We start from the raw sequence: 72,089 nt of genomic DNA, 5'->3' as shown, positions 1-72,089 counted from the left end.
ATACATTTTATTGGTGTCTTTTTTTTTTTTCTGGAGTTTCTATCCATCTCACACTTCATATGATTTTTTTTAATTGATTTTAATTTATTGTGTTTACAGAGATTCAATGTTTCTCTGAATACATCCTCTTCCACCCGTGAATTCCCCTCAATATCCCCCTTACCCCCCTCCTTCCAACGCCCTCCCCACTTTCCTCCAGGATTTGCTTTTCTTCTCTATATAACGCTGTGTTATGTATATATAATTCCACCAATTTCTTTTCCTTCTCTGATCTCATCCTCTCATCCCCTTTTCCTCTGGTCCCTGATCCCTCCTCTTCCTATATTCTGTTCCTCAGTTCACATTGTTCTTTGGATTCCTCATATGAGTGAGGTATATGATATTTTTATTTCTTGCCTGGCTTATTTCACTTAACATAATAGTTTCCAGGTCCATCCATGTTGTTGCAAAAGGTAGTTTTTCCTTCTTTTTCATGGCCCCATAGTATTCCATTGTGTATATGTACTACAGCTTTTTAATTTACTCATCCACTGACAGACACTTGGGCTGTTTTTGAATCAGTGATTTGGTGGTTTTAGGATATATTTCTAAAAGTGGGATGGCTGGATCAAAAGGCATTTCCATTTTTAATTTTTTGAGGAATCTTCATTCCGTTTTCCACAGTGGCTGCACCAGTTTGCATTTCCACCAGCAGTACAGGAGGGTTCCCTTTTCTCCACATCCTCGCCAGCACTTATTATGTTTTGTTTTGTTAATGAGTGTCATTCTGACTGGTGTGAGGTGATATCTCATTGTGGTTTTAATTTGCATTTCTCTAATGATTAGTGATGTTGAACGTTTTTTATTTTGCCTACTGGCCATCTGTATGTCCTCTTTGAAGTGTCTGTTCATTTTTTTTGCCCATTTTTGATTGGATTATGTTCCTGGTGCTGAGTTTTACATGTTCTTTATAAATTTTGGTTATTAACCCCTTATCAGACATATTTTCAAATATGTTCTCCCATTGTGTGATTGTCTTTTTATTTTGTTCATATTGTTTTTAGCTGTGCAAAATGTTTTTAGTTTGATATAGTCCCATTTGTTCATCCTGTCTTTTAATTCACTTGCTCGTGGAGATAAATCAGCAAATATATTGTTGCAAGAGGGGTCGGATAGCTTACTGCCTATGTTTTCTTCTAAGATGCTTATGGTTTCATGTCTTACATTTAAGTCTTTTATCCATTTTGAGTTTATTTTTGTGAATGGTGTAAATTGGTGGTCTACTTTTACTTTTTTGCAAGTAGTTGCTTAATTTTCCCAACACCACTTGTTAAAGAGACTGTCTTTACTCCATTGTATGCTTTTACTTCCTTTGTCAAATATCAATTGTCCATAAAGGTGTGGCTTTATTTCTGAATTCTTTGTTCTGTTCCATTGATGTGTATGCCTGTTCTTATGCCAGTACCAAGCTGTTTTAAGTACAATGACCTTGTAGTACAACTTTATATCAGGAAGTGTGATACCTCTAACTTTATTCTTCTTCTTCAAGATTGCTGAGGCTATTTGTGGTTTTTTGGTTTTTTTTTTTTTGGTTCCCTATAAATTTTTGGAATATTTGTTCTATATCTTTGAAGTATGTCATTGGTATTTTAATGGGAATTGCATTGAATTTATAAGTTTCTTTGGGTAATATAGACATTTTAATGATGTTTATTCTTCTTATCCTTGAAATGGTATATGCTTCCACTTGTTTGTATCTTCCTTGATTTCTCTTATCAATGTTTTATAATTTTCTGAGTACAAGTCTTTAACCTCCTTGGTTAAATTTACTTTTAGGTACTTTCTTTGTTGTTGTTGCAATAGTGAAGGGTATTGTTTTCTTAATATCTCTTTCAGACAATTCATTGTTGGTGTATAAAAATGCCACTAATTTCTGAATATTAATTTTATATCCTGCCACCTTGCTTAATTCATTTATCTGGTCCAGTAGTTTTTTGACTGAGACTTTAAGGTTTTCTATGTACAGTATCATATCATCAGCAAACGATGATAGTTTTACTTCTTCTTTTTCAATTTGGATGCATTTCTTACATCTTAAATCTACATTCCTCTTTTACTAGATTCCCCACCGCCCCCCCCTTGTTCTGTTTACAACAGGACCCTTAATATTTCTTACATCATTGGTTTGATTATAATAATTTCCTTGAAAAGTTTTTTTTTATGGGAAGGTTTTTATTTCTTTTTCTATTTTAAATGATAGCCTTGCTAGATAAAGAAGTCTTGGTTGAAGGCTCTTGTTCTGCATTTATTTGAATATTTCTTGCCATTTCCTTCTTGCCTCAAGTGTTTTTGTTGAGAAGTCGGATGTCATCCTTTTGGGGTCTCCTTTGTAGGTGATTGACTGCTTTTCTCTTGCAGCTTTTAGTATTCTTTCTTTATTTCTTAGCTTTGGTATTTTAATTATGATGTGTCTTCATGTAGGTTTATTTGAGTTCCTTTTTAATGGGATTCTCTGTGCTTCTTGAACTTGTGTGACTTTTTCCTGCATCAATTTCAGGATCTTTTCAGCTATGATTTCTTCAATCAGGTTCTCCATCCCTTGTTCTTTCTCTTCTCCTTCAGGAACCCCTATGAAGTGGATGTTGTTTTTTTCCTATTGTCAAAGAGCTCTCTTAGAATTTTCTCAGTTATTTTGATCCTCCCTTTTTTTGTGCTGTTCTGCTTCCATGCTTTTGCTTATCTTGTCCTTTAAATTGCTGATTTGATCCTCTCTTTCATCCCACCTGCTTTTAATTCCTTCTAGTGTAGTCTTAATTTCTGATATTGTTTGTCATTTCTGTCTGATTCTTTTTTATGATTTCAATGTCCTTTTTGATGCCAGATATCTCTTTGTTTAGGTACTCATGTTGTCTGTCTATGGTTGCTCTAAGATCCCTGAGCATCCTAAAAATCATTATTCTAAACTCTGCATCCAGCATCTTAGTTATTTCCATTTCATTCCATTCTTTTTCTGGGGATTTCTCTTGTTGATTCATTTGAATTGCACTTCTCTGTCTTCCCATTTTGTCTCTATATAGATTGCTCCTTTAAATATGTTGTTTGTGTAGCTGACTGAGTATAGGGATGGTGTTGTCTGACTCCAGCTTTCAGTTGTGTAATTTCTAAATTTTCCTGGGATGGCTTCACTGTTTGTAATCTGCTGTAGGCTACTTGTCTGCTGCTACTGCTCTTTTTGCTGTTTGTGACAATGTTTTCTATGCCTAGCTGGGTCAGGTGTGAGGAGCCTTTCCTTAAGATACCACTCTAACTTTGGTTGTTAGGTCTTGAGCTGATACTCTTCATATCTGGCTGCTGGATGTACCAGCTCTAGACCTACCTGGCAGGAAACTGGTGAAGAACAGTGGGAGTCATTGCTTTTGACCAGCCTTCAGCAACATTCTTGGAGCTACAGGCAATCCAGAATCATCTTCTCCTCATCCAACAGCCGATCCTCCAAGTCTGCCATCTTGAGCAAATGCTATTGAAGGAAATTATGGCAGGCCTCTGTGTGACCTCCTACCACCTCCCATGAAACACCTCTCTCCACTCATCTTTGCTTTCTTTCTCTGTTCTTCCTTTCCTGTATTCCTTCATTCTCCTTCTGATTCTCTTTCTTTTCTTTCATTCCTTGGCCTAGAATGATGCCTTTCCAACTGTGAGTTTTAATCCATCAGTAAGTCAGAAAATTAATGCAGTGGATCTGGACCAGCATTTAAAAAAAGAGGAAGAAAAATAAAGAAAGAGCACAATGCAAACTATTAAAGGACATCACTCACAATGAGAATAATATTGTGTAAAATTTGTTTTAGTGTGTGTGTGTGTGTACACTGGGTCAAGTTGTATTTTAAAAGGTGAAAGATTTATGTGACCTGAAGAGAAACCAGAGTATCAAGTTGTATTTTAAGACATTAAGAAAACCCTGCTCCTCTACCCTCACCTGTGGGGCTATGACACTGACAGTCCCCTGCAAGGAGGTGGCATCTGAGTTTTGGCAGTGCTGGGTGGATCCTTCCTGTTTCCAGACTCAGGAAAATTCTTACCTGGAGTTGAGGAATGGCACAGATGACCCAGAAATAATGCAGCCAAATGACCAAGTGTGTGAGAGCCTCTTTGCCCTGCCATTTCTAGAGTTCTTTCACTCATTTCTGTCTTTCTCATTGGCCCAGCCACTCCTCCCTACTCACCCTTAGAGATGAGTCCCACTTTCTTCCACATTTTTATTCCTGTTTCTTAAACATCTGTAGGGAAAGAGGGGAGTTGAGACCAGCCAGCTGTGACATGCAGGTGGCATCAGCAGTGGAGTAGACAAAGGAGGGCTGCTGCAAGGTCTCAGGGAAGTTCTACAGAGGAGTTTTGTTAGTTTTTTAGTATAACCAACCATGACCCCATCTACCTGCATCCAGCAACCATTGCAATGTTATGGGAATATCTTTCTAAAAAGTGGAACCTGCTTTAGATACAACCCAGGCTTGTGAATCAACAGATTGGGGTTTTTTTAAAGCACACAGAGCCCTTTGCTATATAAACAATATTGGCCACATCTACCAAGTCAAAATACAGTATAATCTATGGTGGCATACTTTCACACTTTTTATAATACATTCATACAGTCAGTCTTGATATGGGTTTCTTGGCAGACTTCTCTGCTTTAATCTTTCCAATTATCAATCACAATATATGCATTCTCAATGAGGATATATAGGAACTAGTGCTGAACAGAAGGCTCTTCAGGGTTCTGACTTTTAGAATAGTCAGGAAATACATCACTTGGGTCCTCTGAACCATATTTCCCATTGATCAGCCAGCCAGTTATACAGTAACAGAGCCCAAAGCTTTCTCAATCCTTTGAAGCTTAGTCATTTTCTGAATCTTAGAAAATGGCCACATTTGATGGTGCTAGCAGAGTGCAGAGTGCCCAAACCTCCCGGCCTCACAGAAAGAACCTCTCTACAAACCTCCCATCATAGGTGGGTGACCAGAGGAGCCAGATCAATACCAGTCACCATGGCTGGTGTTCTCAGGTGCTGCCCCTAGGTGCTCAGGATGATTCACTCTGACCTTCCACTCAGCTCAGTAGACCTTGTATCTTCTCCAGGGCCTTGCACAGAACTGCCACTTAGAAAAGAGCTGCTGAATGAATTGTGGTTGCAGGATGTTTTAAAGCCCTTTGAACATTAAAATAAATAAATAAATAAAATGACTCTCCTGTGGGTAAAACTTTTATCATCCTCCAATTCGTTTGATGAGAAAGATCTAGAACAATGATATTAAAATCTAAAACTTTTGGAAGAATTATTCACATTCTCTATGGTTTTATAATATTGCTTGTTGTCCCCTAGAAATAACATGCTCCAGTGGATGTGGTTGGCCTAAAACCAGCCTTGACTCTCTAAAATTTGGTGGTGTTCCAAATGCATACTAAACACTAGCTATGCATTATGCAATATATAGAGAAAACAGAAATCATCTAAATCAGCATGTTCTAGATATGTCTTTCAGAACCAGTAAGAGAATACATGATCTATTTTCTTTCTCAAGTTGCAATATAGAAGAAAAGAAAACAGTTATACTGGCTCAAAGACGTTTTATAAGAAGAAAACCTGCGTACTTTGAATGCAGAACTCTTTCCTTTGTGGAATGCCACATGCCCTGTGTATTAGTAAGCTGCTGCAACAAGGAGACCCAACTATATAATGGCATAAGTTGATTTCTATCTCAGGTAACTGTCCAGGGCAGGGAGGAAAACTGCTCTAATCCATACTGTTGGTTGGAATTCCCATTCCCATCTGGTTTCTCCACCACCCCTACAACATCATCTTTATCTGTCTGGTCAAAACTGGGTCACAGGCCTATAGCCAATAATATGTATTGCATACTTGAAAGCTGCTGGCCCTGGCTGGTTTGCCCAGTGGATAGAGCAATGACCTTATATACATACATCCTGGGTTTAATTCTCAGCCAGGGCACTCAAGAGAAGTGGCCATGTACTTCTTTTCTCCTACCTCTCCCCTTCTCTCTTTCTTCCCCTTACACAGCCAGTTGCTCAACTGGTTTGAATGTCAGTCTCAGGCACTGAGGGTTGGTCTGAGCATAAGCTTCAGGCACTAAAAATAGCTCTGTTGATTTGAGCATTGGCCCAAGACAGGGGTTGCTGGGTGGATCCTGGTCAAGCTCATGCAAGAATCTGTCTCACTATCTCTCCTCCTCTTACTTAAAAAAAAAGAAAAAGAAGAAAGAAAGAAAGAAAGAAAGAAAGAAAGAAAGAAAGAAAGAAAGAAAGAAAGAAAGAAAGAAAGAAAAGTAAATGAGGGAGGAAGAAAGAAAGAAAGAAAGAAAGAAAGAAAGAAAGAAAGAAAGAAAGAAAGAAAGAAAGAAAGAAAGAAAAGTAAATGAGGGAGGTAAGGACGGAGGGAGGAAGAGAAAGAAAGTTGTTCAGAGTAAATTATGCATTTTATACTTTAAATACATGCAATTATACTTGACAGTCATTCTTCAATAAACTTTGAAAAACTATAGTTCTACTAAAATAAACAAAACAAAACAGAAAACCTTCCTCCCCCAAAAAAACTGGGTCACAAGCTTATATACATTCCAGTTCACAAGTAGAGAAGAAATAGAAGGATCACATGTGCAATATTTTAAGACTCAGTCTGCAAGTAGCACATATCACCTTCTGTCAAATACTATTGGTGAAAACTTTGTCATATGGTAACTCCTAGTTTCAAGTATGGGTAGAAATTCTAGACTAGGGGTCCCCATACTACAGCCCACGGGCTGCATGTGGCTCCCTGAGTCTATTTATCTGGCCCCCACTGCACTTCTGGAAGGGGCACCTCTTTCATTGGTGGTCAGCGGTGTTGCTCACATACAGTACTACTTCCATTTTGTTTTTTTACTTTAAAATAAGATATGTGCAGTGTGCATAGAGATTTGTTCATAGTTTTTTTTTTATAGTCCAGCCCTCCAATGTTCTGAGGGACAGTGAAATGGCCCCCTGTGTAAAAAGTTTGGGGACCTCTGTTCTAGACCCTAAAAATGAAGGCCATTTCCCATCTATCAATCCATTAATATGTATCATAGTCAACCAACCAGCTTGCAGTAAAGCAAAGACTAGAACCCAGCTCTTCCAGCCCCTGGCCCAGAGTTCCCATTGCCACACCAGCATTTCTTAGCCAATGCACATGGAGTCCTCTTGTATGCCAGGCTCCATATCAAAGTACAAAGATAGAAGAAAGTTTTTTAAAACAGTCTCATAGTTACATATTTACTTGGCTTTATAAGTGGATAAACTTTCAGATGTCACTTTAATGGTCATATCTTATAACTTGGCATGATACTGCTTTCAGTAGTCCACTGATGAACACTTGGGCTGTTTCCAGATCTTTGCTATTGTGAACAATGCTGCCATAAACATGGAGGTGCATTTCTTTTTTTGAATCAGTAATATGGTGTTCTTGGGGTATATTCCTAAAAGTGGGATGGCTCGGTCAAAAGGCAGTTGCATTTTTAATTTTTTGAAGAATCTCCATACTGTTTTCCATAGTGGCTGCAACAGTCTGGATTCCCACCAGCAGTGCAAGAGAGTTCCCCTTTCTCCACATCCTTGCCAGTACCTATCTTGTGTTGTTTTGTTAATGAGAGCCATTCTAACTGGTGCTCTGTGGTATCTCACTGTGGTTTTAATTTGCATTTCTCTAATGATTAGTGATGTTGAACATTTTTTCATCTGTCTATTGGCCATTTGTATGTCCTCTTTGGAGAAGGGTCTATTCATTTCTTTTGCCATTTTTTAATTGGATTATTTGTCTTCCTGGTGTTGAGTTTTACAAGTTCTTCATAAATTTTGGTTATTAATTTCCTATCAGACATATTGTTGAATATGTTCTCCCATTGTGTGGTTTGTCTTTTTATTCTGTTCTGATTATCTTTAGCTGTGCAAAATGTTTTTAGTTTGATGTAGTCCCATTTGTTTATCCTGTCTTTTATTTCACTTGCCTATGGAGATAAATCAGCAAATATATTGCTGCGAGAGATGTCGAAGAGCTTACTGCTTATGTTTTCTTCTAAGATGCTTATGGTTTCACGACTTACATTTAAGTCTTTTATCCATTTTGACTTTATTTTTGTGAATGATGTAAGTTGGTGGTCTAGTTTCATTTTTTTGCCGGTAGCTGTCCAATTTTCACAACACAATTTGTTGAAGAGGCTGTCTTTACTCCATTGTATGTTCTTACCCCCTTTGTCAAATATCAATTGTCCATAAGGTGTGGGTTTACTTCTGGGTTCTCTGTTCTGTTCCATTAATCTATATGCCTGTTCTTATGCCAGTATCAAGCTGTTTTGAATACAATGGCCTTGTAGTATAATTTGATATCAGGAAGTGTGATACCTCCCACTTTATTCTTTCTTTTCAAGGTTGCTGAGGCGATTTGTGTTCTTTTTTGGTTCCATATAAATTTTTTTTTTTCTGTACTTTTCTGAAGCTGGAAACGGAGAGAGACAGTCAGACAGACTCCCGCATGCGCCCGACCGGGATCCACCCGGCACGCCCACCAGGGGCAATGCTCTGCCCACCAGGGGGCGATGCTCTGCCCCCCCCCCCCCGGGCGTCGCTCTGCCGAGACCAGAGCCACTCCAGTGCCTGGGGCAGAGGCCAAGGAGCCATCCCCAGCGCCCAGGCCATCTTTGCTCCAATGGAGCCTTGGCTGCGGGAGGGGAAGAGAGAGATAGAGAGGAAGGAGGGGGGGGGTGGAGAAGCAAATGGGCGCTTCTCCTATGTGCCCTGGCCGGAAATCGAACCTGGGTCCCCCGCACGCCAGGCCGACGCTCTACTGCTGAGCCAACCGACCAGGGCTGGTTCCATATAAATTTTTGGAATATGTGTTCTATATCTTTGAAGTATGTGATTGGTATTTTAATTGATATTGCATTGAATTTATAAATTGCTTTGCGTAGTATAGACATTTTGATGATATTTATTCTTCCTAACCATGAGCATGGTATATGCTTCCACTTGTTTGTATCTTCCTTGATTTCTTTTATCAATGTTTTGTAGTTTTCCGAGTACAAGCCTTTAACCTCCTTGTTTAAATTTACTCCTAGGTACTTTAATTTTTGTTGCAATAGTGAAGAGGATTGTTTCCTTAATTTCTCTTTCTGACAGTTCATTGCTGGTGTATAAAAATGCCTCTGATTTCTGTGTAGTAGTTTTATACCCTCTCACCTTGCTGAATTCATTTATCAGGTACAGTAGTTTTTTGACTGAGACTTTAGCATTTTCTATATACAGTATCTGCAAATAATGATAGTTTTACTTCTTTTCCAATTTGGATGCCTTTTATTTTTTCTTCTTGTCTGATTACTGTACCTAGGACTTCCTACTATGTTGAATAAGATTGGTGAAAGGGGGCACCTCTGTCTGGTTCCTGATCTTAGGGGATTGCTTTTAATTTTTGCCCATTAATTATGATGTTGGTTTTGGGTTTGTCATAGATGACCTTTATCACGTTGAGGTATGTTCCCTGTATTCCTATTTTGCTGAGAGTTTTGATCATAAATGGGTGCTGGATTTATTCAAATACTTCTTCTGCATCTATTGAAATTATGTGGTTTTTTCCTTCCTTTTGTTTATGTGATGAATCACACTGATTGATTTACGAATATTGTACCATCCTTGCCTCCCCAGAATAAATCCCACTTGGTCATGGTGTATGATTTTTTTCATATATTGCTGGATCCAGTTTGCTAATATTTTGTTGAGGATTTTAGCATCTAAATTCATCAGGAATATTGGCCTATAATTTTCTTTCTTTTTGTTGTCTTTGCCTGGTTTTGGAATCAGAATTATGCTCGCTTCATAAAAGGTGCTTGGAAGTCTTCCTTCCTCTTGAATTTTTTGAAATAGCTTGAGAAGGATAGGCGTTAGTTCTTCTTTGAATCTTTGGTAAAAGTCACCAGTAAAGCCATCTGGCCCAGGGCTTTTGTTTGTTGGGAGTTTTTTGATGATTGTTTCAATCTCATTTGTTGTATTCGGTCTGTTTAGGTTTTCTGATTCTTCTAGGTTGATTTTTGAAAGATTATATGTTTCAAGAAATTTGTCCATTTCACCTAGGTTGTTTAATTTTTTGGCATACAGTTCTTCATAGTATTTTCTTACAATATTTTGTATTTCTGTTGTGTTAGTTGTTATTTCTCCACTCTCATTTCTAATTTTATTTATTTGAGTTCCCTCTTTTTTTTTCTTGGTGAGTCTGGTTAAAGGTTCATCAATCTTGCTTATCCTTTCAAAGAACCAGCTCTTGGTTTCATTGATCCTCTATATTGTACCTTTAGCCTCATGTCATTCATTTCCACTGTGATCTTTTTTTTAATTAATTTTAATGGGGTGATGTTGATAAATCAGGGTACATATGTTCAGAGAAAACATCTCTAGGTTATTTTGACATTTGATTATGCTGCAGTCCGATCACCCAAAGTCCAATTGTCTTCCGTCATGTTCTAACTGGTTTTCTTTGTGCCCCTCCCCTTCCCCAAACTCCTTCCTCTCTTCCCCCACCCCATAACCCCCACACTCTTGTCTATGTCTCTGAGTCTCATTTTTATGTCCCACCTCTGTATGCAATTATATAGTTCTTAGTTTTTTCTGATTTACTTATTTCACTCAGTATAATGTTATCAAGGTCCATCCATGTTGTTGTAGATGATCCGATGTCATCATTTCTTATGGCTGAGTAGTATTACATAGTATATATGTACCAAAGCTTTTTAATCCACTCGTCCACTGATGGACACTTAGGCTGTTTCCAGATCTTTGCTATTGTGAACAATGCTGCCAAAAACATGAGGGTGCGTTTCTTTTTTTCAAACAGTGCTAGAGTGTTCTTGGGGTATATTCCTAAAAATGGAATAGCTGGGTCAAAAGGCAGTTCGATTTTTCATTTCTTGAGGAATCTCTAAGGTGTTTTTCACAATGGCTGCACCAGTCTGCATTCCCACCAGCAGTGCAGGAGGGTTCCCTTTTCTCCACATCCTCGCCAGCACTTATACTGTGTTGTTTTGTTGATGAGCGCCGTTCTAACTGGTGTGAGGTGATATCTCATTGTGGTTTTAATTTGCATTTCTCTAATGATTAGTGATCTTGAGCATTTTTTATATGACTATTGGCCATCTGTATGTCCTCTTTGGAGAAGTGTCTATTCATTTTTTTTGCCCATTTTTGGATTGGATTGTTTATCTTCCTGGTATTGAGTTTTACAAGTTCTTAATAAATTTTTGTTATTAACCCCTTATCAGACGCATTGTCAAATATTCTCCCATTGTGTAGTTTGTCTTTTTATTCTGTTCTGATTATCTTTAGCTGTGCAAAAGCTTTTTAGTTTGATATAGTCTCATTTGTTTATCCTGTCTTTTATTTCACTTGCCTGTGGAGATAAATCGGCAAATATATTGCTGCGAGAGATGTTGGAGAGTGTACTGCCTATGTTTTCTTCTAAGATGCTTATGGTTTCATGGCTTACCTTTAAGTCTTTTATCCATTTTGAGTTTATTTTTGTGAATGGTGTAAGTTGGTGGTCTAGTTTCATTTTTTTTCCGGTAGGTGTTCAATTTTCCCAACACCATTTATTAAAGAGGCTGTCTTTACTCCATTGTATGGTCTTACCTACTTTGTCAAATATCAGTTGTCCATAGAGCTGTGGGTTTATTTCTGGGTTCTCTGTTCAGTTCCATTGATCTATATGCCTGTTCTTAAGCCAGTACCAGGCTGTTTTGAGTACAATGGCCTTAGAGTATAAATTGATATCCGGAAGTGTGATACTTCCCGCTTTATTCTTCCTTTTCAAGATTGCTGAGGCTATTCGTGTTCTCTTTTGGTTGGTTCCATATAAATTTTTGGAATATGTGTTCTATATCTTTGAAGTAAGTCATTGGTATTTTAATCAGTATTGCATTGAGTTTATACATTTCTTTGGGTAATATAGACATTTTAATGATGTTTATTCTCCATAAGCATGAGCACAGTATATGCTTCCACTTGTTTTTATCTTCCCTGATTTCTTTTATCAATGTTTTATAATTTTCCAAGTATAAGTCTGTAATCTCCCTGGTTAAATTTATTTCTAGGTACTTTATTTTTTTTGGTTGCAATGGTAAAGGGGATTGCTTCCTTAATTTCTCTTTCTGACAGTTCATTGTTAGTGTATAAGAATGCCTCTGATTTCTGAGTATTAATTTTATATTCTGCCACCTTGCTGAATTCATTTATTAGGTCTAGTAGTTTTTTGACTGAGACTTTAGGGTTTCTATATACAATATCATATCATCTGCAAATTTTACTTCTTCTTTCCCAATTTGAATGCCTTTTACTTCTTTTTCTTGTCTGATTGCTGTGGCTAGGACTTCCAGAACTATGTTGAGTAAGAGTGGTGAAAAGGGGCACCCCTGCCTTGTTCCTGATCTTCAGGTGATTGTTTTTAATTTTTGCCCATTGAGTATAATGTTGGCTGTGGGTTTGTCATAGATGGCCTTTATCATGTTAGGTATGTTTCCTGTATTCCCACTTTGCTGAGAGCTTTGATCATGAATGGATGCTGCACTTCATCAAATGCTTTTTCTGCACCTATTGAAATTATCATGTGGTTTTTCTCCTTCCTTTTGTTTATATGATGAATCACATTGATTGATTTGTGAATATTGTACCAGCCTTGCCTCCCAAGAATAAATCCCACTTGATCATGGTGTATGATTTTTTTTCTATATTGCTGGATCTGGTTTGCTAATATTTTGTTGAGGATTTTAGCATCTAAATTCATCAGGGATATTGGCCTATAATTTTCTTTCTTTGTGTTGTCTTTGCCTGGTTTTGGAATCAGAATTATGCTCGCCTCATAAAAGGAGCTTGGAAGTCTTCCTTCCTCTTGAATTTTTGAAATAGCTTGAGAAGGATAGGAATTAGTTCTTCTTTGTATATTTGGTAGAAATCACTTGTGAAGCCATTAGGCCCAGGACTTTTCTTTTTGGAGAGTTTTTTGGTAACTGTTTTAATCTCATTTGTTGTAATCAGTCTGTTTAGGTTTTCTGATTCTTCCAGATTAATTTTTGGAAGATTATTTGTTTCAAGAAATTTGTCCATTTCATTTAGGTTGTCTAGTGTTTTGGCATACAGTTTTTCATAGTATGTTCTTACAATATTTTGTATTTCTGTTATGTCAGTTGTTATTTCTCCACTCTCATTTCTAATTTTATTTATTTGAGTTCGCTCTCTTTTTTTTCTTTGTGAGTCTGGTTAAAGGTTCATCGATCTTGTTATCCTTTCAAAATACCAGCTCTTGGTTTCATTGATCCTCTATATTGTATCTTTAGCCTCATGTCATTTATTTCCACTGTGATCTTTATTATTTTCTTCCTTCTACTACCTCTGGGCTTTACTTGCTGTTCTTTTTCTAGTTCTTTTAGATGCAGGGTTAGGTTGTTTAATTGAGCCTTTTCTAGCTTTTTAAGGTATGCCTGTGGGGCTATGAACTTCTCTCTCAGTACTGCTTTTGCTGTGTCCCATAAATTCTGAGTTATTGTATGCTCATTATCATTCATTTCTAGAAATTTTTAAATTTATTCTCTGATCTCATTGTTAAACCATTCATATTTAATAACATGCTATTTAATTTCCAAGTGTTAGAGTATTTTTCAGTTTTTCTGTTTTGGTTGATTTCTAGTATCCTGCCATTGTGATCAGAGAAAATGATTGATATGATTTCAATCTTCTTAAATTTGTTGAGACCTCTTTTGTGCCCTAACCTGTGGTCTATCCTAGAAAATGTACCTTGAGCACTTGAAAAGAATGTATATTCTGCTGCTTTAGGGTGAAAGGTTCTGAAGATATCTATTGAATAGAGTTGATCTAGTGTGTCCTTTAAGTCTGCTGTTCTTTGTTAATTTTCTTTCTAAATGATCTATCTAGTGATGTTAGTGAGGTATTGAAATTCCCTACTATTTTTGTATTGCTAAATGCTTGCCCTTTATGTCCATCAAAGTCTGCTTTATGTATTTAGGTGCTCCTATATTAAGTGCATAGATATTTATAATGATTATATCTTTCTATTGGATTGCTCCCTTTATCATTATGTAGTGACCTTCTTTATCTCTTACTATAGCCTTTGTTTTAAAGTCCATTTTGTCAGATATAAGTATTGCAACCCCAGCTTTTTTTTTCATTTCCATTTGCATGAAATATTTTTTTCTATCCTTTTACCTTTAGTCTATGTGTATCTTTTGTTTTGAGATGTGTCTCTTGTAGACAGCATATGCGTGGGTCCTGTTTTCTTATCCACACAGCTACCTTATGTCTTTTGATTTTATCATTTAATCCATTTACATTTAAGATTATTTTTGATATGTAGTTTTCTTTGCCATTTTATTCTTTAAAGCTATCTTCCTTTTTTACTATATTTTTTCCCCTTTGTTTTATTTACAACAGGCCCCTTAACATTTCTTTCAGCATTGGTTTGGTTGTAATAAATTCCTTGAGGGTTTTTTTTGGTTCGTTTTTTGGTGTGTTTTTTTTTTTTTTTTTTTTTTTTTGGTCTGGGAAGCTTTTTATTTCTCCTTCAACTTTAAATGATATCCTTGCTGGATAAAGTAGTCTTGGTTGTACGCTCTTGTTCTGCATTATTTTGAATATTTCTTGCCATTGCCTTCTGGCCTCAAGTGTTTCTGTTGAGAAGTCGAATGTCATCCTTATGAGAACTTCTTTGTAGGTGATAGCCTTTTTTTCTTTAGCAGCTTTTAATATTTTCTATTTATCTCTTAGCTTTGTTTTTTAATTATAATATGTCTTGGTGTGGATTTTTTTGGGTTTCTCTTTAATGGAATTCTCTGTGCTTCTTGAACTTGTGTGGCTTTTCCTGCATCAATTTAAGGAAGTTTTCAGCTATGATTTGATTGAACAAGGTTTCTATTTCTTGTTCTTTCTCTTCTTCTTCAGGGACCCCTATGATGCAGATGTTATTTCCTTTCATGTTGTCAAAGAGGTCTCTTAGAGTTTCCTCAAACTTTTTGTTTCTATTTTCTTTTTGCTGTTCTGCTTCTGTGCCTTAGTTTATCTTGTCCTCTAACTCACTGATTCGACCCTTCGCTTCATCCATCCTGCTTTTAATTCCTTCCATTGTGGTCTTCATTTCTGATATTGTATTTGTCATTTCTGACTGATTCTTTTTTATTATTTCAATGTTCTTTTTTTATATTTGCTATCTCTTTATTTAGGTGCTCATTATTTTCATCTATTGCTGTTCTAATATCTTTGAGCATCCTAACAATCATTATTTTAAACTCTGCATCCCATAATTTGTTTATATCTGACTCATTCAAGTCCTTTTTTAGGGATTTCTCTTGATTCATTTGTGTTGCATTTCTCTGCCTTCCCATTCTGTTTGTGTATAAGAAGGTTGTGGCCACAGGAATCCAATGGTTGTGGCCTCTGTGTTCGCTAGGTGTGGTCTGTCCACAGGCTCGCCACCCCCTCTGCTGCTACCTCAGGCATTCGGGTATGGGTGTTGCTGGTGCTGGCCTGCTGTGACAGTCACTGTGGTTTCTGCCTCTCCTCCAGGGGCAGAGCTGTGTTCATGTGCCTGGGCTGCAAGCCCTGGTGGGCCTCAGCCTTTACCCTAGGCTCCCAGGCTCCCGGGTGGGTCTGCACACCCCTGCTCAACTGTGGCTCTTTGCCGGTTCTCTGGCTTTTGCCTTGCCCCTGCAGGTGGGATTGCAGGCAGGACTGCTCTGGCTCATCCAGCCTGCAACAGGGTCGGACCACTTTTGTGCGCTACTTCCTCCCCCACTGGGTGGAACTGAGCTCACGGTGGGCCTCAGTTGTGGCTGGCCTAGCTTCCTCCCCTGCCGACGGGACTGCACTTCCACGTCCCGCCACTGCCCACCCTCCAGCAAACCCTCAGCAGTGTGGGTGGGGACGCTGCTGCTCAGACCTTAGCAGTCGATACTGTATTCCTGATGGCTCCCTCCTTCTAAGCAACTCTGCTCTGAGTGCCATGGGAGAGCTTGTTTGGCTGGTATCCTGCTTCCCTTTGCTGGTATTGGTGGCTCCAGGGAAAATTTTACTTTAGATTTGGGAAGTGACTCAACCCAGGAGTTAGGGTGGCTGTCCCTCAAAGTGTTTCTCTCTGTGCCTTCTAGATTACTGTCTCTTCCTGCTACTCCAGTCCTCTCATCTCTCCCCATCTCACGTGAGTGGTTGTGAAAGAAGTTTCCTGCGCAGACCCTTTAAGACAAATCCTGGGTCTGAGAAATCTGTCTCTTTCTCACAAACAGTATCCTTGCCTGTTTTGCAACTAAATACTGTCCATATGCCTCTTCTAGTCTCTGGGGCTGCAGGCTGGTGCTTTGGTCTTGGGGCCCAGGATCCTCCCTTCTCTGCTAAACTCACTTCCCGCCACACAAGTCCCTCCAGGCTGCTGTTTGCATCCAGGAGCTGGGCAGCCCTTTCCACATTTCTGCTTTTCCAACCAGTTTCAGTGTGGCTTCTTCAGTGTTCCTTGGTTAAAGAGTCCTCTTAGTTTAGTCCAAAGTTGATTTTTTCCAGATGATGGTTCTTAAAATTAAGTTGTAATCCACTTTGGTTCTGGGAGGTGGAAGTTGGTACATCCACCTACTCCATCACCATCTTGCCACCCAAAATTAAACATTTCTTTGTGAACTCATTCTTGTCTAGTTGTTCCTTGCATTCTGTGGTCAGAGAGCAGTTAATGAATGGGAGGGTGTAATGAAACAGTTGTGGCAATCTTCTTCATACCTGTGAAGCAGCCATATCCCCATGGTGGAGAAGTTCTTACAGTACTTGTCCCATTGGTCCATCAGTCTAACCATGCTGGGCTGCAATAATGGGATTCTTATGCTCTGTTCCCAGTGTGCTTCATCTTGTTGAATGTTGTACGTGTTGTGTTGACTTCCTATCATATTCCCTAAGAAATATCCCTTGGGTTGGTCTTAGAAGGAATGAACATTTTTTGCCCATTGGTAAATGAATAGAAGATGCTAACAGTTACTTCCTTCAGCTTCCTTGAGTCCATGTTTTGCCAGCAGAGGGAGTAGCATTGCAACACTGATGCTGCAAATGTATTTCCTAAGTAGTTGAATTAATTCCAGATTTTCTTTCAGTTGAAGCAGAAAAACCTATATGACCTTACTCAGTCAGGAAAACTTCCACTAAGGTACCAGCAGACAGTGAGCCAAAGACTGCCAAATGTACTTGAAAGCCAATTAGAAAGCCTCCCTCACTTCCAAAACTTCCACCCTACTAGAATTAGAAAATTCCACTGTAAAAGAATACTCACCAAAGACTGTTGTAGAGCTCCCTCTTTCCAGCCCATAAAATTCACTCTCCTTCTAACCCACTTTCAGCCTCTACTGGAATAAAAGTGATGGCAGTGACTCCCTTACAATTGTTAGCTTTGAATAAGTAGCGTTTGATTAACTCTACAGGTAGTGTTTGCTCTTTTGACAAAATGATTACAAGTTGGTCAAACAGTGAATTGAAATAAAATGAAATCACAAACATTTTAGAAGAAAACATTTTCTTTTTTAAAATTTAATTTATTAATTTTAGAGAGAGAGGCAGGTAAGAGAGAGAGAGAGACAGAAAGATTGACCTATTCCTGTATGTGCCCTGACTGGGAATTGAACCTGCAACTTTTGCATATCTGGATGACATTAACCAAATGAGCTACCTAACCCATGCAAGTAGAAGAAAAAATTAAAAAAAATAACTTTGGCCCTGGCTGGATAGCTTAGTTAGTTAAGAGCATTGTCCAGAAGCACAGAGATTGCTTGTTCGATCCCCAGTCAGGGCACCTACAGGAACAGCTCAATGTTCCTGTCTCTCTCTCTCTCCCCCTGCCTCTCTCACTAAAATCAATTTAAAAAAAAATAATAACTTTGGAATGGAAGGAATCTTTCAGGCAAAACACAAAATCCAAAAGCCAAAAAGAAAATGGTAAAAAATTAAACAGGAGACAAAATATTTTTGTATAAAATATTGTTAAAAGTAAAAAATAAATTTTCCAAACATATAACAAAAGATAATTTCCTCAACATACAAAAAAACTTTTAAAAATTAATAAAAATAATTCAATAAAAATGGACAAAGGAAGTAAACACACATCATAGGAAAATAAATACAAATGACCAATATATATGAAAAGAAGCTTATCTTCACACATAATCAAAGAGTTACAATTAAAATGAGATATTTTTTAAAAATCTGTTAGAATGTCAAATATTTAAATGTTTGACAGTATGCAATATTGGTAAAGGTATAAGGGAACAGGTACTCTCATACAACAATGGGAGCAAGATAAATTACTATTAAATTTTTGAAAGTCAATTTACAACAACTATCAAAATTTAAGATGTGCATATGCCTTGATCTTGCAATTACACTTTTAAGAATTTATTTTATGAGTGAAGAGATATATGAACAGGGATATTCAGGTTTTTATGTGTAGGGTTTTGTTTGGACATAATTTTTATTTTGGGGGAATAAATGCTCAGGAGTATGACTGCTGTTTATTTTTTAAAAGAAACTGCCAAACTAGACCCTGGCCATTTGGCTCAGTGGTAGAGCATCGGCCTGGCATGTGGAAGTCCCAGGTTTGATTCCTGGCTGGGCACACAGGAGAAGTGCCCATCTGCTTCTCCACCCTTCCCCTTCTCCTTTCTCTTTATCTCTTTCTTTTCCTCCCCCAGACATGGCTCCATTGGTGGAAAGTAGGCCCGGGCACTGAGGATGGCTCCATTACCTCCATCTCAGGCACTAGAATGGTTCTAGTCGCAAAGGAACAATGCTCCGGATAGGCAAAGCATCGTCCCTAGTGGACATGCTGGATGAATCCTGGTTGGGCTCATGTGGGAGTCTGTCTCTCTGCCTCCCTACTTCTCACTTCAGAAAAATACAAGAAAATAAAGAAAAGAAAAGAAAAAGAAAAGTAAACTGCCAAACTATTTTCCAGAGTGGTTACACTATTTTTTATTCCCACTGGCAAATGATCAATAATCCATTTTCATTGTGTCATTTCCCAATTTAGTATTCTCAATGATGTCTTGATTTTAAAAAACTTTGTGCTCGCCTGACCAGGTGGTGGCGCAGTGGATAGAGCGTCGGACTGGGAAGCAGAGGACCCAGGTTCGAGACCCCGAGGTCACCAGCTTGAGCGCGGGCTCATCTGGTTTGAGCAAAAGCTCACCAGCTTGAACCCAATGTCACTGGCTCCAGCAAGGGGTTACTCGGTCTGCTGAAGGACCGCGGTCAAGGCACATATGAGAAAGCAATCAATGAACAACTAAGGTGTTGCAACGCGCAACGGAAAACTAATGATTGATGCTTCTCATCTCTCTCCGTTCCTGTCTGTCTGTCCCTGTTTATCCTTCTCTCTGACTCACTCCCTGTCTCTGTAAAAAATAAATAAATAAATAAAATTAAAAAACAAACAAACAACTTTGTGCTCTCTATTTTCCCTACCTTTTAAGAAAATTATTCAAAGTCCATAGTTTATGTTAGAATTCACTCTTAGTGTTGTATATTCTATGGGATTTGATAAATGTGTAACATGTACTCACCATTATATTGTTTCTTACTTTTTCCAATTTTAGCCATTCTAGTAGATATGTAGTGGCATTTCATTTGTAATTTTATTTTATTTTTTTATTAAGTGAGAGGCGAGGAGGCAGACAGACAGGTTCCTGCATGCACCCTGACCAAGATCCACCTGGCAAGCCCCCTACAGGGCAATGCTCTGCCCATCTGGGGCTGCTGCTCTGTTGCTCAGCAACCGAAGCTATTGTGGTGCATGAGGCAAGGCCATGGAGCCATCCTCAGTGCCTAGGACCAACTTGCTCAAACCATTTGAGTCATAGCTGCGGGAGAGAAAGAAAGGGGGGGGGGAAGGAGTGGAGAAGCAGATGGTTGCTTCTCCTGTGTGCCCTGACTGGGAATTGAACCCAGGACTTCCAGCATCAGGCTAATGCTCTACCACTGAGGAAACCAACCAGGGTCTCATTTTTGTTTTTGTTTTTTTAATTTAATGAGAAGATGGGGAGGCAAAGACAGACTCCCTCATGTGCCCCAACCAGGATCCACTCAGAAAGCCCACTAGGCGGCAATGTTTTGCCCATGTGGGGTGTTGCTTTGTTGTTCAGCAACTGAGTTCTTAGTGCCTGAGGTGAGGCCATGGAGCCATCCTCAGTGCCCAGGGCCAACTTACTCCAGTTAAGCCATGGCTGTAGGAAGGGAGGAGAAGAAAAAGAGAGAGAAAAAGAAAAAGAAGTCAGGGGGAGAAGTGGATAAGCAGATGGGCGCTTCTTCTGTGTGCTCTGACCAGAAATCAAACCTGGGACATCCACACACCAGGTTGACACTCTTCACTGAGATGAACCAGACAGGGCTAAATTTGTGGTTTTAACCCTTTGAATAGTATGAACATTCATGTACATCCTTGTGCCTCCTGACCATCAAGAGTATGATCAATTTATTTTAAAATTGTGTAAGACAGCATTAAAAACGGCAAATGTATGTTCTTGTTTCCATAAATTGGTTATCAAATAAACATAATTTTAAGTTAATAAAACTGTAACTGTAACTAATTTCATTTTTTGAAAAAAACACACCTCACTCCCAGGGGTCAGCAAGCATAAAAATAAAATCATTACTTGTGAAAAAAAAATCATTACTCAGTTAATTTGCATTTCCTTAATGGCTAATGATGTTGAACATCTTTTCAAGTGCTTATTTGCCATCAGTATATCATATTTCATAAAATATCTTTTATGTCTGTTGCCCATATTCTAATTGGTTTAATTTTTACTGTTTAGTTTTGAGAGTTCTTTATATAATCTAGATACAAATGATTTGTCAGACATATGATTTACAAATATTTCTTCCACCCTGTAGCTTTCTTTTAATCTTCTAAAAGGGTCTTTCACAGAATAAAACTTTTAATTTTGATGAAGTCTCATTTACCACATTTTCTCTTTAATGGATCATGCCTTTGGTGTCATATGTAGAACTCTTTTTCAACTCTACTTCCCTATATTAGTTTCCTGGGGTTGCCATAATAAATCACCATAAATATTGTGACTTAAAGAAGAGAAAATTATTTTCACTTCTTACTGTGGCAGAATCTTCATTAAGTATTTTTTTAAATATATATATATATATTTTATTGTTGTTTTTTTTGTTTGTTTGGTTTTTTTTTTTTTTTTTTTTTTTTTTTTTTTTTTTTTTTTACAGAGACAGACAGAGAGAGTCAGAGAGAGGGATAGACAGGGACAGACAGGAACGAAGAGATGAGAAGCATCAATTATTAGTTTTTCATTGCACGTTGCAACTCCTTAGTTGTTCATTGATTGCTTTCTCGTATGTGCCTGGACCGTGGGCCTTCAACAGACCGAGTAACCCCTTGCTCGAGCCAGCGACCTTGGGCTCAAGCTGGTGAGCTTTTGCTCAAACCAGATGAGCCCACGCTCAAGCTGGAGACCTCGGGGTCTCGAACCTGGGCCTTCTGTATCCCAGTCCGATGCTCTATGCACTGCGCCACCGCCTGGTCAGGCTTAATATATTTTTTATTTTTTAAAAACTTTATTTATTTATTCATTTTAGAGAGGAGAGAGAGAGAAAGAGAGAGAGAGAGAAGGGAGGAGCAGAAAGCATCAACTCTCATATGTGCCTTGACCAGGCAAACCCAGGGTTTTGAACCAGCGACTTCAGAGTTCCAGGTCGAAGCTTTATCCACTGTGCCACCACAGGTCAGGCTAAGTATTTTTTTAATAAATAAATTTTTATTAATTTTAATGGGGTGACATCAATAAATTGGGGTACATATATTCAAAAAATACATGTCCAGGTTATCTTGTCATTCAATTATGTTGCATCAACCAAAGTCAGATTGTCCTCTGTCACCTTCTATCTAGTTTTCTTTCTGCCTCTGTCTCTCCCCTCCCCCTCTCCCTCCTCCCCTCCCCTTGCCCCCCCCCGTAACCACCACACTCTTGTCCATGTCTCTTACTCTCGTTTTTATATCCCACCAATGTATGGAATCCTGCAGTTCTTTTTTTTTTTCTGATTTACTTATTTCACTCCGTATAATGTTATCAAGATCCCACCATTTGTTGTAAGTGATCCGATGTCATCATTTCTTATGGTTGAATAGTATACCATAGTATATATGTGACACATCTTCTTTATCCAGTCTTCTATTTTTTTTACAGTGATTAAAGCCTTTAAGCAAACTCTTGGCCAATACAGCAAGAATCCATAAAAGAGTAGTGTCCTTAACATGTTCACCAAGTCCAAGTTGGCCCCAAAACCATGCCAAGTCTCTGATAAATGCAACCCTACCCCAGTTCAGTCTGTTAGGAGCTATCCCAAGGAGCAGAAGTCCAGGAAAAGTCCACATCCAGGAAAAGACCGCATGGCACTGGAATTGTTGTCACAATTCTATACTTTGCAGCTCACGTCCAAGTCCCAATGACCACTGCTTCTAGCTGGTAATGATTCACGTAGACTGGAAAAGCCATCTGCAGCATGTGTGGAGATAGAGCTTCTGTTCTCCTCTGCTTGGAGAGATGAGACCAAGTTGCTTTTTCCTGGAGCTCTGCGACTGTGGCTTGGTAAAGAGAACCTTGGGAAACACTAAGATGGGTGGCAAAGGTAGATTCATAATAGAAGTTGGCAAAAGGGGGAAAGAGAGCTCTAAATTAGGAATAGGTCCCAGCCTGAAATATGAGTGGGGCATTGAGGTAGGAGGAATAAAGGAAACACTATATATTAAACAAAGCAGCAGAAAATAGGACTATCAACACCCACAACAGAGATCTTTGAGGGAAGAATAAAAAACCTGACTTTGAGGCAAGATATAGTTAAGTGGCCCTTGTGCAAATGAGATCAGTTTACCTGTTTCTTGGAAGAAATACCCTAGGCTCGTCCACAGTGTCGTAGATGGGGCCGATGGCCCTGGGCACCTTCAGCTTTCAGTGGCAAACCCCAGCATTCTGGGCAAGGTTAGGTCATAGGTGGCTGGAGCAGGGCTGGAAGAAACTGAACCCTCCCTTAGAGGAGTGAGGGGGAAGCCTACCTTCCAGTGTCCCTGTTTCCTCACAGCAGAGGCATGTAAGTCTGGCAGGCTTTAGCTCAATGAGCTTTCCACTATTGAGGCAGGACCCAGATGGCATCCTATGAGACCCCTTTGGGGTGTTGGAGCCTTTAAGGGTGTATCCTAAAAGCTGGTAGTTCCCCTGGTCAATATTGGGCTTTTTCTGCCTCTTGGTATCTTAAAAGCCATGCTCAGAAGATCTTGCTGAGGGGTTTGAGGATCCCCATCCGCCTATATACATCTTTTCCATATATCTGGGGCTATTTGGAAAAAGACAAAACAGTGTTATTAGCTGGATCAAATAAAGAAGGTAGTAGTTTGCAGAAGAAAAAGATTTGGCGTCTCCTGTTCATCAGCATTCAAAAGAAATTTAAAAAATTTTAAGTAAAAAGCATGGTATGTAGACACATAGGAGTTCCAGGATATGACTCCCCCCTTTTAAAATTTTTTTAATTGACCTTAAAATATTTGCTGGGTACACTTTAATAATACCTTGACTTTAAAGATTGTAAGAAACACACATAATTCAAAAGGTTTGACAAAATACAGTAAATGCTTTTGCTCCATATGCAGGAGCATTGTCAGTTTAACCAGTTTAGGAAATCCAATAATAGAACAATGCATACAGCCAATGAGCTATAACATGCTTAGCAGCCTCTCCTGTTCTGACAGAGGTTATTATAAATCCAGAATATGTATCCACTGTAACGTGGACATAGGACTGTTTGCCAGATGAAGGTATATGAGTAACATCCATTTGCCAAAGTTGTCCTGGTAGGGGTCCTTGAGGGTTAACTCCAAATTAAGGGACAGATTGTAGTATAGGACCCCTTGGACAGGATTTCCCAATCTGCTGTGCTGCTTCCCAAGAAAGTTGAAACTGTTTACACAGGCTGCAGCATTCTGGTGATGAATAGTATGAGACTGAATTGCTCAATCTGTCATGGTTCTTCCAAATAATTTTCTTTTGGGTAGCTTGATCAACAAGGGCATTCCCTTGTGCTAAAGCTCGAAGGAGCATGGAGTGAGCTCGAGTATGTTCTATAAAACATGGAGCTCTATGTTGACATACAAGTCTTTGAAGAAGGAGGAAGTGCTGAAATAGTTCATTAGCATTTGTCCCTAAGTTAGCAGTCTTTATAGTGGAAACACTATAAGTAAATATTTGCTGTCTGTATATAGATTAAAGGGGGAATATAGCAAATGCTGAAAAGCCATGATAATGGCATATAATTCTAGTCTTTGAGCTGATTTTAAGTTGAAATTTTCAGTATAAAGTTGTTCATTGATTTGCAAGAGCGATTTGCCATTTAGTGGAAGTTTCCCAGAGCCATTGTTGTTGATCCTTTGAAAAAAGGAACAACAATAATTTTGAGGCTCAAAACCTATAAGCTGTAAGGGCCGCCTGTGCCCCCTGATAATCCAGGAGGCAACAAGATAAAAATTTGGACGTGTATTCCATAGGCTATTAGATGGTTCAATGTACCCAAGCTGTAGCTGCTCTTGTACCAATTGAGCAGCTGCCCTAAGTTTCTCCTGAGAAAGGGGACGTTGGTCTACCCATACAGGATTATCTAATTTCCAAGTAATTGGGTCTGCACAATGCATTATTGAGGTAGCAGGAGCTACCAAGGCCCCTATGCTAAATTTTGATATCCTAATCCACACCTTCTGGTATTGGGTGCCACTTCTATGGGGATGCGAATTCCTCGTTGTTCTTTCTCTAGTCCCTTGGTGGGCAAAAATCCTCGATCAAGCATCTGAGTACTGACTAAACCATTAGTACTGACAAGCAATGCTCCCATATTTTTGAAAACATCTCTACCCCACAAATTAACCGGCCCTCCAGGGAGCACATAAGGCTTTAAAAAATCCAGAATGACCTTCTTAATCTTCCCAATTTAGAAAACTAGAACTTTGTTGAGGGGATTTACTCTGCCCTATACCTTGTAATTCTGTGGCTGAAGCATGAGTGGGCCAGGAAGGAGGCCAATGTAGCTTAGCAATAACAGCACCAGTATCTAAAAGTCCTTTAAATTTATGCTCATGTATTGTTAGTTCCATTTCAGGGTATTCCTGACCTATTTTTTTAATCCAATTGGCAAAATCAGAGGAGCCAAATCACTAATTTGCTTGGGGCCCCTTTTGCAAGATGTGGCCTGAGAAACAGAATTAACATCCTTATACTATTCTTCTAACTGCCTGATTTAGCTGTGAGACAAATTCTTTTTTTTTTTTTTTGACTAATTTTAATGGGGTGACATTGATAAAATTGTCTTCCGTCACCTTCTAACTGGTTTTCTTTGTGCCCCTCCCCTCTCCCAACCCCCTCCCTCTTCTCCCCTTCACCTTGTAACCCCAACACTGTTGTCCATGTCTCTGAGTCTCATTTTTATGTCCCACCTGTGTATGGAATCATATAGTTCTTAGTTTTTTCTGATTTACTTCTTTCGCTCAGTATAATGTTATCAAGGTCCATCCATGTTGCTGTAAAAGATCTGATGTCATTTCTTATAGCTATATATACACCAAAGCTTTTTAATCCACTCGTCCTCTGACGAACACTTGGGCTGTTTCCAGATCTTTGCTATTGTGAACAATGCTGCCATAAACATGAGGGTGCATTTCTTCTTTTCAAACAGTGCTATGGTGTTCTTGGGATATATTCCTAAAAGTGGTATAGCTGGGTCAAAAGGCAGTTCGATTTTTAATTTCTTGAGGAGTCTCCATACTGTTTTCCACAGTGGCTGCACCAGTCTGCATTCCCACCAGCAGTGCAGGAGGGTTCCCTTTTCTCCACATCCTTGCCAGCACTTATTCTGTGTTGTTTTATTGATGAGCGCCATTCTGACTGGTGTGAGGTGATATGTCATTGTGGTTTTAATTTGCATTTCTCTAATGATTAGTGATGTTGAGCATTTTTTCATATGCCTATTGGCCATCTGTATGTCCTCTTTGGAGAAGTGTCTATTCATTTCTTTTGTCCATTTTTTTTTGTATTTTTCTGAAGCTGGAAATGGGGAGAGACAGTCAGACAGACTCCCACATGCGCCCGACCGGGATCCACCCGGCACGCCCAGCTCTGCCCCTCCAGGGCGTCGCTCTGACGCGACCAGAGCCACTCTAGCGCCTGGGGCAGAGGCCAAGGAGCCATCCCCAGCGCCCGGGCCATCTTTGCTCCAATGGAGCCTTGGCTGCGGGAGGGGAAGAGAGAGACAGAAAGGAAGGAGGGGGGGGGCTGGAGAAGCAAATGGGCACTTCTCCTATGTGCCCTGGCTGGGAATCGAACCCGGGTCCCCCGCACGCCAGGCCGACACTCTACCACTGAGCCCACCGGCCAGGGCTTCTTTTGCCCGTTTTTGAATTGGATTGTTTGTCTTCCTGGTATTAAGTTTTACAAGTTCTTTATAAATTTTGGTTATTAACCCTTTATCAGACGCATTGTCAAATATATTCTCCCATTGTGTAGTTTGTCCTTTTATTCTGTTCTTATTGTCTTTAGCTGTGCAGAAGCTTTTTAGTTTGATAAAGTTCCATTTGTTTATCCTGTCTTTTGTCTCACTTCCCTGTGGAGACAAATCAGCAAATATATTGCTGCGACAGATGTCAGAGAGCTTACTGCCTATCTTTTCTTCTAAGATGCTTATGATTTTATGGCTTACTTTTAAGTATTTTATCCATTTTGAGTTTATTTTTGTGAATGGTGTAAGTTGGTGGTCTAGTTTCATTTTTTTTGCAGGTAGCTGTCCAATTTTCACAACACCATTTGTTGAAGAGGCTGTCTTTACTCCAATGTATGCTCTTACCTCCTTTGTCAAATATCAGTTATCCATAAAAGTGTGGGTTTATTTCTGGGTTCTCAGTTTGGTTCCATTGATCTATATGCCTGTTTTTATGCCAGTATCAGGCTGTTTTGAGTACAATGGCCTTAGAGTATAACTTGATATCCGGAAGTGTAATACCTCCTGCTTTATTCTTCCTTTTCAAGATTGCTGAGGCTATTCGTGTTCTCTTTTGGTTCCATATAAATTTTTGGAATATATGTTCTATATCTTTGAAGTAAATCATTGGTATTTTAATCGGCATTACATTGAATTTATAAATTGCTTTGGGTAATATAGACATTTTAATGATGTTTATTCTTCCTAACCATGAGCACAGTATATGCCTGCACTTGTTTGTATCTTCCCTGATTTCTTTTATCAATGTTTTATAATTTTCTGAGTATAAGTCTTTAATCTTTCTGGTTAAATTTCTTCCTAGGTACTTTATTTTTTTGGTTGCAATGGTAAAGGGGATTGATTCCTTAATTTCTCTTTCTGACAGTTCATTGTTAGTATATAAAAATGCCTCTGATTTCTTAGTATTAATTTTATATTCTGCCACCTTGCTGAGTTCATTTATCAGATCTAGTAGTTTTTTTACTGTGACTTTAGGAATCTCTATATACAATATCATCTGCAAATAATGATAGTTTTACTTCTCTTTTCCAATTTGGATGCCTTTTATTTCTTTTTCTTGTCTGATTGCTGTGGCTAGGACTTCCAGAACTATGTTGAATAAGAGTGGTGAAAGGGGGCACCCCTTCCTTGTTCCTGATCTTAAGGGGATTGTTTTTAATTTTTGCCCATTGAGTATGATATTGGCTGTGGGTTTGTCATAGATGGCCTTTATCATGTTGAGGTATGTTCCCTGTATTCCCACTTTGCTGAGAGTTTTGATCATAAATGGGTGCTGGATTTTATCAAATGCTTTTTCTGCATCTATGGAAATTATCATGTGGTTTTTCTTCTTCCTTTTGTTTATGTGATGAATCACATTGATTGATTTGTGAATATTGTACCAGCCTTGCCTCCTAAGAATAAGTCCCACTTGATCATGGTGTATGATTTTTTTCATATATTGCTGGATCTGGTTTGCTAATATTTTGTTGAGGATTTTTGCATCTAAATTCATTATAAATATTGGCCTATAATTTCCCTTTTTTGTGTTGTCTTTGCCTGGTTTTGGAATCAAAATTATGCTCGCCTCATAAAAGGAGCTTGGAAGTCTTCCTTCCTCTTGAATTTTTTGAAATAGCTTGAGAAGGATAGGAGTTAGTTCTTCTTTGAATATTTGGTAGAATTCACTTGTGAAGCCATTAGGCCCAGGACTTTTCTTTTTGGGGAGTTTTTTTTTTTTTTTTTCATTTTTCATTTTTCCAAAGCTGAAAACGGGGAGGCAGTCAGACACACTCCCACATGTGCCCGACTGGGATCCACCAGGCATGCCCACCGGGGGGCGATGCTCTGCCCCTGTGGGGAGTCCCTCTGTTGCATCCTGAGCCATTCTAGTGCATGAGGCAGAGGCCACAGAGCCATCCCCAGTGCCCGGGCCATCTTTGCTCCAATGGAGCCTCGCTGCAGGAGGGGAAGAGAGAGACAGAGAAGAAGGAGAGGAGAAGGGGTGGAGAAGCAAATGGGTGCCTCTCCTGTGTGTCCTGGCTGGGAATTGAACCCGGGACTCCTGCACGCCAGGCTGGTGCTCTACCACTGAGCCAACCGGCCAGGGCCGGGAGTTTTTTGATAACTGTTTTAATCTCATTTGTTATAATTGGTCTGTTTAGGTTTTCTGATTCTTCCAGATTAATTTTTGGAATATTATATGTTTCAAGGAATTTGTCCATTTCATCTAGGTTGTCTAGTTTTTTGGCGTACAGTTCTTCATAGTATTTTCTTACAATATTTTGTATTTCTGTTGTGTCAGTTGTTATTTCTCCACTCTCATTTCTAATTTTATTTATTTGAGTTCACTCTCTTTTTTTTCTTTGTGAGTCTGGTTAAAGGTTCATCGATCTTGTTTACCTTTTCAAAGAACTAGCTCCTGGTTTCATTGATCCTCTGTATTGTTTCTTTAGCCTCTATGTCATTTATTTCTGCTCTGATCTTTATTATTTCCTTCCTTCTACTACCTCTGGGCTTTACTTGCTGTTCTTTTTCTAGTTCTTTTAGATGTAGGGTCAAGTTTTTTATTTGAGCTTTTTCTAGCTTCTTGAGGTATGCCTGTAATGCTATAAACTTTCCTCTCAGGACTGCTTTTGCTGTGTCCCATATATTTTGAGTTGATGTATGCTCATTATCGTTTGTTTCTAGAAATTTTTAAATTTCTTCTTTGATCTCATTGTTTACCCACTCGTTATTTAATAACATGTTATTTAGTTTTTAAATGTTTGAGTATTTTTCAGTTTTTCTGTTGTGGTTGATTTCTAGTTTCATGCCATTGTGATCAGAGAAAGTTCTTACAACTTTTTTTTTTCTTTTTTCTGAAGCTGTAAACAGGGATAGACAGTCAGACAGACTCCCGCATGTGCCCGACCGGGATCCACCTGGCACGCCCACCAGGGGGCGACGCTCTGCCCACCAGGGGGCGATGCTCTGCCCCTCTGGGGCATCACTCTGTTGCAACCAGAGCCACTCTAGCGCCTGGGGCAGAGGCCAAGGAGCCATCCCCAGTGCCCGGGCCATCTTTGCTCCAATGGAGCCTCACTGTGGGAGGGGAAGAGAGAGACAGAGAGGAAGGAGAGGGGGAGGGGTGGAGAAGCAGATGGATGCCTCTCCTGTGTGCCCTGGCCGGGAATCAAACCTGGGACTTCTGCACGCCAGGCCAACCACTGAGCCAACCGGCCAGGGCAGAGAAAGTTCTTGATATGATTTAAATCCTCTTAAATTTGTTGAGACTGCTTTTGTGCCCTAACATGTGGTCTATTCTAGAGAATGTACCATGAGTGCCTGAAAAGAATGTATATTCTGCTGTTTTAGGGTGAAAGGTTCTGAAGATATCTATTAAATTGAGTTGATCTAATATGTCCTTAAAGTCTGCTGTTTCTTTGTTAATTTTCTTCCTTGAGGATCTATCTAATGATGTTAATGGGGTTTTGAAATCCCCTACTATTATAGTATTGCTGTTGATCTCACCCTTTAAATCCATCAAAGTCTGGTTTATATATTTAGGTGCTCCTATATTAGGTGCATAGATATTTATAATGGTTATATCTTCCATTTGGATTGCTCCCTTTATCATTATGTAGTGACCTTCTTTATCTCTAAATATAGTCTTTGTTTTAAAGTCCATTTTGTCTGATATAAGTATTGCTACCCCAGCTTTTTTTTCATTTCCATTTTCGTGAAATATTTTTTTCCATCCCTTTATCTTCAGTCTATGTGTATCTTTTGATTTAAGGTGTGTCTCTTTTAGACAGCATATGTATGGGTCCTGTTTTCTTATCCATGCAGCTACCCTATGTCTTTTGATTGGATCATTTAATCCATTTACATTTAAGGTTATTATTGATATGTAATTGTTTATTGCTATTTTATTCTTTAAAACTGTATTCCTCTTTTGCTATATTCTTTTTCTCCTTTGTTCTGTTTACAACAGGTCCCTTAGCATTTCTTGCAGCCTTGGTTTGGTTGCAGTGAATTCCTTGAGTTTTTTTTTTTTTTCTGTAAAGCTTTTTATTTCTTCTTCAATTTTAAATGATAGCCTTGCTGGATAAAGTAGTCTTGGTTGTAGGCTCTTGTTCTGCATTACTTTGAATATTTCTTGCCATTCCCTTTTGGCCTCAAGTGTTTCTGTTTAGAAGTCAGAAGTCATCCATATGGGGGCTCCTTTGTAGGTGATAGTCTTTTTTTGTCTAGCAGCTTTTAATATTTTCTCTTTATCACTTAGTTTTGGTATTTTAATTATGATGTGTCTTGGTGTTGATTTCTTTGGGTTTCTCTTTAATGAAGTTCTCTGTGCTTCCTGAACATTTGAGATGTTTTCCTGCCTTAATTGAGGGAAGTTTTCAGCTATGATATGCTTGAACAAATCTCTATCTCTTGTTCTTTCTCTTCTTCTTCAGGAACCCCTATGATGCAGATGTTATTTCTCTTCATGTTGTCACAGAGCTCTCTTAGAGTTTCCTCGGATTTTTTGAGTCTCTTTTCTGCTCTGCTTCTGTGCCTTTATTTATTGTGTCCTCTAACTCGCTGATTTGATTCTCCGCTTCATCTAGTCTGCTTTTAATTCCTTCCATTGTGTTCTTTATTTCAGATATTGTATTTGTCATTTCTGACTGATTCTTTTTTATTTTTTCAATGTCCTTTTTTATATTTGCTATCTCTTTATTTAGGTGTTCGTAATGACCATCTATTGTTGTTCTAATATCTTTGAGCATCCTAACAATCATTATTTTAAACTCTGTATCTGGTAATTTGGTTATATCTGATTCATTCAGGTTCTTTCCTGGGGATTTCTCTTGGTTCATTTGTGTTGCGTTTCTTTGCCTTCACATTTTCTCTGTGTAAAGGAAGGTTTTGGCCACTGGAGTCCACTGATTATGGCCTCTGTTCCCTAGGTATTGTCTGTCTGCAGGCCCGCCACCCCCTCTTCTGTTGCTGCTGGGGCTTTTGGGTTTGGGCATTGCCGGTGCCCGCCCACTGGGGCTGTTTCTTTGGTTTCCACCTCTCCTTCACAGTAGTGGCTGTGATCATGTGCTCGGGTGCACAAGCCTTGGTGGCCTTGGCCTTTGCCCCACCCCTGTGGGTGGCATTATGCTTGGCCCTGAGGGCAGTGGTGAGCACCTTTGCTCAACTGTGGGTTTCTGCCTGTTTCTGAGCTTTCGCCCCGCCCTTGCAGGATGAGCCCACTCATGGAATGGCTGCTAGCCTTGGCTCTACTGGCTGGGCAGGACTGCAAGCCCATGCTCAGCTCAGTAGTGAAACTCTGCCTGTTCTGGGCTTTTGGCTCCACCCCCGTGGGAGGAGCTGGATCCCAAGTCAGGCCACAAGCCTCGGTTGCATGGGCAGGGCAAGGCTGTGCTCCTGTGCCCTTGCTCAAGGGCTGGTCTCCACCCTTTCTGGGGTTCCCACCCTTCTCCTGCAGGGTGGATTACACAGGCTGTTGGCAGCTGGTCTTGACCACTTTTGCATGCCTACTTCTCCCCAGCCAGGCAAGACTGAGTTCACATGTGAGCCCAGTGGCGGCCAGCAGGCTTCTGCCCCTGCCAATAGAACTGCGCATCCATGTCCCGCCGCCGCCCGCCTTCTGGCGAGCCCTCAGCCATGTGGGGTATGGGTGCTGCAGCTCAGACCCTAACACTCACTACTGTAGACCCGAAAGCTCCCTCCTTCTAAGCAACTCTGCTCTGAGTGCCGCAGGAGAGCTTGTTTGGCTGTTGTCCTGCTTCCCTTTGCTGGTATTGCTGTTTCCAGGGGAAATATTCACTTCAGATATGGGGAGTGACTTGTCCCAGGGGTTAGGGTGGCTGTCTCCCAAAATGTTTCTCCCTGTGCCTCCTAGATTACACTCTCTTCCTGCTACTCTGGTCCTCTCCTCTCTCCCCATTCCCCAGAGCCCTGGGTGAGTGGTTGTGAAAGAGGTTTTCTGCGCGGCTCCTTTAAGAAGAATCCTGGGTCTGAGAAATCAGACTCTTTCTTACAAACAGTATCCTGACTTGTTTCCAGCTAAATACTGTCCTTACACCTGTTCTAGGCTCTGGGGCTGCAGGCTGGGGCTTTGTTCCTGGGACTCAGAACCCTCCCCTTTCTGCTAAACTCACTTCCCACCACGTGAGTCTCTCCCAGCTGCCGTTCGCTCCGGGGAGCTGGGCAGCCTTCTCCGCGTTTCCGCTCTTCCTACCAGTCTTGGTGTGGCTTCTTCAGTGTTCCTTGATTGAAGAGTCCTCTTAGTTTAGTCCAAAGTTGGTTTTTCCAGATGATAGTTCTTAAAATTATTTTGTAATCCACTTTGGTTCTGGGAGCTGGATGCTGGTATGTCCGCCTACTCCAGAACCATCTTGTCTTCCTTAAGTATTTTAATGTATACTATTTCTGTCCTCTCTCTAAATATAATAATTATTCTGAAGCTGTGCCCTCCCCTTTTTTACTATTAGCTTTGTTTCCTTGGGTTTAAATTCTTCTCTTTGTTGAAGTTGTGGCTTATGTCAGATCATGTCTGTTGGTACTTAGCCCTACACAAACTTTGCTGTAATCCCTTTTGTATTTCTGAAGCTGGATGTCTGAAATGACATATCCTATACTCCCTTGCTAGATGAGTACTAGTTATGGAAGACAGTCATGCAAGATTGAAGGTGCTTCAGGTGGGGGCCCTGGCAGTGACAGTGGCCCTTCTGCTGTTCAGTGCATTGTGGAACCTCTAGCAGGGGTAGTCAAACTTTTTATAAAAACTGCCCACTTTTTGCAGTGCTGGTCAACCTAGTCCCTACTGCCCACTAGTGGGCATTTCAGCTTTCATGGTGGGTGGTAGCAGAGCAACCAAATGGTGCTGTGATTGGCCCACCATGAAAGCTGGAACTCCCACTAGTGGGTGGTAGGGACCAGGTTGACCAGCAGTGCAAAAGTAAGCGGTTTTTATAAAAAGTTTGACTACCCCACAGGCAATGAGTCCAGACTCATGGGCTACCGCTTGGGGGCAGTAGCTGCTTCCTGATCTCTGGACAATACTATTTCCCTTCCTTTGCTTCTTACGCCTTTCCAAAATTATTGTAGCAAGTTCCTTGACTAATACAGCATTTTGATATTGGGAGTAGGCCAAGGAGACAGGCTATCATAGATATAAATAAAGGTTGCTTATCTGAACTTGTCTCCTTGCCAGTAGTAGTGAGTCACCCTCAGTCTAAAGCATGAGTGACAAAATAGATACTTCAATTAGTGTCTGAGGTTGCCTTGAATGAAGTGCAATTATAGCCAAATCTCTGGAAAGATAAAGGAATATTTTCCTTTCTTGACATTTCTAAAGGTTCGGAGCTTGGAATGGAAGACTTCAGGTTATGTATGTTCTGCTGTCTTGCTTCAATCTTTTGTATTATTTTTCAAAACAGTAATTATACTTATTATTAAATTAAGACTGTGTTCTAAAAACCACAATAAGAAAAAATATATGGCCTGACCAGGTGGTGGCATCGGACTGGGATTCCGAGGACCCAGGTTCGAGACCCCGAGGTCGCCAGCTTGAGTGTGAGCTCCTCTGGTTTGAGCAAGAGCCCACGAGCTTGAACCCAAAGTCACTGGCGCCAGCAAGGGGTTACTTGGTCTGCTGAAGGCCCACGGTCAAGGCACATATGAGAGGGCAATCAATGAACAACTAAGGTGTTGCAGTGCACAATGAAAAACTAATGATTGATGCTTCTTATCTCTCTCCATTCCTGTCTGTCTGTCCCTGTCTATCCCTCTCTCTGACTCTCTGTCTCTGAGAAAAAAAAATAAAAAAATAAAAATAAATTAAAAAAAAAGTAAAAAATATATGGCAATATTTAACCATACTTAATGGAAGCTTAGGCATGTGGCTTGCTATTTTAGCATTCTAATTCACATGCTGAAGGAGGTTGATCAGTAGCCACAATCCCAAGGAGGAAATGATCACTTAAAATTTTTATTTTTTATTTTTAAATTGAATTTATTGGGGGTGACATTGGTTAATAAAATTATATAAGTTTCAGCTGTACCATTCTATAATACATCATCTGTATATTGTATTATGTATTCACCACCCCAAGTCAAGTCTCCTTCCATCACTATTTATTCCCCTTTACCTTCTTCTACCTCTTCTACCTCCTTTCCCTCTGGTAATCACCATAGTGTTGTCTGTGTCTATGAGCATTTTTTTTTTTTTGTGGCAGAAACAGAGAGAGAGTCGGAAAGAGGGACAGACAGACAAGAAGGGAGGGAGATGAGAAACATCAATTCTTCATTGCTGTTTCTTAGTTGTTCATTGATTGATTTCTCATATGTGCCTTGATTGGGGGGGGGCTACAGCAGACCGAGTGACCCCTTGTTTGAACCAGCAACCTTGGGCTCAAGCTGGTGAGCCTTGCTCAAACCAGATGAGCCCACACTCAAGCTGGCGACCTCAGGGTCTCTAACCTGGGTCCTCCACATCCCAGTCTGATGCTCTATCCACTGTGCCACCGCTTGGTCAGGCTGTGTCTATGAGCTTTTTAAAAATTTTGTTTAATTCCTTCACTTTTTTCACCCAGCTCCCAACCCCCTTCTCTTATAACAGCTGTCATTTTGTTCTCTGTATCTGAGTCTGTTTCTATTCACATTTTTAAATTATTTCATTCTAGTAACAGTTCTGTCTTGGGAAAAAGACTAGCCTCAAGGCATTTCTGGCTGAATTTTTTTCAGTTACAGTCTCTAAACCAGTATACCACAGAATTGCTTCTTTCCACATGATGGCCTTTGTGGTAGGTGGCAGATTTCCCTGAGACTTCAAAATAGCAGGCTTTCACAATGTCCGTGGCTGACAGCCAGACCCAGCACAGTCTTGGTGTGATTTTTAGGGCTAAAGTTATTGCACCTTGTGCAATAGCTAAAGCCTGCAATAACTAGCTGAAATCCTTAAGGTTGGTCAAAAATACTTTTCATGCCAACCTCAAAGCTATCCTAAAATACATGCATGAATCTTAAGGTCTCGGAGTATACCTGGAGGGGTAAAGAACATGAAGTATTAGAAAGCATATGAAACAGGGCTTCTGTCATGAGCGTCACACATAGGGGACAGCCTGATTGCTCTACATGAAGAATTAACATCGAGATTTTGGAAGCATAATATTTTGGTGATCGGTGGTCCTGGCACCTGTGAAAGAAAAAAAGAGAGAAAGAGAGAGAGAGAGAGAGAGAAGGAAGGGAGGGAGGGAGGGAGGGAAGGAGGGAGAGAGAGAGAGAGAGAGAGAGAGAGAGAGAGAGAGAGAGAGAAAGAAAGAAAGAAAGAAAGAAAGAAAGAAAGAAAGAAAGAAAGAAAGAAAGAAAGAAAGAATACAGACTTTATAGTCAGATGGGTCTGATTTCAAATCCTGAGTCTGTGCCTTGGACAAGTCACTTACCCTCATTGAACTCCAGATACTTTTTTTGTAAAATGGGAAACAATCTTAGCTATTTGCAAGGGAAGATGATAGCCATCCACTTATTCTTTGATTCAACATTTATAATTGCCTACCTTGAACCAGATCTTATTCTGAGACCTAAGTAGCACAATATTGAACAGGTAAAGTGAAATTTACATTCTAGTAAGGAGAGAAAGATAGTAACACGACCAAAAAATAAATTTAAAATGTTACAGTAAAATTGAAACAGTGATGAAACTGAGAGTTGTTACAGTTTCTGTGTGTCTTCTCCTTGGTTCAATCTACCTGGTAAATTGTATAGATTCTAATTTTTACAGGCCCCTTAGGAAGCATCTCATGACTAATTTTAATGGCCTAATGTGACTTTTCTGGAAATATATGCATTCAGCAAGTTGTAAAATAACATTGTTTCATTCAGTGTTCTGTTGTAACATTGATGAGATTCTGTACTGTAGGAACTTAACTTTTGCTTATATCAATTAGACCAGTGGTAGTCAACCTGGTCTCTACCGCCCACTAGTGGGTGTTCCAGCTTTCATGGTGGGCGGTAGCAGAGCAACCAAAGAATAAATAAAAAGATAGATTTAACTATAGTAAGTTGTTTTATAAAGATTTATTCTGCCAAACTTAGCAAAAATCCAACATAAAGTACTTGGTAAGTAATTATTATTATATGCTTTAACTTGCTGTAACTCTGCTTTATAAATTTTATAAAGTAAAGTTACTTCCCTACTTTATAAATCACCATTACTGTGGAGGCGTTGGACGGTTAGAAAATTTTACTACTAACAGATATACAAAAGTGGGCGGTAGGTATAAAAAGGTTGACTACCCCTGAATTAGACTATAGTAAAATTGGTTTTGTTTCACTTCACTTCACTTAAGGTTGCAGAACCTATCGATGAGGTTAAGTGAGGACTTCTGTTAAGTATCAGCAGAAGAACAAGGCCACAGGTCATACTTTTACTTTACTGTGCTGGTGGATTTAAGGCTCAGTGTAGCAGAGGGGGTGGTATGTGGGGCAGGCAGATACTTACCTGTCCAGCCTCTGCCTGAGAACGTTGTGTTTCTGAATGTCTTATAGAAGTTATTACTGGGATCTTAAGCCCTTACTGGGATCATGATTTAATGCATAAGAATTTGTGGCTTACAAGAACCAGCTTTGATCCTGCCCTTCAAAAATATAACACGAGTTTGCTAAGAAAGAGTCCAAGGTGATGGATGTTGCTATTTTAAGCTTAAGCCTTCTAGGAACACCAATGTAAGTGGCAGCCTTGGTCCTCCGGCTGCCACAGCCCAGAGCTGGGTTCCCTAATAGGGGGATAAGGCACATGTGTAAGGTACTGGCTGGTAAAAGACAATGCACACACACATGAAAAGTTAGCTTTCAAAGCCTTATTTAGAATTTTGGAAAACCATATTCTAACGTCACATTTTCTGAAGGTGTTCTGTTATATTGAATGTGAGTCACATAAGGATGGGGGCTCTATAATCTTTTGGAATTTGGGGTCTTATGGGGCATAACCTGGCCCTGCTCCACAGCACTCAGAAACTTCCCCGCACCTCAGTGCTCAGAATTAACACACAAAATCTCTCACAAATCTAGGGGTCCAGGCCAGAGTATTACTCTATTGCAGCCTGCTTTGACTATTTCCGTTTCTGTGGCCTATGGCCACACATTTTCACACTTCATCATGTACAATGACCAGGAATGTGCTGGTGGTAATTGGTACCTCTGACTTTTAGAGGTGTATCTGTGGGGAGAGGGAGATCTCCTGGGCCACTGGTGGATCATTTTACATAAAGAAGTTTCTCCTGCAAAGCAAATACACTGCTTACAAAAATTAGGGAATCAGAGAATGTGCAGATACTCCAGTACTTTCAGCCTTTTGTACAGTGCATTTTCACCAATGAAATGAAGTTGGTTTTGTACCGCATTTGCATAATCAAACAACTTTCTTTGACTTGTCATTTGATTTTCTGGTGTTCTTGTTTAATAAAAAAAATCAAGTGCTTCTTTTTTTTATTGCTTCATATTCATTTTGAAATATCCCCTAATTTTCGTGAACAGTATATATTGTTTTCCTGCTTCTGGTCTTGACCCTTAGCCCATCTTCTGTTGCTGTTATAAGAAGCAAAAATAAGGGCCAAGGTCTGGGAATGTGAGTGTTTGACTGAAGTTCCACTTGGCATCCCAAGGCCAAGCTGAGATGACCCAGTTCCCTGGAGTAGAGACCTGGGGCAGCTGCCATGGTCCAAGTGCTGGCACATTGGTTTCTGGCCCTCCCTGGGTTGACCAATAGGAAAGGAGAACTGTGAGGTGGGGACTGTCTGCCTTCATGAGTATCAGGCTGCTGAGAAACAACCATCTGCTTCTCATTTCCGTTCTGACTGTCGCCTGTGGGTCTGATCCCACACCTGAAGGTAAGAACAATTTGATCCAAGTTTGAGGCCGGGAGTGGGCATGACTTCTCTGCAGTGGGGCTCCTGGCTGCAGTGCGCCCACACTCTCCTGTGGCAGAGGGCGGTGGTGGATACAGCCACACTCCGGCCAGGGCAGCCTCCTCAGTTCTCTCACAACTCCAAGAGAGAGGGGACTGTTTCTCTAGTCAAAGTGTCTGAGACACTCTGGGATTTTTCCCAGTTGACTCTGTGGCAAGATGCCTACCCAGAGAAAAACTTAGGGTCAGTGAGGTAGGAGGGATGGTCCAGTGATAGAGTCCAATTAGATAAGAGGAAAAGGGGATCAATCACTTCTCACAGAAAGAAGCACAAGAATAGGCAACTGGGGAAAAGCCTGAGCCTCAGACTGAGTGTGAAATCTACCTCTACCAGGTGATTCTACTCAGCAAATTACTGAGCAGATTCTCGAGGCCAGACACTAGGTCGGATTCATGAGATACAAAGATGAATGAGACATCGTTGTTGCCTATGGATCTGGGGTATCTGTCAATTTGAGAATATCTACACAGATGTGGGGATCTCTCACAGGGTAATTGAGAGTTTCAAATAAGACAAGGTGAGCAAAGGGCCTGGCATATACTGAGAGCTTATGAAACATTTTTAACAGACATTTTCTGACAGTAACAACTGGCCTTTGCAAAGCTCAGTTCTGCTCACCATCCCAGGGTGCACAGTGTCCAAGGCATCCTGGTTGTTTTCAGCTGTGGACACAGAGGTCAGAGTGTGTGGGAGGCATTTTAGAAACCAGGCTCATCCTCTTGCATCAGAGGATGGGTCCCTGGTCTGGGAAGGATAGGGTTCTCAGTTCAAGCCTTGCCAAGTGTGCAGCCACCTTACTGCTGGTGACTTTTTTTTAAGTAAGAGGAGAGGAGATATAGAGACAAATTCCCACATGCACCCCCATGGATCCACCCGGGAACCCCATCTGGGGCCAATGTTCTGCTCATCTGGGGCTGTTCACAACAGAGCTATTTTTTTTTTATCTCCTGAGGCAGAGGCTTGAGAGAGCCATCCTCAGCGTGCTGGCTGATGTGCTTGAATCAATCAAGCCATGGCTGTGGGAGAGGAAGAGAAGGTGAGGAGAGGAGGGAGAAGCAGATGACTGCCTCTGCTGTGTGCCTTGACTGAGAATCCAACCTGAGACTTCCACACACTGGGTCAATGCTCTATCTCTGAGTCAACCAGCCAGGGCCTGGTGACACCTTTATTAAGGGTAAGGCTGGCTCCTCCTGACAAGTTTGGGGAGCAGGGGAGCCCTTTATGCTGGGAGAATATGCCCAAAGAAGTATGAGGGTGTTAACTTTGTTCTTGAAGTAGAAGAGAGGAAAGGAAGCTCTGCAGCTTCATTGCTGGTCCCGGTTGCCCCCTCCTTTCATTCTTGAGGAGTTGTAAAGACAGACAGGGGATTTGCTTCTTGTCCTAAGGTGCTTGCAGGGACAAACTCTCCATCTCCTTGTGAAGCGAGGAGAGCCACAGCCCCAGACACCTGGCTGAGATCAGGAGGTAGAAGCTCCGGGGACAAGAAGCTTTCAATCAGAAATTCCTTCACATGGAGAGAAGAGAGAAATTTCTAAAAATGCGGCGTGCAAATGCTCTGCTTTACCAATTTTTTTAATATATTAGTAAGCATGCGTGCATGCATGTGTGCATGTGTGCGTGCCCATGTGCGCACATGTGTGTGATTTGGGCGTGGGGACGGCTCTCCCAGGGCTAAGTGAAAGCTTTCAGGTAATCCTCTTGGGAGCTGAAGTAATTTCTGCTTCTTCCATTGAAATTGCCAGTATTCTACCATTTCTGACATTTTAAAATGCCAAGCCAAGAGCTGTATGATCTCAAGCCAGCATCTTGGTCTCCCAAGAGTCTCCGATTCTTCTATGTAGTAAAGTCAAAAGCTGGGCTATGGGGAGGATTAAATGAAATAAGACTTAAAGTGCTTCATGCAATTTATACTCCAAAGTACTCTTGCCAATTTAAAAGTGTTCTCATGTCAGCCTTGGCTGGGTGGCTCAGTTGGGTACAGTGTTGTCCTGATACGCTAAGGTTGTGGGTCCAATCCCCAGTCAGTGCACATACAAGAATCAGCAATGAATGCATAAATAAGTGGAACAAATCAATGTTTCTCTCTCTCTCTTCTCTCCTCCCCCCAAATCAGTAATAATAAAAAAAATCAAAGTGTTCTCATGTCCTTCGTCTTGCATGATCTCATTTAGCCGATTAAGAAGCTGAGTCTGAGAAACCTTTTAAGGTGTAATGTGATGGAAAGCTCACTGGCTAGAAGCCAGATGGGAAGCCACAGAGATCATCTCCTTAATCTCTGTTTCCCCATCCCTAAAACTGCTCCATGGAATTCTGTAAAAATTAAAATAAATAATAAATAAAGTAAATGCTTTGTAAAAGCTCCTAGTGTGGGAGCTAGCTTCCAAAAGGATCTAATAAATGCATCTCTTTCCTTCCCCTTAGCCTCCCATTTGTAAAAGGAGGGCAGGGGTAAGATGATTTCTAGGGTCCCTTTGTCTCCCAGGGACTTTGTAAACTGTGCATTAATGCCTTTTCCTGCTGGAAGAGTTGGCACCAGGTCTGGTGACTTCTTTCCCCTACACTGTTCTGTCCCCTGCCAGTCCCAAAGGAGACCTCATCTTTGTATTTCACAAAATTCTGCTGTTGTTACTGAAATTCCAGCAGGTCAAAGTGGAATTTCTCATATATGTTAACATATGAAAATGAGAGGTCATTATATGGCCCTTGAGGATCCAAAGACCATCATGATCCTCCCCTTGTAAAATTCTAAAAGCAAACAGACCCTGTGTGTGGTGTGCCAGCAAAGCCAGTGCAATAGAAGGGACTTAGCCTTTGAATTCAAAGGCACCTCTGCATGCTTTCATTTGTTTTCCTTGGGCAGCAGTTACCAAATATCTCTGGTTCTCAGATTTTTCTTGTGAGAATTGAGTCCTACTTTCTAGAGTGGTAGGGGATGAAGTGAGATTAAAGGAGTGGTTCATAAATATTTGTTTGCTTTCCTTCTTTTCACTTATATATGTGGAACACTATAAATTTATAAAATACTTTTTATACTTGTAGTCAACTGATTTATATAATAATAATGTGAATTAAACTTGATATGGATTAATATCATTAATAATCACATTTGTAGACAAAGAGCTTGATGTCTAAGAAGTGAGCTGGAAATAGGAAAGTCACCCAGTGAGTTAATGTGGAGCTACGCCTAAGAGGCCAATATTGGGCTTTGGAAGGCCAGAGTTTGATTTCAAGCTTTTCTGTGTGTAGTTCTGGGATCTTTACCTTAACAAGTCCCTTAACCTCCCTGTAGCCCACTTTCCTCATCTTTAACATGGATAGAATCAGAGCTAACAATTACTGAGCACTGACAAGTGTCAGGCACTGTTCTAAGGACATTATATGGATTATGCTATGTAAGCCTTCAACTAATATATAACTAAAATACGTTACAGGTAGTAACAAATTATTTTCACCCAAGCACTGAAATCATGGAGCATATGCTCCTTATTTCTGCTTCATACTGTCTCAAAATTTGAGAATTAAATGAGATAGTGAGATAAGGATTTTCTATAAAACAAAAATTTATAAGTGGAACTTGGCATTGAGATTCATGATCCATGTAAAAGTTATCTTGGCAAAAAAAAAGTATGGACATCCTTGGTTTGAGTGCCAGTCAAGGCACACAAGGGAAGCAACCTCTGCTTCTCTCTCTCTCTCTCTCTCTCTCTCTCCCCTTCTCTTCCTTTTTCCCTCCTGCAGCTGTGGTTTGACTGATTCAGGCATTGGCCCCAGGCACTGACAATGGCTTGGTTGGTCTGACCATGTCATCCTCAGGTACTAAAAATAGCTTGGTGCTGAGCATCAACCCTAGATGGGGTTGCCTAGTGGATCCTGGCTGTTGGGACATATGTGGGAGTCTGCCTCACTATCTCCCCTCCTCTCACCTAAAAGAAAAAAAAAGAAAGTTTTCTTTATATGCACAATTGAATCTTAGATCACAATTTTATTTAATAATTTTTCCCCTATGGAAACAGAAGTTTCAAAATGAAAGTGTAACAATTACTATGTCTAAGCAAAGAGCATAGATAATTTTGGAATAATTTTTTAAAACTCAAGCTACCCTGCCCTGGCCAGTTGGCTCAGTGGTAGAGCATGGGCCTGGTGTGCAGGAGTCCTGGGTTCAATTCCTGGCCAGGGCACACAGGAGAAGCGCCCATCTGCTTCTCCACCCCTCCTCCTCTCCTTCCTCTCTGTCTCTCACTTCCCCTCCTGCAGCCAAGGCTCCATTGGAGCAAAGTTTGCCCGGGCGCTGAGGATGGCTCTGTGGCTTCTGCCTCAGGCGCTAGAATGGCTCTGATTGTGGCAGAGCGACGCCCCAAGATGGGCAGAGCATCGCCCCCTGGTGGGCATGCCGGGTGGATCCCGGTCGGGCGCATGTGGGAGTCTGTCTGACTGCCTCCCCGTTTCTGGCTTCGGAAAAATACAAAACAAAAAACAAACAAAAAAACCCCTCAAGCTACCCTGCACTGACTGTCAGTTGTTATCAATTACTGATTTTCCACCAAGAACTAAGTTAGAAGACAGTCTTCTTCAATCAGTCTGACCAGGCAGTGGTGCAGTGGATAGAACGTCAGACTGGCATGCGGGGGACCCCGGTTTGAAACCCCGAGGTCCAAGTTTGAGTGCATGCAGGCTCATCTGGCTTGAGCAAGGGTCCCTGGCTTGAGCCCAAAGGGCACTGTTTTGTGCTGGTCAAAGGCACATTTGAGAAAGCAGTCAATGAACAACTAAGGTGCTGCGATGAAGAATTGAGGTTTCTCATCTCTTTCCCTTCCTGTCTGTCTGTCCCTATCTGTCCCTCTCTCTGTCTCTCTCTGCCTATGTCCAAAAAAAATTTTTTTTCAGTCAGAATGGGTTCTTCCCCCACCCTCCTTTCAGTACCTCCATCCAATGCCATTGACATGGAACCCCGTTGTCCCTGTTAGTGGAAAATATCTGTCTGTCACACTGAAGTATTGGGACAGAATGCTATCTCTTGGGCTGGGAGAATGCACTCTCTTCAACAGTTTTGTTGTAAGCCCTCCATTGCCTACGATCTTTGGAGTCCTCTGTACCTATCTCCACCAGCTGTCTGTGGGGGAAAAATCCCCACAGCCTCATAGATTCTGTTCTCCTCCTTTCTGGAGAAAACAAACTCAAACCTCTCAGAGGTCTTCTCAGGAGTTTTAGTGCTAACCCATAATAAGAAAGTGGAGGTGACAGATAATGGGAAAGTTTATGGACATATGAAGTTTTAAAAGTCTCAGAACAAATATTCTTCCTAAATACAGATGGGCCTGGCTGGTCTCTCCTCTTTGGCTTCTCATCAATTCACCTCTCTCTTATGTTGGGACAAGCTAAACCTAAGCAGTCTTATTTAACCCCCAGCAGCTACTGAGAACACTCTCCTGAGTCCTCCAAATCCAGTAGAGGGCAACAAAGGCACATGTAGATGGTAAGAGTGAGCCTTGACTAGAGACTCATGACCATGAAGGGGTAGCATCTTTGTCAGCACTTGTCTTGGTTGCTGAGTTATCGATCTGTCTTTCTTTTCATCTGTCCATCTCATTCTCAATTCTCACTTTACTTATCATATTTGAACTTGATAGTTGATAAGTGATGCATCAGGTCATGAAAGGATTAAAGATGTCTTTAAACAAAACAAGTAGACACAAAGAAAGAAATAGAAAGAAATCATTTGAGTATTTTATTTATGTATGTATTTTTTTCATTTGAGTATTTTGGATCACAGTTTTCACCAAAACAAATATTAAAGATAGATTAAAGAGTGAAATTTAAAATTTATCAAACAATAGAAGAAAACAAAATAGTGTATTTACCAAACCCTAGCATGGGTAGGGACTGTTTAGCATTTAGAAGCAATATCTATCTATTTATCTAACTATATGTGTGTGTGTGTGTGTGTGTGTGTGTGTGTGTGTGTATATATATATATCTCAACAAAGTTGATTATATAAAAACTAAAACTTCTGTCACCTAAAAATTAGGATAAACAAAAGAATACTCTCCATACAAGAGAATATAATCATAACATATGTGACAAAGTGTTGGTAAAAGAGCTCACACAAATTAATTCAAAAAATACATTCTGTCCCTTGCCCTGGCCGTATAGCTCAGTTGGTTAGAGTATCGTCCCAAAGCTCAGAAGTTGATGGTTCAATTCCCAGGCAGAGCCCATAGAAGAACAGATCCTGTCTCTTCCTCTTACCCTTCCTCTCTCTCTAAAATCAATAAAATATACATTTTTTAAAAAGCACATTTTGTCCCTAATAACATAAATGACAAAAAACCCCACAAAACAAACACTAACAGAAGTATCATGAAAGAAGAAATTAAATTGCAATAGAAAATTAAATTAGACAATAGGCCTTTAATAAAATGTATAGCTCACTAATAATCAAAGTAGTGTGGTACTATTTCTTTTGTTTACTCAACTAACTACAACAAAAAGTGTCTTTAATGATAATATCCAAAGCTGGTGAGAGTAGTTAAGACAGGCTCTTCCACACACACACTGACATACTACTGAGTCACAATATGACAAACTGTAATTTGAGAAAATACATCAAAAGCATGTGATATGGGGACATGAGAAGAGGTGTGGCTCAAAGTAGCCCAGGCAAATGGTCAGTGGAAATTCTCTTAGAATGTGTCTCTAGTCGTGTGACTAACCCAAGGCAAGGCTGTATGAGTGTGTGTGTGCATGTGCGTGTGTACATGCATGTGCATAATATACCAAGTGGCCTAACGTCACCTAAGGGAAGGGCAAAGGAAGAAAAAGCATGGGAGAAAAAAGAAGAGAACAGACATGGAAAATAAGAGAAAGGGAAGTGAAAACGAAAATGGAAAGAACTGAGAAAGAGAAGTTAAACGGAATGAAATGATCTGAGCCAACATTCTTGGAAAGCTCAAGGGAAAGAGTCTTGATAAGTTGACTCTTGGAGCTTTCTCTGTGCCTGGTCTTGTGCTCAGATACAAGTAAATTGGGGGAGAGTTATCGTGCCCTCACTGAACTCAGAATCCTGTCAAGGGAAGGAGATTGCATATAAGGAATACAATATGCTAAATAGTGTAAACGTCAGGGCAGAAAAAGATCTAGGAAGATTGAAATAAAAGAGTCTTCCCGGAAGAGGTGAGTATTGGGAGAGCAGGTCTCAGAAGTGGACTCTGCTGCCACGGTGAGAGTCTTGCTTAGGTTCCGAATAAGTGTGCTGTGTGGGGTCTGTTCTCTCATGGCTGATCTGTTCCAGGGCTCAGGATGCTGTTGCTACGAGCTGCTCTACTGCTGCTAGTCCTGCCCAGCCATCATCTGGATGCCACCACCGAAGAGCCTGGAGTCCCGCTTCCCCTGCCCAAGGGGGTCTGCAGTGGTTGGATGGCAGGCATCCCAGGGCATCCTGGCCACAATGGGACCCCAGGCCGTGATGGGAGAGATGGCACACCTGGAGAGAAGGGAGAGAAAGGAGATGCAGGTAAGAACCAGTTATTTAGCCGTCTCCACCAGACTTCTCCGGGGTAGAGGAGGGCTTCTGGAGCTATACAAAGACATAAGTTATTGAGTAAAGCCTAGATATAGGGAAGAAGCAAAGTATTTTTTTATGTGGCTAATAAGAAACCTAAAGTGGATTTTGGGTTGGCCTTCCAGTGGTGCCTGTAGAATCGAGTATCCTTGACTCTGCACTACCAACATTTTCTCCCCTTTCCCTTTTCCACCCCCCCCCCCCCCCGCCTCATGCATCCCTATTCCCTATCTGTTCATAGTCCTGTTTCTATCCATTCCCCCTTGCATCCAGTGGCATTCAACCGCACTTAATGCACTCACTCTTCCTGCGGGTCACAGTCCTGCTCCTGGAGGACTCTTGGTTCAGTTAAGATAAGTCTAATGTACAAGACTCTATGAGAAGTTCCTATAAGGAAGTCTACTCCAAATATGCCAAATTAAATGTGGACAAGCGCCAAAGCCTGGAAGAGAGGGGTGAATGCCCTCAGTGCAGACTTGGATTAACAATGAAAGCTTTAAGGAGGAGGACGGGCTTATTAAGCTAGGTCTTAAAAGATGAATGAACAGCCTGACCTGTGGTGGCGCAGTGGATAAAGCGTTGACCTGGAAATGCTGAGGTCGCCGGTTCGAAACCCTGGGCTTGCCTGGTCAAGGCACATATGGGAGTTGATGCTTCCAGCTCCTCCCCACTGTCTCTGTCTCTCTCTCTCTCTCTCTCCTCTCTAAAATGAATAAATAAAATAGAATAAAAATTAAAAAAAATCAAAAAAAAAAAAAAGATGAATGAACAGAATAAAGGAGAGAAAGCATCTTACAGAAAAGGGATAGAAGAGCAAAAGTATGACTGGTTGAGCCAACACAGCACATAGACTTGACAGGTAGAGGGGTCAATGATGGAGATTTACAGGCCATAAGGTTGAAAAATACTTATGGGGACCTGACCATGTGGTGGCGCAGTGGACAGAGCATTGGACCGGGATGCAGAGGACCCAGGTTCAAAAACCCAAGATTGCTGGCTTGAGTGCGGGCTCATCTCGCTAGAGCATGGGCTCACTAGTTTGAGCACGGGGTCACTCGCTGGCTTGAACCCAAGGTCACTGGCTTCAGAAAGGGGTCATTTGCTCTACTGTAGCCCCCTCCCGTTGGTCAAGGCACATATGAGAAAACAATCAATGAACAACTAAGGTGCCGCAACGAAAAATCAATGCTTCTCATCTGTCCCTTCCTGTCTGTCAGTCCCTCTCTCTATCTGTCTCTGTAAAAAAAAAAAAAAAAAAGGAAAGAAAGAAAAATATTTTGGAGAGCTTGCTTGGGGAGATGAGGAAATGGGAGTTATAACTCTCCCCTTTGGGAGTGCCCATTGGTTCTTTGCTCTGTAAGTGAAGCAGGTTGTATGTAGGGTCTATAGGGACAGTTCTTTATGTTGGAATCAACTTGGGTGGGAGTTCTGTTTCTTGTGGTCACTGAGGTTTTCTCGTTCTTTAGGTCTTGCTGGTCCGAAGGGTGACACTGGTGAAACTGGAATATCTGGGGTTGAAGGTCCCCGAGGCTTCCCGGGAGTCCAAGGCAGGAAAGGAGAACCTGGGGAAAGTGCCTCTGTATACCGTTCGGCATTCAGTGTGGGACTGGAGAACCGGCTCACTGTTCCCAATGTTCCCATTCGCTTTACCAAAATCTTCTTCAACCAGCAAAACCACTATGATGGCACCACTGGCAAATTCCACTGCAACATTCCTGGACTCTACTACTTTTCTTACCACATTACAGTCTACTTGAAGGATATGAAGGTCAGCCTCTACAAGAACGACAAGGCTGTGCTCTTCACCTTTGACCAATACCAGGACAAGGACTTGGATCAAGCCTCTGGCTCTGTGCTCCTCCATCTGGAGATGGGTGACCAAGTCTGGCTCCAAGTGTATGGGGATGGGGAGCACAATGGGCTCTATGCAGATAATGTCAATGACTCCACCTTCACAGGCTTCCTTCTCTACCATGATACCAACTGATGAGCACTAACCCAGAGCCTCCACCGGGCCAAACAATCCAACAAAGAATAGTCATTCTTATTTAGTCAGAGAGTTCTGAACATTATTCATGCATTTACCCATCAACTCATCCATTACCTTTTTTAAAAAATCATATACTATGTTCTCAGTCCTAAAACAGGTATGTTTCCTGGCTTCAAGGATCTGGTACATAGTGGCAATAAAAGAAAAATAGCATGTACTGGGGAGCTTCACTTACATGACAAGATAACTGACTACAAGAAAACATTTGACAGTCCATTGTTTCTCCTCATGTTTATGCCAACCCTGTGAGGTACACAGAAAAGATATTATTCTCTTCTTTTTGCACTTGGGATCCTTAGGCTTAGAGAGTTAAGTTAATACCTGAGTTCACACAGGTATTAAGTGGTGGAGCTGGAAATCACGCTAAGGGCCATAGACCTTTTTTGTTATACTGTTCTTCTTTTAAGAATACTTGGCTTTTTTGAGATGCTGGTAGGAGGGGGTCTCTCATCCTTCTCACCCGAGGGCTTCTGATCTTCATCACTAGCAGAACTCCCTCACAGCAGATGGTTCTACGACCAGGTCCCGTTTCAGCTGGGCCACTCAACGGTCCCTGCATTTCTCTTTCCTCATGCTCTTCTCTGTAATGCAGAGAGCTAGCTCCATTTCCACATGCTGAAATCTTCCCTGCTCCTCAAAGCCACCTGGTCAGCTTCCAGGAAGCTTCTCTGATGTTATACCCTTCCCTGCAAACCTCCCTCGCATGCTGTACCCCTGTGCTTCTTCATGTGTTACCCTGGATGACAGTCCTGGACGTAGAAGACATTCTTCTCCCACCCTCCCAGGCCAAGAACGGCTTCTTGGAAAGACCATGTTTCCTTCCCATCTGAGTCCACTCGCTGGTCCTTGATGAATGCCTCATGAAGACCAACTTCTTGAATTTCACATCTACCCAGAATCAACTCCATTTCAACCTCTTCATACCTACAAAACATTATCTACAAATTCTTATCTATAAAAATATTGTTAGTTTAGGAACTCCTTGATTTTCAGTACATAATTCTTTTTTCTACTGTACAGTTTGAATACTTTTCAGAGCGTTTTAGAGTGACTTTGCTTTCTAGAACTCTTGAAGAATTTTTCCTCAAGGAGGTAGCTTGAACTTGCAGTGCAAAACCCACAGAGGAATTGGAAAACGATTCCTTCCTTGAGTACCAACTTGGTCTGGGAAGACCTGGGCCTTCTGAATCTACTCTTGTCCTTTAAGAATTATATAAAAAAAAAAAAAAAAAAAGGAAAGAAAACAATAACTGTCTGAGATAATATGATAATTAGCTTGATTGTGGTGATTATTTCACAGTGTATATTTATATCGAATTATCAAATTGTGCACCTTAAATATATCATATATAACTTTTAATTGTGAAATATTCCTCAAAAAGAAAAAAAGAATTACAAGTAGGTGATACTGGTAAACATACTCTCAAGAGACAATAGCTTGGCTAATGCTCTTCAAATGTTTTAACAAAAGCAAAGTTAATAGCGTTCTGTATAAATATAGAAGTGGAAGACCTATTTCTTTTGCTTACAGTTTTAAATTCTGAATGATTCTTTTTTATACTTGTGTTGCTGTTCATTAAGTGATTATTATTTCTACATATAAAACATTTTTAAAAAATTATTTTCTACAAGTAAGATACTGTCCAGCATTAAAAGTAAAAGCATTTTTACCACATGCCTTTTGTTTTTATTTTTGGAGAAAGACACAGGGTTCACAGAGGGATGAAGGAGTAAACCTTGTCATAGTCAGAACTCTGGGTTTTGAACAACAGAAAATCCAACTCAAACTAAAGAGAGAAAAAAAATTCCCTGCATAATGGAGAATACCAGAGCTGTTTTGTCAAACACAGGCTCAAATGTTACCATTAAAGACCCTTTTCTCTCAGTCTTCCTACTCTGTCTTCAACAGTGTAGGCTTCACCCTCAAGCTACACCGCGCAGTTCTGGCTCTCCCTCATGATATCGAAAAAAAATGTAGCCTGCCTCTCACCACATCATCTAGCCAAAGGGACATCCTTTTTTCTGGTGCATCCCAGGAGCAGAACGAAGTTTTCTCTTTGGAAGCCTCAGCAAGTATGTCATTGCATCTCATTGGCTTTGGCTGAGTTGTATGCCCATCTCTGACCAATCACTGGAGTCAGGAGAATGGACTATAGATTCAAGTTGATCATGGCTCAATATGGGGAAGGAGTATTTTCCCTAAAACAAAATCTGGATACAGTTACCAGAAGTGAAATAACAGATGATGAATATAAGAACAACATTTGGGCCTTGGCCAGTTGGCTCAGTGGTAGAGCATCTGCCCAGCGTGTGGAAGTCCTGGGTTCAATTCCCAGTCAGAGCACACAGGAGAAGCAAACATCTGCTTCTCCACCCCTCCTCCTCTTCCTTCTCTCTATCTTCTCTTCCCCTCCCACAGCCATGGCTCAGTTGGAGCAAGTTGTTCCTGGTGCTGAGGATGGCTCCATGGCCTTGCCTCTGGTGCTTAAAGAGCTTGGTTGCCAAATAACAGAGCAACAGCCCCAGATGAGCAGAGAGCATCGCCCTGTAAGAGGTTTGCTGGGTGGATTCTGAGAGTCTGTCTCTTTGCCTCCTCGCTTCTAACTCAAGAAAAAATAAATAAAAATTTAAAAATTTGTTCACAATACTGTTAATGTTATGTTTGAGTTTCCTAAGGTTTCTCAGAAAGATAAAGAAAATGGATTATCTTTAAAATGTCATTAAATAGATAATGTGTGACCATGCTCACAGTTGTACATCTGGCTAAAATGGGATCCCCTCAGCCGTAGACACAATGTCAATTCTCTCTAAACTCTCTAAAGGAGGATAATTTCTTTGTGGAAACAGAGAGAGCCAATCTTCATAACACCTCCTGGGAGAAACTGTGGCCAAGATTTTTGGATTAATGGTTCTATGAGATTCAACTGTAAGTGTGGGTTTTTCTATTTCTCTTCAGTTCTGTTAGCTTTTGCTTTAAGTATTTTGGAACTGTCTTGTTAGGTACAACCACAGTTAGTATTACATTTTCTTGGTGAACTTACCCTTTGTCATTATATGATGTCTGTCTGTTTATCTCTGGTAATTTTTCCTATTCCGAAGCCTAGTTTTTCTGAAATTAATATAGGCACTCTAGCTTTCTTTTCATTATTGTTTGAATGGCATGTCTTCTTCCATCATACTACTTTAAATCTATTTGTATTATTATATTTAAAATACATTTTTTTATAGGTTGCCTGTGATTGGGTCTTCTTTTTCATCCAATCTGAAAACCTCTTTTTTTTTTTTTTAATTCATTTTAGAGAGGAGAGAGAAAGGGAGAGAGAGAGACAGAGAGAGAGAGAGAGAGAGAGAGAGAGAGAGAGAGAGAGAGAGAGAGAGAAGAGGTGGGGAGGAGCTGGAAGCATCAACTCCCATATGTACCTTGACCAGGCAAGCCCAGGGTTTTGAACCAGCGACCTCAGCATTTCCAGGTCGACGCTTTATCCACTGCGCCACCACAGGTCAGGCTGAAAACCTCTTTTAATTGATGCTTAAACAATTTAACATAATTGTTGTTATGGTTGAATTTAAAGCTATTGTTTTGTTTGTTTTCTATTTACCCCTGTGTTTTATTCTTTTTCCTGGCTTCTTTTGGATTATTTGAATATTTCACAGTGTCTCATCTTAATTTATTTGTTGGCTTTTTGGCTGTATGTCTTTGATGTGTTTTTTAGTAGTTGCTCAAAGGATAATAATATATATACCTAACTTTTCACTGTCTACAAAGAACTAATATTTTACCATTTCAAGTAAAATATAGAGGCCTATAACCACACAGGTTATGTTACAGTTGTCATATATATTAAATCTAGCTGCATAGAAACATTATAAACAATGTTATAATTTTGGCTTTCAATAGTTATATTTTGGAGAATATAAGAAGACAAAAGAACTCTGTTTATACAAATAAGATCATTTTTCTTGTTCTTTCTTAGTTATTTAAATTTATATTTTCCTCCAGTATAAATTCCTCATTCGGAAAAATGTTCTTTAATATTTTATTTTTAAAAAGTTTGCTGGTGACACATTCTTTTAGTTTCCTTCCTCTGACAATGTTTTTATTTTGCCTGTATTCCTGAAGGTTATTTTTGTTAAATATAGAATTCTGAGTTGACAGTTCTTTACTTTCACCTATTTATTTACTTACTTATTTTATTTATTTATTTATTTATTTATTTATTTATTTATTTATTTATTTTCTCATGCTTTGAAGATGTCTCAGTCTTTGGGCTCTATGGTTTCTGACACAAAATCTATAGTCTTAGTTTCCCTTATGTATAATTGATTTTTTTTATGGCTTCTTTCAAGATTTTTTCTTCACCTTTGGTTTTCAACAATTTGATTATGGTGTGCTTGGGTATAATTTTTTTTTTTTTACCTGATTAGAATTTATTAAGTTTCTTGAATCTGGAAACATATGTCTTCCCCTAAATTTGGAAAGTTTTCTGACATTATTTCTTTAAATGTATTTTCTGAATCAGTCTATTTTTTCCTACTGAGATTCCAATAATATGAATGTTAACTTGACAAGTCTCTGAGGTTCTGTTAATTTTTTTCAATCATTTTCTTTCTATTCTTTTATTTTTTTACTTTTGAGAAAGAGGAAGGGAGAGGAGGGAAGAGAAAGAGAGAGAGAAAAGCATTGATTCATTGTTCCATTTAGTTGCACATCTCAAATGTGCCTTCACTGGGGCTCAAATCAGTGACTTCAGGTTTGAGCTGGCACCCTCAGGATGAGCCAGTGACCCCAGGATCAGAATCAGCAATGCCGGAATTGGGATTGGTGACACTGAGCTGAAACTGGCAACCCTGGGCTGGAACTGGTAACCCAGGCAGAGATCCACGACCACAGTGCTCCCAGCAGATGCTCTATCCACTGTGCTATGATCCAGGACCTCTTCCAGTTCTTTAACTGCATGATTTCTATTGCTCTATCTTGAAGTTCTCTTCCTCCATCATCTCCATTCTGCTATTTGAGTTCATCTGGTACATTGTTAATTTCAGATATTGTATCTTACAGTTTAAAATTTTCATTTAACTTTTTCTTTAAAAATTATCTTTCTCTGCTGAGAACTTTTATCTTTCTATTTACTTAAAAAATGTCCATCTTTACCTCATAGTTATAATAGATGTTTTTAAATAATGTTTGGCAATTCCAATTGGAGTAATACTGAGGTTGGCATCTGTTGACTTTTCTCTTCTCCTGAGTATTGGTCATATTTTCCTGGTTCTTTGGGCATTAAGTAATTCTGGATTGTATCCAGAATATTTTGAACATTATGTAATGAGATTCCAGGTTCTGTTAAAATCCTCTAGAGAATGTTGGTGTTTTTTTATTTTATTTTTTATTTGTTTGTGTTAGTAGGTAATGATTCAGAGTACAAATTGTGTCTCACCTTTTGTGATTCCAGTGTTGATTCAGTTTTCAAGGCTTTGTTATGCTATTTGGGTCTGTCAGAGTTCAGTCTGGGACTTGGTTGTTCAGTTCTTGAAGACTTCACAATGCTTATTTGAGTTTGTTCTGCATGTGTACAATTGAGCATTGCATCTAGGACTTTATGTAGGACCTATTCAGAATTCAATAATATCCTTACCCAGCTCTTTCCTCTCTACATTTCTCCATACTCTCCATCCCCCAGAAACCCTGGCCAAGAAGCCATGATTCCCTCTAAGTTTTAGTTTCCTGTTTAGTTCCCTCTAAGTTTAGTTTCCTATTCTCCTGTTCTATGTGACTGGGGTTGCCTTTGTGGAAAAAGCAGCAAGAGAAAAGAAAGAAAAGAAAATAACAAGGAGTATCTCACATTCTTTGATCAGCACAACTCCTTTTGCATAGAGATGGATTTTTCTTTGGGAATTTTAGATCCTGTGTTGCCTCTGCTGCTATGGCAATGCAGCTTAGTGGCTGGGGCTGGTCTCATGGAAGAGCTAGGAGAGAAAACAGAACTAAAACATAAAAATAATGTCAGCGATTTTTCTTTCTTTCTTTCTTTTTATAAGGACAGAGAAAGAGTCAGAGAGAGGGATAGATAGGGACAGACAGAAACAGAGAGTTTTCATTGCAACACCTTAGTTGTTCATTGATTGCTTTCTCATATGTGCCTTGACCACAGGCCTTCAACAGACTGAGTAACCCCTTGCTCCAACCAGCAACCTTGGGTCCAAGTTGGTGAGCTTTTTTTGTTGTTGTTGTTCAAGCCAGATGAGCCCGCGCTCAAGCTGGCGACCTCGGGGTCTCGAACCTGGGTCCTTCCGCATCCCAGTCTGGCGCTCTATCCACTGCGCCACCACCTGGTCAGGCTCAGCGATTTTTCTTAAACTCTGTCATGCAAGGGTTGCTTTTTCATACTTATCTGCTCATCAAGAGTAGATTTCTGCCTGACCAGGCAGTGGCGCAGTGGATAGAGCATCAGACTGGGATGCGGAGGACCCAGGTTTGAGACCCCGAAGTCACCAGCTTGAGCACAAGCTCATCTGGTTTGAGCAAAAGCTCACCAGCTTGAACCCAAAGTCACTGGCTCAAGCAAGGGGTTAATCGGTCTGCTGTAGCCCCATGGTCAAGGCACATATGACAAAGCAATCAATGAACAACTAAGGTGTCGCAACAAAAAAAAATGATTAATGATTCTCATCTCTCTCCATTCCTGTCTGTCTGTCCCTATCTATCCCTCTCTCTGAGTCTGTAAAAAAAAAAAAAAAGAGTAGATTTCTGGAGTTTTTCTAACAGTGCCTAATACACAGTTTCAGGACTTGACCTGCCTTCAGGTCAGATCCATGAGATTAAAAAAAAACTTCATAGACCCTGGCCAGTTGGCTCAGTGGTAGAGCGTTGGCCTGGCGTGCGGAAGTCCCGGGTTCGATTCCTGGCCAGGGCACACAGGAGAGGCGCCCATCTGCTTCTCCACCCTTCCCCCCCTCCTTCCTCTCTGTCTCTCTCTTCCCCTCCCGCAGCCGAGGCTTCACTGGAACAAAAGATGGCCTGGGCGCTGGGGATGGCTCTGTGGCCTCTGCCCCAGGCGCTAGAGTGGCTCTGGTCCCGACAGAGTGATGCCCCAGAGGGGCAGAGCATCGCCCCCTGGTGGGCGTGCCGGGTGGATCCTGGTCGGGCACATGCGGGAGTCTGTCTGACTGCCTCCCTGTTTCCAGCTTCAGAAAAATACAAAAAACAAAAAACAAAAAACAAAACCCTCCATAAAACTTACTCAGGCTAAGGGTTGTTATTTTTCATCAATATGCCTGTTATTGTTTACTTTTCAGACTTTTAATGTATTTGGGAGTGGTTTATTTTTATTTGCTTTTTATCCAGGTTTTGATTGTAATAAGTGGAAAAGATAAACTATAGTTGACTTACATCATCTTGGCTGGTACTGAACATTCCATGCCGCACAATACTCAAAGAGGAAAATAAAGAGGATGGATTAAGGAATAGGAAATATATAAAATGTACTCTGAATGCCTGGCCTGTGGTAGCACAGTGTATAGAATGTCAGCCTGGAATGCTGAGGTTGCTGGTTCTAAACCCTGGCCTTGCCCGGTCAAGGCACATGCAACAGCAAGCAACGAACTTTACTAAAGGGAAGCAACTATGAATTGATACTTCTCATTCCTCCTCCCTCTCTTTCTTTCTTCTCTCTCTGGAAAATCAATAAATAAAATCTTAAAAAATAAAATAAAATGTACCCTGAAAATGATGGAAGTCAAAGACAATAACTCCAATCATGAGATAAACCATTGTTCCATTGCTGAAGAGAGAACCTGGAGGGCACTTGAACTCCTTGACCAAGGGAGTTTGAGACCAAATAAGGTCTTGCTTGTAACCCCAGCCTCTGATTTATCCTTTGCCTGGAAGAGACAGTAAGAGTACATCATATGCTGTGCAAAGACTAATGTAGTCAGCATGGCCACATCAACAGAGCAGAAATATTTATCTCCAAATTCAGAGACAGAGAATAAGAACTTTGGCTCCCAGAAGCTTTTCACATTTTGGTTCCAGCCCATAGGTCCCTTGAGACATTGGTTCTTAGATTTTGTACCATTTCCCCTTTTATGCTAGGCTACCTTCAGTTGATTTCTCATACTCACATCCAAAGAATACAAGGGATCAGGAATTAGTCTGTGACTGTGCCCAAGGCCCAGACTGACTCCTAGTTACCTAGAATAGATGGTAATGCAATTAAGTCATTAGGCTCCATGAAATCAAACCTAGAATTCTAGTTTCATTTGTACTTATTTTACCAGTAATTAACTTTCTAGCTTGGAAATTTCATGTGGACAAAACTTTTTCATCGGCCCTGGCCGGTTGGCTCAGCGGTAGAGCGTTGGCCTGGCGTGCGGGGGACTCGGGTTCGATTCCCGGCCAGGGCACACAGGAGAAGCGCCCATTTGCTTCTCCACCCGCCCCCTTCTTCTCTGTCTCTCTCTTCCCCTCCCGCAGCCAAGGCTCCATTGGAGCAAAGATGGCCCGGGCGCTGGGGATGGCTCCTTGGCCTCTGCCCCAGGCGCTAGAGTGGCTCTGGTCGCGGCAGAGCGACGCCCTGGAGGGGCAGAGCCTTGCCCCCTGGTGAGCAGAGTGTAGCTCCTGGTGGGCGTGCCGGGTGGATCCCAGTCGGGCGCATGCGGGAGTCTGTCTGACTGTCTCTCCCGGTTTCTAGCTTCAGAAAAATACAGAAAAAAAAAAAAACCACTTTTTCATTTCTGAATTTTTTTTTTTTTAGATTTTATTTATTGATTTTTAGAGAGAGAGAGAGAGAGAGAGAGAGAGAGAGGAGAGAAGTGAGAAGCATCAACTCATGGTAGTTACTTTCTGTATGTGCCTTGACTGGGCAAGTCTAGGGTTTCGAACCAGGGACCTCAGTGTTCCAGGTCAATACTTTATCCACTCAGCCACCATAGGTCAGGTTCATGTTTGAATTCTTTACAGAGAATATTCATTCATTCAGTAAATATTTATTGAGTATCTATTATGTACCAAGCATATAATCATTTTTTTAAAATTATAAACTAGTAAATCATAGAGCAAGAATTCATACTCAGATGTGCCTAACTCCAAAGCTCATGCTGTATAAAGAATGAACCACAATTCCACTAGTCTTTTCTTCTTCCTAGTTTTAAGACATTTGGGGGACAGGGTATTTATACAGCCTGTATCCCTAATGTCAGTAATCTTGTAAATAAATACTAGTAGTGAAAAAGCTTGTCTTTGTAAAAATAAGTCACTGAATTTATTTTAAGAGGAAAAGTCTGGTTGTTAAAAGGAAATATGAGGATGGCCCTGACAGGTGACTCAGGGGATAAAGCAATGACTCAGCATGCCAGAGGTTATGCCAGGAGTGGCCAACAGTTTTTGCCCCCGGGCCAGATTAGAAAGAAAACTTTTTTCACAGGCCGGATGTAATTTGTTTATGAATAAATGTAAGTTAGTGAAAAAAATTTTAATGTACAATATTATTTTAATAAAAATATAATTATATACCATATAAATATCCAAACTGTATCATGATCAATCAAAACAATATTTAATTAATGGAATAAGCTTGAAGGGGTTATATTGCAAATAAAACAATTATTTCATTTTAATAACAGCCTGGACACGTTTTCAGTTATCAACTGCAGCTATTGTCTATGCTACAATGCCACTTGATTCAGCACACTTGACCACAAAAATAATGAATTGTTTGACCTTGGGTGCGCACTGGCAAACTCCGCCTAAAAGAATGTGGGTTTCACATTGCTGCTAAACATCAAACAGTTCATATCGAGTACAGACGAGTACAAAAGTTGTAAATATTTATAATAAATTTTTTTTTAAAAATAAAGAAGTATTGTGAATCCATTCGACCAATTTTTGAAAGTTAACCCTAGATTAGTCACATGTGGAATTCTTTTTCATGTATCACTATCTTCTTAAATATCTTGATTTCCAATAATCAAAGACGCTTCCACTTCTGAGTAGCTGAGATTTTAAAGTAGCAGAGAACATTAAAAATGTAATTAGGGGCCTTGGCTGGTTGGCTCAGTGGTAGAGCGTTGGCCTGGCGTGCAGGAGTCCCGGGTTCGATTCCCGGCCAGGGCACATAGGAGAAGCGCCCATCTGCTTCTCCACCCCTCCCCCTCTCCTTCCTCTCTGTCTCTCTCTTCCCCTCCCGCAGCCAAGGCTCCATTGGAGCAAAGATGGCCCGGGCGCTGGGGATGGCTCCTTGGCCTCTGCCCCAGGCGCTAGAGTGGCTCTGGTCGCAGCAGAGCGACGCCCCTGAGGGGCAGAGCATCGCCCCCTGGTGGGCAGAGCGTCGCCCCTGGTGGGCGTGCCGGGTGTATCACAGTCAGGCGCATGTGGGAGTCTGTCTGACTGTCTCTCTCCGTTTCCAGCTTCAGAAAAATACAAAAAAAACAAAACAAAACAAAAATGTAATTGCAGGCCTTGGCTGGTTGGCTCAGTGGTAGAGCGTTGGCCTGGCGTGCAGGAGTCCCAGGTTTGATTCCCGGCCAGGGCACACAGGAGAAGCGCCCATCTGCTTCTCCACCCCTCCTCCTCTCCTTCCTTTCTGTCTCTCTCTTCCCCTCCTGCAGCCAAGGCTCCACTGGAGCAAAGTTTGCCCGGGTGCTGAGGATGGCTCTGTGGCCTCTGCCTCAGGCGCTAGAATGGCTCTGATTGCAACAGAGCGATGCCCCAAGATGGGCAGAGCATCGCCCCCTGGTGGGCATGCCGGGTGGATCCCGGTCGTGCGCATGCGGGAGTCAGTCTGACTGCCTCCCCCTTTCCAGCTTCGGAAAAATACAAAAAAAAAAAAAAAAAAAAAAAAGTAATTGCGGGCCACATAAACTCATTACATGTGCCAGATCTGGCCTGCGAGCCATATGTTGGCCATGCCTAGGTTATGCCTTCAACCCCCAGTCAAGGCCCCTACAAGAAACAATCAATGAGTACACAACCAAATAGAACAACTAAGTGAAACAGTTGATGCTTCTTTCTCTCTTTTCTTTTCTTCTTCTTTCTGTCTCTCCCTCTTCCCTTCCTCTCCCTCTCTCTCTCTCTCTCTCTCAAATCAATGGGAATTTTTTTTTAAAAAGCAGTATTTCTGGCATAAGAATAGACAGATTAATGGAACATATGTTGCTCAAAATTAGATCCTAAGATATGCAAAAGTTTCATGTGATAAAGGAAGCTTTATATAGTTCAGTTATTTAAAACAAAGGAACTTTCTTGGCCTTCTCTCATGTATGTTTGAAAAAGATTACAAATAGGTCAGATAATTAAAATAACTAAAATTAGAAAATTAAATTATTTTAAAAACTCTAAAAAGCACATAAAAGTGACTACCAAATCTAAATAGAGTAGACCTTCTGAATTTAAAATGAGAAAATAATCAATATAGGAAAACATAAATAAATGTGATACATAAAACTTTAAATTTCAGTGCTTTAAAAAAATGGGCATAATTACAAGGCAATTAGTAAGCCTGTTGTTATTTGTAATAAATATGGCACATTAATGCCCTTATTAATGAAGAAGGCAAACAAATGATAAGAAAAACTCAATGTCCCCAATAACCACATGGGCAAGAATACAAAGAAATAAACCAGAAAAAAGAAAATGTAACTAAATTATAAATTTAGGTAACTTATAAAAATATGCACTATTTCTTTCTGTCGAATAAATACAGATTAAAACAACAATGTTATGCCATATCTTCTCAACCATACAACTGATAAAAGATTGTTTTAGGTGGTAATATTTAATGTGTTATGGGGACATGAATTTGGCATCTTTTCATACTCTTGCTGAAATAATGATCCAACTCTTTAAAAATAAATTTGTCACATTTTTATCATGGACCTTTAAAATGTTAATACATTTTGCCTAATAATTAAATTCCTGAGATTATATATGAAGGAAATAATTCTAAATGGGAGGTAAAACTTGGTACAAAGATACTTGCTGTGGTATCATTCATAATGGAGAAAAATTGGAAACAAATTAAATATTCAATAATGGAAGAATAGTACAGTTGCATGATAAAATATTTTACATTCATGAACAATGATATTTTCAAATAATTTTTTTTTTTTTTTTTTTGGTATTTTTCTGAAGCTGGAAACGGGGAGGCAGTCAGACAGACTCCCACATGCGCCCGACCGGGATCCACCCGGCACACCCACCAGGGGGCGATGCTCTGCCCATCCGGGGCGTCGCTCTGTCCCGGACAGAACCATTCTAGCACCTGGGGCAGAGGCCAAGGAGCCATCCCCAGCGCCCGGGCCATCTTTTTGCTCCAATGGAGCCTTGACTGCGGGAGGGGAAGAGAGAGACAGAGAGGAAGGAGAGGGGGAGGGGTGGAGAAGCAGATGGGCGCTTCTCCTATGTGCCCTGGCCGGGAATTGAACCCAGGACTCCTGCACGCCAGGCCAGCACTCTACCACTGAGCCAACCAGCCAGGGCCCAAATAATTTTAATTACCAAAAAAATGTCTATATAATTATGTTAAGGGGGGAAAAAAAGAATGTCAAATTGTATTGTATGATTGTAAGTATGCCTGGAAAAATTTGGAAGAAAAACCCACATAAGTACTAAAAAAAATACTTGTCACGCTGGCTGGGTAGCTTAGTTGGTTAGAGCATCATCCCAAAGTGCAGAAGTTGCTGGTTCAATCCCCAGTCAGGGCACATACAGGAACAGCTCCATGCTTCTGTGTTCCTCTCTCACTCTCCCTTATTCTCTCGCTGAAATCAATAAATAAAAATTAACAAAAAATTCTGCTGGAGACACTTACCACCCCCCAATGCATTTAAGAAAATAAATTAATTAAACTGAATAAAATAAAATATTTTTAAAATTGTCATTTAGTAGTAGAAATACTAACTGAACAAAGCGATAATTCTTACACCTGAAAGGGGTACACAGAAAGACAAAACGTGTCAAACCAAGCAATAAAGTGAAAGCTATTTAGAGGTAAAGCTCTACTGTTGGAAAAAAATGTTAAGTCCTGAGTTATGAAATAGAAAACAAAGGTTTGAATTAAAATGCTGACCCATCGCTCACAGACAAACCAAGTGAAGCAAAACAAAACAAAAACATGAGAGTGGGCTTCTAACAGCACAGTGTCAGGGGCTCAGATAGAGATATGGTGACCATCCCACTGGTAAAGCTTTCTGAATAATGTTTTCTTGCAAGGGGAACTACAGTGGTCCCTCGTCTATCACAGGGGTTAGGTTCCAGAACCCCCGCGATAGGCGAAAATCTGCGAAGTAGCGATCTTATATTTATTTTATTATATATATATTTTAAGACTTTATAAACCCTCCCCACACTCTTATAAACCTTTCCCACACTGTTATTAATGTTTCCCACACTTATTTTGCTTATTTTACCACAAAAATAATTAAAATAATAAATATATAAAAATACCTATTGATATATACTGCAAAATCCCGTAATATAGCAAAAAATCTGCGATACAAAATTAGATACATACAATTTAAAGATTCACAATACAGTGAGACCGCAGAAAGTGAATTACGATATAGTGAGGGATGACTGTATTCTCAAAGAACAATAATACTTGAGGGCTTGTTAGGGTAAGTGAGCAGTGCTAGGAGCCAGGACTCAGGACAATCTTACCCACAGCAATTCCTGTTGCTTTTCCTTGCTTAGTAATATTCCATTGTATGGATATAGCATAATTTGTTTATCCAGCCATCTGCTGTTGGACATTTAGGACTTTTCCAGTATTTGTGTATGACTCTTTTTGTAAAAGTATGTTGCTGTTTTCCTCAAGTAAAATACCTAGAAGTAGAATTTATGAGACAAATGGCAAGGGAAAATTTAACTTTTTAAAGAAGAAGTTGAATTCTTTTTCAAAGTAGTTGTATTGTTTTATATTTCCACTGGCAACATATAAGAGCTCCATGTGCTCCACGTCCTTGCCAACACCTGTTCTTTTCAGTCTTTCTTACATTCAGCTATTTCAGTGTGTGTAAAGTGAGATTTTATTCTGGTTTTGATTTATATTTTCTTTAGGGTTTTTTTTGTTTTGTTTTGTTTTGTTTGGTGTGACAGAGACAGAGAGAGACAGAGAGAGGAACAGACAGGGACATATAGGAAGGGAGAGAGATGAGAAGTATCCATTTTTCATTGCAGCACTTCAGTTGCTCATTGATTGCTTTCTCATATGTGCCTTGACCAGGGGGCTACAGCAGACTGAGTGACCCCTTGCTCAAGCCAGCGACCTTGGGCTCAAGCTGGTTGAGCCTTGCTCAAACTAGATGAACCCGCACTCAAGCTAGTGACCTTGGGGTCTCAAACCTGGGTCCTCTGCATCCCAGTTCGATGCTCTATCCACTGTGCCCTTGCCTGGTCAGGCTTTTTTTTAATTTTTTAAAGATTTTATTGATTTTACAAGGGGGGGGGGGAGCGAGAAGCATCAGCCTCTAGTTGTTTCATCCTAGTTGTTCATAGATAGATTGCTTATCATACATGCCTGGACCAGGCAAGCTCAGTGTTTCCAACTGGTGACCTCAGCATTCCAGGTCGATGCTTTATCCACTGTGTCACCACAGGTCAGGCTTATTTACATTTTCTTGATGACTAATGAGGTTGATCTTTTAAAAAGTGTGTGTAATGGCCACTTGTATGTATTTTTTTCTATTGTATTTAGTAAAATAGACTTTTTAGAGCAGTTTTAGATTCATAGAAAAATTAAGAGTAAGGTACAAAGATTTGTCTATATAACTTTCACCCCACACATGCATAACCTTCCTCATCAAGCATGGTTCCCTTGTTACAACTTATAAACTTAAGTTGACACATCATAATCACCCAAAATTTATACTTTATATTATGGTTCACTCTTGGTATTATGCCTTCTGTAGGTTTGGACAAATGTATTGAGACATGTATCCTTTATTACAGTATCATATACAGGTAAAGTATTTTTACTGCCCTAGAAATCCTCTGCATTCCACCTATTTTAAGGTGACCAACCTTTTTACAATGACAAGGAGGACAAATATAAATCAAAGAAAACAATATCATAAATAAAAGAAACATTTTATTCATTGCAACAATAATATACTATAATATGATAAATGCATAATAAAAACATTTGTAATATTTTATATTATAATTATGCTTACATGCTTATTAACTTAATAATAATTGTAAGAAAAAAGATAATTGTAAAATATTATCTAAATGAGTATTTTTTTCATTGAATGAATATTTTTTGTCAATATATCATCTTATAACAACATACTGGAAGTATCTGAACAAGAAATATCCTTCATATTGAATTTTATGGCAAGTGCTGCATCTCGAGTATCAACATTCAGTCTCGATTTCTCACTTGTCCAAAAATCATTAGCAATTGAAAATACTCTTTTAACTGCTGCATTAATTCTAGGGCAGCACAATGTAAATTGAACAAGAATAAATAAATTTTCACATGGAATATGTTCATTTTTGAAATGGCTAAATATTTCCACCCATCTTTTATCAATTTTGACGTGTTCATTTTCCCAATGTATTAATTTTTCTTAATTTAACTATACATTCAGTCTTCTAATTTCTTCAAAGAGACAATTGTTGTCTATTTTGATGTCTAGCATTTCTTTACATAAAAATTCAAGACGAGCTTCAATATCTGTCCAATATACTTGCGATGAAGTGAAAAAACACCATAGAAAACTGTTATTTTCCGTGATGTTTGTTTCAGACCATTCTTCAATATACTGAAAATGTCTGCTAAAAATTCTGCACTCCTTTGATAAACTTGTCTGTTATGCCCAGATTTGATTCCTCTAAGTCTGACAATTTTCTTTTTGTAATTAAAGGAAGAAATTTTTCTTCAAACCAAGATTTATATTGAAGGATAAAGTCATTCAAAATAAGACTAACTTTCATAGCTGAAATGTGTTCACCTTCAATCTTTTGAATCGTTTTGTGAAAAATAGATGCTTGAATATGTACAAAATACATTAATATCTCAGATATTTTATTATTGAAAATGATTCCAGGATTTTAGGACATTTGCCTAATCTTAAAAAATATGAACGGAGAGGCTCAAATAATTGTAGAACATGCTCTATAGCAAGTGTTAGAGCAAGTCATCTAACTTTTGAATATCCTAAAAGTTTTTTGTATTCAACAGTTGCTTCTTCACAAAATTGTTTTAAAGTAGCAACATGAATGGTAAAATGACTAAAATGCAAATTAATTGTAGTTATTATTACTTCTACATCAATTGGCATGGCACATGATGCTGTATTGATTGCATTTGATAAAATATGTGCATTAAAACCTATTCCTAGTATTTTCTTTTGGAGTAACTCTTGTAATTTTACATACACATTAGTCACTCCTTTGTGTCTTCACCCACCAAAATTTGTATTTGTAGTATCAGCCATTAGTGCAACAACTTTGGGTCTCAAATTGTTTTCATTCATTACTCTGTATAGATGGTTTGACAAAATTTCAGAAGTTTTACCCTCAATGAATTCTAAATTTAAAATTTTTACTTGAATGCCCTTGGTAACATTAAAATATCTTACTATTGGCCCTGGCCTGTTGGCTCAGTGGTAGAGCGTCGGCCTGGCGTACAGAAGTCCCGGGTTCAATTCCCGGCCAGGGCACACAGGAGAAGCGCCCATCTGCTTCTCCACCCCTCCCCCTCTCCTTCCTTTCTGTCTCTCTCTTCCCCTCCTGCAGCTGAGGCTCCATTGGAGCAAAGATGGCCCAGGCGCTGGGGATGGCTCCTTGGCCTCTGCCCCAGGCGCTAGGGTGGGCAGAGCGTCGCCCCCTGGTGGGCGTGCCGGGTGAATCCTGGTCGGGTGCATGCGGGAGTCTGTCTGACTGTGTCTCCCCGTTTCCAGCTTCAGAAAAATACAAAAATAAATAAATAAATAAATAAATAAATAAATAAAATATCTTACTATTACTGGATACAATTTAATTTTATTATGATTTGATGCATCAGATAAAATCATTACAAATACTGCATTTTCCAAGCCCTCTGTAACTATTTTGTCACAGTAATTTTTAAATACAGATTTCAAAACAGCCTCACATTTTGTCCTGGCACATGAAAATTTTGCATTGTGAAACTTTTTCAATAACTTAGTTGTACAATCTATACTATAAAAACTTTGTGAATTATGGTATGAAATGCAAATGTTCCCTCCATTGCAGCCAACTGTTTTTTACCTTCAGAATAATTTGAAGCTTAAAAAAACCTTGTTACTTTACAACTGGAAGCTGATGCATCTAATAATGATTGCTATGTTTGTTGGTGGTCAAGTGTTTCGTTATCACTGCTCTGCCCCAAACTGCAATACAAAATTCTCCACTGCAAATATTGAAGAAAACAATGGTATCTTTCTTTGATATGAGGAATAGAAATTCCTTTTTCAATTTATCATTGTATAAAAAAAATGGCATTTTTAAATTTTTCCATCCCTTAAATAAACTTTAAAATTAAAAATAAAAAGCCTGGGGGGGGGGCTTTTGAAGATGGCAGCAGAGTAGGTGGACGCACAGACGCCCAGTTCTCAACACCAAACTGGAATACAAATCAATTTAGGAAAAATCAGCATGAAAAACCAACACTGAACTGCAAGAACAGCTCTCAAAAACCAAGGAGCAAAGAGGAAGCCACAATAATCCTGGTAAGGAGTGCCTGAATCTCCTCTGCTTACAGGAACGGAAGGAGGGGGGTGAGGCTGAGAGCCCAGAGAGGATTTCACAGAGGAAAAAGAGCAGAAACTACTGCTCACAGCCACTTACCTGACGACCAGGGAGCAAGGTGGGTTGAAAAGACCAGCTTATCTCCCAAGTGGAAAGGACAAGGAGAGGGACAGACTGTGAGGGGCTAAGGTATGCAAGAAACGAAATAAAAAAGCTGACTCATTCGTGCTGGACGTGGCCATAGCTGGGGGAGGGACTGAATCTTTCACAAAACAGAGCTGAAGTGCTTCCGGATCAGAGATCTCCGGACATCTATCCAGCTCCAATCAGTGCAACAAGACACAGCTGAAAACAAGAAGTGGGGAGGAGGGGCAGTAACTCAAGTCTCCATGGAGATCTGAGATACATCTCCCCCTACTGAAGCTGAGAAAAAACCCTGCCCCCAGTGAGATTAGTTGGTGGAAGAGACCTTCAGCATCTCAGGTTACACCCACAGCATTCCTGGTTACAGTTTCAAGGAAGCACCCTGCTGAGATCAGTTAACAAGACTATCACCTGTTAAGAAAACAAACAAATCAAGACTTCAAAGCTGCCCAAATCCGAAAGTGGATTACAAATAATAGCTGATACCAACCCAAGAAGACCTAGAAATAACACAACTGAAAACTGGAGGCAGACAACACCAAGCCTAGACTCAACCAGTCTACAAATAAAACACCATTATGAGAAGAGAAAAGAGTGCAACCCAAATGAAACCACAAGAGACACCTTTGAGAGATGAGCTGAGTGATATGGAAATAATCAAACTTCCAGATGCAGAGTTCAAAATAATGATTGTAAGGATGCTTAGGGATCTTAGAACAACAATGGAGGGGCAGTTTGAAAACCTAAATAAAGATATAGCAAATATAAAAAAGGATATTGAAATATTAAAAAAGAGTCAGTCAGAGATGACAAATACAATATCAGAAATGAAGACCACAATGGAAGGAATTAAAAGCAGGATGGATACAGCTGAGGATCGAATCAGTGAGTTGGAGGACAACTGGAATGAAGGCATGAAAGCAGAGAAGAAAAGAGAAAAGAGACTCAAAAAGTCAGAGGAAACACTTAGAGAGCTCTGTGACAACATGAAGAGAAATAACATCCGCATCATAGGGGTTCCTGAAGAAGAAGAAAAAGAACAAGGGATAGAGACTTTGTTCAATCATATCATAACTGAAAACTTCCCTAAATTAATGCAAGAGAAACTCTCACAAGTCCAAGAAGCACAGAGAACTCCATTAAAGAGAAACCCAAAGAAACCTACACCAAGACACATCATAATTAAAATACCAAAGCTAAGCGATAAAGAGAAAATATTAAAAGCTGCAAGAGAAAAAAAAGTTATCACATACAAAGGAGCCCCCATAAGGATGACATCCGACTTCTCAACAGAAACACTTGAGGCCAGAAGGGAATGGCAAGAAATATTCAAAGTAATGCAGAACTAGAACCTACAACCAAGACTACTTTATCCAGCAAGGCTATCGTTTAAAATCGAAGGAGAAATAAAAAGCTTCCCAGACAAAAAAACAACTCAAGGAATTCATTACAACCAAACCAACACTGCAAGAAATGTTAAGGGGCCTGTTGTAAACAGATCAAAGTTGGAAAAGAATATAGCAAAAAAAAGAATACACCTTTAAAGAAGAAAATGGCAATAAACAACTACATATCAATAATAACCTTAAATGTAAATGGATTAAATGATCCAATCAAAAGACATAGGGTAGCTGCGTGGATAAGAAAACAGGACCCATACATATGTTGTCTACAAGAGACACACCTTAGAACAAAAGACACACATAGATTGAAGGTAAAAGGATGGAAAAAAACATTTCATGCAAACGGAAAAGAAAAAAAAGCTGGGGTAGCAATACTTATATCAGACAAATTGGACTTTAAAACAAAGGATATAGTAAGAGATAAAGAAGGCCACTACATAATGATAAAGGGAGTAATCCAACAGGAAGATATAACTATTATAAATATCTATGCACCTAATATACGAGCACCCAAATATATAAAACAGACTTTGATGGATTTAAAGGGCGAGATCAACAGGAATACTATAATAGTAGGGGATTTCAATACCCCACTAACATCACTAGATAGATCCTCAAGAAAGAAAATTAACAAAGAAACAGCAGACTTATTGGAAACACTAGATCAACTCGATTTAATAGATATCTTCAGATCCTTTCACCCTAAAGCAGCAGAATATACATTCTTTTCAAGTGCTCATGGTACATTCTCTAGGATAGACCACATGTTAGGGCACAAAAGTGCTCTCAACAAATTTAAGAAGACTGAAATCATATCAAGCACTTTCTCCGATCACAACGGCATGAAACTAGAAATGAATCACAGCAGAAAAGCTCAAAAATTCTCAAACACATGGAAACTAAATAGCAGGGTGTTAAATAATGAATGGATTAAGAATGAGATCAAAGAAGAAATAAAAAAATTCCTAGAAACGAATGACAATGAGCATACAACAACTCAAAATTTATGGGACACAGCGAAAGCAGTGCTGAGAAGGAAGTTCATAGCACTACAGGCACACTTTCAAAAGCTAGAAAAAGCTCAAATAAACAACTTAACCCTGCATTTAAAAGAATTAGAAAAAGAACAGCAAGTAAAGCCCAAATGTAGTAGAAGGAAGGAAATAATAAAGATCAGAGCAGAAATAGATGACATAGAGGCTAAAGAAACAATACAGAGGATCAATGAAACTAGGAGCTGGTTCTTTGAAAAGGTAAACAAGATTGATGAACCTTTAAGTAGACTCACCAAGAAAAAGAGAGAGAGGACTCAAATAAATAAAATTAGAAATGAGAGAGGAGAAATAACAACTGACACAACAGAAATACAAAATATTGTAAGAAAATACTATGAAGAACTGTATGCCAAAAAACTAGACAACCTAGATGAAATGGACAAATTCCTTGAAACATACAATCTTCCAAAAATCAATCTGGAAGAATCAGAAAACCTAAACAGACCGATTACACCAAATGAGATCGAAACAGTTATCAAAAAACTCCCAACGAAGAAAAGTCCAGGGCCCGATGGCTTCACAACGGAATTCTACCAAATATTCAAAGAAGAACTAACTCCTATCCTTCTCAAACTATTTCAAAAAATTCAAGAGGAAGGAAGACTTCCAAGCTCCTTTTATGAGACGAGCATAATTCTGATTCCAAAACCAGGCAGAGACAACACAAAGAAAGAAAATTATAGGCCAATATCTCTGATGAATATAGATGCTAAAATCCTCAACAAAATATTAGCAAACCGGATCCAACAATATATGGAAAAAATCATACACCATGATCAAGTGGGATTTATTCTGGGGAGGCAAGGCTGGTACAATATTCGTAAATCAGTCAATGTGATTCATCACATAAACAAAAAGAAGGAGAAAAACCATATGATAATTTCAATAGATGCAGAAAAAGCATTTGATAAAATCCAGCACCCATTCATGATCAAAACTCTCAGCAAAGTGGGAATACAGGGAACATACCTCAACATGATAAAAGCCATCTATGAGAAACCCACAGCCAACATCATACTCAATGGGAAAAAATTAAAAGCAATACCCTTAAGATCAGGAACAAGGCAGGGGTGCCCCCTTTCACCACTCTTATTTAACATAGTCCTGGAAGTCCTAGCCACAGCAATCAGACAAGAAGAAGAAATAAAAGGCATTCAAGTTGGAAAAGAAGAAGTAAAACTATCATTATTTGCAGATGATATGATATTGTATATAGAAAACCCTAAAGTCTCAGTCAAAAAACTACTGGACCTGATAAATAAATTCAGAAAAGTGGCAGGATATAAAATCAATACTCAGAAATCAGAAGCATTTTTATACACCAACAATGAACAGTCAGAAAGAGAAATTAAGGAAACAATCCCCTTCACAATTACAACCAAAAAAATAAAGTACCTAGGAATAAACTTAACCAAGAAGACTAAAGACTTGTACTCGGAAAATTACAAAGCATTGATAAAAGAAATCAAGGAAGATACAAACAAGTGGGAGCATATACCGTGCTCATGGTTAGGAAGAATAAACATCATTAAAATGTCTATATTACCCAAAGCAATCTATAAATTCAATGCAATACCAATTAAAATACCAATGACATACTTCAAAGATATAGAACACATATTCCAAAAATTTATATGGAACCAAAAGAGGACACGAATAGCCTCAGCAATCTTAAAAAAGAAGAATAAAGTGGGAGGTATCACACTTCCTGATATCAAGTTATACTACAAGGCCGTTGTACTCAAAACAGCCTGGTACTGGCATAAGAACAGGCATATAGATGAATGGAACAGAACAGAGAACCCAGAAATAAACCCACAGTTTTATGGACAACTGGTATTTGACAAAGGAGGTAAGACAATACAATGGAGTAAAGACAGCCTCTTTAACAAATGGTGTTGGGAAAATTGGACAGCTACCTGCAAAAAAATGAAACTAGATCACCAGCTTACACCACTCACAAAAATAAACTCAAAATGGATAAAAGACTTAAATGTAGGCCGTGAAACCATAAGCATCTTAGAAGAAAACATAGGCAGTAAGCTCTCGGACATCTCTCGGAGCAATATATTTGCTGATTTATCTCCACGGGGAAGTGAAATAAAAGACAGGATAAACAAATGGGACTATATCAAACTAAAAAGCTTTTGCACAGCTAAAGACAACAAGAACAGAAAAAAAAGACAAACTACACAATGGGAGAACATATTTGACAATTCGTCTGATAAGGGGTTAATAACCAAAATTTATAAAGAACTTGTAAAACTCAACACCAGGAAGACAAACAACCCAATCCAAAAATGGGCAAAAGAGATGAATAGACACTTCTCCAAAGAGGACATACAGATGGCCAATAGGCATATGAAAAAATGCTCAACATCATTAATCATTAGAGAAATGCAAATTAAAACCACAATGAGATATCACCTCACACCAGTCAGAATGGCGCTTATCAACAAAACAACACAGAATAAGTGCTGGCGAGGATGTGGAGAAAAGGGAACCCTCCTGCACTGTTGGTGGGAATGCATACTGGTGCAGCCACTGTGGAAAACAGTATGGAGATTCCTCAAGAAATTAAAAATCGAACTGCCTTTTGACCCAGCTATCCCACTTTTAGGAATATACCCCAAGGACACCATAGAACGGCTCGAAAAGGAGAAATGCACCCGCATGTTTGTGGCAGCATTGTTCACAATAGTGAAGATCTGGAAACAGCCCAAGTGTCCGTCAGAGGACGAGTGGATTAAAAAGCTTTGGTACATATATACTATGGAATACTACTCAGCCATAAGAAATGATGACATCGGATCATTTACAATAACATGGATGGACCTTGACAACATTATACGGAGTGAAATAAGTAAATCAGAAAAAAAAAACTAAGATGAATCCATACATAGAAGGGACATAAAACTGAGACTCAGAGACATGACCCCAAGAATGTGATGGCAACAGGGGCGGGAGGTTGGGGGAGTTGGGAGGGGGTGAAGAAGGAGAGAGGGGTTAGGGGAGGGGAGGGGCACAAAGAAAACCAGATAGAAGGTGACAGAAGACAATTTAACTTTGGGGGAGGGGTATACAGCACAATCAAATGTCAAAATAATCTAGAGATATTTTCTCTCAACATATGTACCCTGATTTATCAATGTCACTGCATTAAATTTAATAAAAAAAAAAATGAAAAAAAAAATAAATAAATAAAAAGCCTGACCAGGCGGTGGCACAGTGGATAGAGCATTGGACTGGGATGCAGAGAACCCAGGTTCAACCCCGAGGTCGTCAACTTGAGTGGGCTCATCAGGCTTGAGCAAAAAAAAAGCTCACCACCTTGGACCCAAGGTCACTGGCTTCAGCAAGGGGTTACTTGGTCTGCTGAAGGCCCGTGGTCAAAGCACATATGAGAAAGCAATCAATGAACAACTAAGGTGTCACAACAAAAAACTGATGATTGATGCTTCTCATCTCTCTTCGTTTCTGTCTGTCTGTCCCTGTCTATCCCTCTCTCTGACTCTCTCTCTGTCCCTAAAATAAATAAATAAATAAATAAAATTAAAAATAAAATATAGAGCTACACGAATGATGTAAGCACATTAGGAACTGAAAATGTTATAT

The 72,089-nt window shown here is 39.9% G+C and overlaps 1 protein-coding gene and 1 pseudogene across 1 annotated transcript; both read left to right on the top strand.

Moving 5' to 3' along the window:
- The first annotated feature begins 35,668 nt into the window (after positions 1-35,668).
- Positions 35,669-35,786, top strand: LOC136380258 (U11 spliceosomal RNA; annotated as a pseudogene).
- A 2,571-nt stretch (positions 35,787-38,357) lies between these two features.
- On the top strand, positions 38,358-49,832 carry ADIPOQ (adiponectin, C1Q and collagen domain containing). The gene is made up of 3 exons (XM_066347484.1): positions 38,358-38,475; positions 45,843-46,064; positions 47,579-49,832. Exons 1-3 carry the CDS (start codon positions 38,391-38,393, stop codon positions 48,097-48,099), a joined length of 828 nt encoding a protein of 275 aa, XP_066203581.1. The 5' UTR covers positions 38,358-38,390; the 3' UTR covers positions 48,100-49,832.
- The last annotated feature ends 22,257 nt before the right edge of the window (positions 49,833-72,089 follow it).

Source organism: Saccopteryx leptura, chromosome 8, assembly GCF_036850995.1.
Source record: "Saccopteryx leptura isolate mSacLep1 chromosome 8, mSacLep1_pri_phased_curated, whole genome shotgun sequence".
Classification (NCBI taxonomy): domain Eukaryota; kingdom Metazoa; phylum Chordata; class Mammalia; order Chiroptera; family Emballonuridae; genus Saccopteryx; species Saccopteryx leptura.
This window is presented reverse-complemented; position numbering and strand designations above follow the sequence as displayed.

What these genes read in the sequence shown, in the direction of transcription:
- ADIPOQ (XM_066347484.1), top strand. Translation starts at nt 38,391, where the DNA reads ATGAGTATCAGGCTGCTGAGAAACAACCATCTGCTTCTCATTTCCGTT. An exon ending in GTCTGATCCCACACCTGAAG is followed by an intron (nt 38,476 to 45,842) that starts GTAAGAACAATT and finishes GATCTGTTCCAG; the next exon opens with GGCTCAGGATGCTGTTGCTA. An exon ending in GGGAGAGAAAGGAGATGCAG is followed by an intron (nt 46,065 to 47,578) that starts GTAAGAACCAGT and finishes CTCGTTCTTTAG; the next exon opens with GTCTTGCTGGTCCGAAGGGT.